The following is a 72,089-nucleotide window of genomic DNA, read 5'->3' as shown; positions in this document are numbered from 1 at the left end:
CAATGTACCTCAGCACAGCTACAGATGCCTCAGCAGTGATGCAGTATTTTATGTAACAGGAGTGTCAACTACATATTGAGGTCATGTCCCATGTAGTGCATAACTAATCAGACAATTAATCTTTATTAACACACAAGTCCATGATTACAGAGATAAAAAAAATAAACATAATAAAACCATAGTGATCATATACAAATAGTTATAAAAACAATGTAATTTTAGAATGACTACATAGAAGCATACACGCAATTAAAATAAATCAAGTTACACAAAAACTTTAAAAGTTCTGATTCTGTAGGATTTGTGAGTGCTGAGACTATACTGTTTGCAGCACCATTCAATTGTCATAAAGAGTAAACATTGACTCTCTTAAATGTGGTTTAAAATGCAAACAGCCGTGGTTAAAATCCCTAAAACCTCTGGTAATTTCAGGAGGATCCAGATAGCTTAATTGTACGCAACTTCTGCATGTTATATTTGTAAGATGAGCTGAGTATGGAAAATACTGTTGTTCTAAATCAGGGGTGTCAAACTCCAGTCCTCAAGGGCCGGTGTCCTGCAACTTTTAGATGTGCCTCTGCAGCACCACACCTGAATAGAATAATTAGGTCATTAAGGCTCTGGAGAACTGATCTACACAAGGAGGAGGTCATTAAGCCATTTCATTCCAGTATTTTGTACCTGTGGCCCATCTAAAAACTGCAGGACACCGACCCTTGAGGACTGGAGTTTGACACCTGTGCTCTAACGGTGGTGGGAAATGTGCCCATACACAAGTGTGACTGACAGCACTAAGACCCTCCTCCTGGCTCTGATTGGTTGTTTCTGACCAGGAGGGGTGCAGAACCAAGAAAGAGGTAGAGGGATTCGCATGTCATACAGTGACATGAGAGAACTATGTTAAAACTGTAACATAGCTATAGTTTTAACAAAAACAAAAAACAAAATGTTTTACAAAAACTAGTGCGCCCAGCTTCAAACAACACCATGTTTACTGTAACTTAACTTACTAGCAGTGGTGTTTGACTAAATGGAGAGAGATTACAACATTGTCTGTTTTTATCATCTTCAAAAACATTTCTAGAAAGCTTAAACTGAGGGACATTTAGCCTTTCATCCTGCTTGCATCTACAAAACAAAATAACACTTAACAGCCAAATACCTTGTCTTATATTACACTCCATATTCAGTACAGATATTAAGGAGCTGCTGCATACCAACACTAAACCAACATTGTATGCTCGCTGTCATTGTACATTCATCCTGTGCTACAGGCTACCAGCTGCCTGGACATCAACATAAAACTTAAATAGCACTGGAGATAATATTCCACACTGTCTTAACACCAAAGTGAGCAGAAATACTGTTTCCCCATTTTACCTGCATATTACGTTGAGTAGCCGTAAAAGAGAAACCTCACAATATATCCAGAAAAAATCCCCGTCGCTTTAATTTATCAAATAAACAAACAAACAAAAAAGAAGGCAAAAGACCTGTTTCAAATCTGTGCGCTTTCAAACATAGCAAATCTTTTAGTTTTTGCTAACTTTAAAAGTTAACGCCTAGCTTTACATTCTAACTCATTAGTGGGAAACATTTTGAACAACAAACCTATTAAATTAAATTTAGTTTCGGGAATTACTCATAGAAGGTTCGTGAAGCTGAAACTGAAACTTTAGCACATTGTAAGTATGATATTTATTGTACTTACTGACGGCTTCCTCCTGCTAGCACCGTTAGCAGTTGCTAACAGACAACATTTCTAGTAGGTTGTCTTCTTCCTCCCCTTGATCCAAGCAGGCAAACGAAGTGCTGATGTACTGCTGCCCCCTTCAGTTCAGATAATGTCATTGCCTAAAATCCTCTCATTTAATCCAGATTTTGTGAGAAAATGTAACTTTTTAAATTAGTTTCTGCTTCATCTCTGTGGTTAAAATAAGTTCAAAATAAAAAAAGATGATCACACCTGAATATGGTATTTATATGCTTCACTCTTTTAAAAACCATGGAATCTTCTTAGTTTGTCCCCATCAACATTTCCCTTCTCAATGTTTTCTCATTAGTGCTTTTGCACTTTTGTTCTGCCTGCGTTTTGTAGTCAAATATGCCTATTATTCTACCAGATTTAGTGTCAATTTTAACATAAAATGACTGTTACATCAAAGGAGCTACCTTTAAATTTTGGCACAAACACATTTTTCCAGTGCAGATGGCCGAATAACATCTGTCCAAACTGATTGACATCCTGTCTTTATATCCTTGAAGATGGTTTGTCATCTGTGTATTCCCCTCAATACTAGATGGTCTGGAAGATTCTATAGCCACAACTACGGATTTTGAGTATTGTTAGGATTGCTTCTGCAATGACTTGACATTTAGCTTTAGATTTTTAATTGGTTAGTGCCTCAAGAGAAACCAAGCAGTCACTGCAAAACAGACTCTTTTGCTTTTGTCTGTAATTTCAAATGACCACAGACCCACAGTCTGGGTGGAAGGATGTCAGTTGTATTCCTGTTAGTATGTCTAGCAGGATTCAGATGCCTTGTGATGAACACAGTCACAGTCAGCACATCAGATTTTTATGTACATATATGAATGCTGATTTGACACTTTCTCAAGCTGTTGCCGAAGGTAAGATAAGATTTAAATTGTTCCTGTTTCTTTCTCCATAGCTGACTATTATCTAAACACTTATACACTCCATCTTATGGTATTTTTCAACTTTGGTGTTAAGCAGTTATTGTCTCTTTCCAAAATAGAGCTCTGGAAAAAATTAAGAGGCCACTGTAAAATTATCAGTCTATCTACTTTTACTTTTATAGCTATATGTGTGAGTAAAATGAACATCGTTCTTTTATTCTATAAACTACCAATAACATGTCTCCAAAATTCCAAGCAAAAATTTAGTATTTATTAGCAGAAAATGAAAAACGGTCAAAAATAATTAAAAAGATGCAGTGCTCTCAGACCTTGAATAATGCAAATGAAACAAATTCATATTCATTTAGAAACAACAACACTAATGTTTTAACTCAGGAAGAGTTCAGAAATAAGTATTTGGTGGAATAATCAGGAGGTTTTCAATGGGCTTCAGTACAGTGGTCTGTATTTCACACAGAACAAAGTAGCATAATCGAGTAGTTGTTTGCAAATACAATCCACCTCACGGTTTTCCTTCTGTTATAAGAAATAATTATTGTGATCTTTACTAAATGTTTTTTTTTCTTCTCCACACCAATATATGGTGTGGCTAACTTTATACCCTTGGTTATATCCTTGACAAAAAAAGTCTAACTTTTTTGGGGCTCAGAACGTTCATGTAATACACAAGCACACCAGCAGAGGGAAACATTTCAGAAATAATTGACAAATGAAACTCCAGCAGTGAGTCTAGCTTTGGGAGCAAATAAAGCCAATAAGTCAAATCTATATTCACTGGTACGTTCAGGGGCGCTGCCAGGAATCTTGGGCCCCATGACAAAAGATTTAATTGGGCCCCCCTTTCGCAGATACTGTTACAGTTTCTTACGTCCATCTGACCCATTAAAAGCGCCACAATTTTAAAGGCCTGCAACTGCCTTGCTTTCTTTGGTTCAATTCTGATACTGGCGCAATATTCACTGCCAGTGAATTTTACATGAAACAGTCCACATAAAATACAGAAAATGGGTTGCTTAATTTTTTGTATTATTAGTGTTCGCTTATTGAAATGTCTCTCCCCACCAGCAACAGTCACAGGCAATGTGCAAAATATACATGAAGCAATCCAGACTTCTAAAAAAATGCTATGTTGTTTCATTTTGTTCAAGCTGCAGTATAGAACTTTAATAAAAAATATGTTTTCTCCATATTTGTTAAAGTGGTCACCGTGTCATGACAGTTTGCTATGATACAGATAATCTGTGAAAAGATCAACCTTCTCCACCTCGTCCCAGAGCTGCTACTGCTGGCTGAAGTAATGCAGCGTTCTGACCAAAAACAACCAATCAGAACCAGGAGGAGTGTCTTAGTGCTGTCAATCAAGCTCATTCACTTACTTCTGGAGGGGCTAATGAAAGATTTTATAAAGATTGTTTGAATTTCTGTGAGTAATAAATACATAGATTTTGTTGAGTAATTGTAAAGAGAGTATAAAGACAGAAAAAATCCCTGGAATGATGCTAACTAGTTTGTCACTGAACACAGTTTCTCACCTTTTTATGCTGGGGCGGGGGGGAGGAATTATGCTAGAATTATGATAGAGCTGCTGCTGACTGACCCGTCTGTTGTTAAGTGTGGTAAGAGGTAAATATGATGTTAAAATCTTTCCTTCATTCATTAAATGCTAGTGAAATGGACGCAAACAGTAAGTAGTCTGTAGCGAAGTTAAATGTATAAATGGTTGATAATCTCAGTCTACTCACCTCTCTTGTCTCCTACTGACTGCTGCTGAACGCCGTCAAGCAGGAACAAACCATTTCAGGCAGATACAGGGGGTTCAGTGAAAATATAGATGTGTGATTTTTGGTCTGAGAGGGGTTAACATTTAATTTTTACTGATAAAACTATTTTAAAATCACTATATGCTTAATTTTGTAATTGACAGGGCCCCCAGTTTTTTCTATTTCAATAAGAAAAATAAAACAATTCTTTTGTGGGAGGGCCCCCTGTCAGTCAAGGGCCCTTGGAATTGTCCTAACCTTTCCCTCCTATGGCACCCCTGGGTGCATTTTATATTTTTAATCAACATTTCCATTTACTAAAACAAAGCACAAATGACACACTTCCAAAACAAACGACATATCAACAGAGATCAGGAAAACGCAACAAACCAATGTAGAGCTACCATGGAAACCACAACCAAAACCTTCGGGCAGCTAAATGGGAACAGGGTGTTTGCAGTATGTAGAGATTTGTTTCTGGCTTTTTTTTTTTTCTAGGGCCACCTGATCTTTAGGAGGGTGATAGCGCTAATGCTAAACATGCATTAACGCATGATAATGATAACATCATGCATTAATAATAATGACAACATTCTTGTTATCAATTTTTAATAAGAAGAATGTAGCAGGTTGTAAATCACTTGGATTTAAATAGGTTAAGACTTAAATAATCTTAAATTTTAGTCATTAAAAATAGTCATTGTGGCGTGCCGTGGTGGCGTAGGGGTTAAGCGCGACCCATATTTGGAGGCCTTCAGTCCTCGACGTGGCCGTCGCGGGTTCGACTACCGGACCCGATGATATCCCCCCTCTCCTTCCCCGTTTCCTGTCAGCCTACTGTCATATAAGGGACAAAAGAGCCCCTGGAGGGGTAAAAAAAACCCCAAATAGTCATTGTTAGGTAATCACAGCAGTTTTTTTCCCACAGTGCTCATGGTCCTTTAAGCAATTCAGAGAAGTCAGTACCACAGCTGTGTTCAACATTGCAACATTACTTGACTTGAAATTTCCATGTCAAGTCAAGTAAGCTTTGTTATCCCCCGAGCACAATTTATTGCGCAGACAGCAGACATATATATTAAAAAACACCACACGTACAAATACATATCCATGTGGACCAAAATGGTCAAGTTAAAAATATTTGCAAGCCAAAACATAATAAGGCAACAACACCAACAAAAGCTTCAACAATACCCTAAGCATGCCATAATTTAATTGAACAAATAAAGTACTCCGATTTTTAGTAGGAAGGGAATGGGTAAGTCATTTTAGACACAAAACTTAAGGTTTATCTCAATGAAAGCAAGCCATCCGGTTTCCAAATTCTATCGGGACTCATCAAAAATAATTAAAAAAATGTCAAATTGAGAATTGTGGGGGTGGCAGAAAGGCGGTTCACCAAGGGTGGCAAACAGGCTAGGGCCGCCTCTGCCAGAACCTTCTTGCTGCAAGACCACAGTGTGTGCCGCCCACTCAAATTGAGTCAAATTATTCTAGTTAATTAAATGCAGCTATGAGTTCACTGCTTTTGCATCAGAGTCACTAGATAGACACTATAATTCTTGTGCCGACAGGAAAAATATGTCATACTTTAATTGTAGCCTGGAGCTGTAGAAAAAACAGCCTGACTCAGTCATTCTGACGCAACTTGACTTTCAGTGAGAAGTAACTGAAAGTGATCTTTGTATATGGAAGATACAAAAACAATCCTTATCTAGTTTGTAAATCAACCTGAGCTTTTTATTTGTGTTCTACAGTAGGAGGTTCTGTGCTTGAAACTGAACCTTCTGGTTTAGTTTTAATCCAAATATTACTTATATCACTTATTTTTACGCTGGATTGTTTGTTTTCATGAGAAACCAAGTGGTTTAGCTTATCTTTTTAAAACTTTGAATGATTGAGCAACATCCAGTTTGTTACACTGATTATCATCTTCAGGCCTTGAGAAAATGATAAAAATTTGCTTTGACAGTGAAATATGAAAGTATTTTGTTGCCCAATCACCGAAGTTGGCATCCACTCTCTTTTCACTTTCCATGCTGTCAAAACAGCATTTCAGGCTCTAAATATAGGGCTTGAGTATATCACAGTTAAAATATAATAGTAAAAGTTAGCTTGCTCTCCTTGTGTATACAATATTTCCATTTGTAATCATTTACCCTTCAGTTAAAAAGCATGGGTGTCGCAGTGTCTTAAGGTTTCACAACTTGATATTTACATGGTATTTTGTCACACTGTGGGGGCGACTGCAGCTCTGTGGGCAGAGTAGTCATCTTGTGACCAGAAGGTTGTAGGTTCAATTTCAGCTTCCTCTTGCCACAGGTCAATGTGCCCCTGAGCAGGGCAAGTTGTCTACCCATCTGTGTATCAGCGTATAAATGTGTGAGCGTTTGAGTTTGAATAAAGTGTTTAAAACAAGTAAATAAAGTGTTTTGAGTGGTCAAAATGATTGGAAACGTGCAATATAATGTAAGTTCAGTCCATTTTCTGTAAACTTTAGCACAAACTGCAAGTTATTAATGCCTGACCCAGAATTTCCACCCATTTTCTCCACCTTTACTTCCCTGCGAGCCGTGATCCCAGCATTGTGGGTTTTTTAACATGTCGACCGAGTTGGAAATTTGCAGGACATACTCACTTTTGAAAGCATATTGCAATTACAGTGTATTTTGCCTAAGGGTGGTACTGTAAGACAACTTAAAAATTACAAAAAAAGAGTACTACATCACAGACCTTCCAAAATATTTGCAGACATTTCTAGGCTCATTATGTGGATAAATTGCAAAAAACATCACTAGAAGAAACCCCCTTTCCTGATTGTTTAATTTTTATTAATAATATATAACCTCAGAACTATGCCATGAAAAGTTCTGAGGTCATGGAAACATAAAAGAGAGTTTGCAAAACTTTGAGTGTGTCTCAGGCAGAACATTTCTAAAATTCCCTACTTACAAAGCACTGCCTATTTCCCAAAGCTTTGCCTTGGAGCTTTAGGCCCCAAACAGCTTCATCAGACTAGCGGCAGCAGTAGTTATACACCTGGTGGAAGTATGAGTCTGATGAGCTTACAGTACAAAATACAATGCTCATGAGAGCAACTCTAAGCTGAATGGTTCAGAATGGTTTTTGCGATGATGTGCTGAAGAGGATGTTTCAGAAAGGGGAGGACGTTCTTAAAAAGACAGAGGCCAATTTCAAGGCGTCAGATAAATCCATAATGTGAAGTCAAATTTGTTTTTGACACATACAGCATTTAAATATTTACTTTTAAAGTGACAGTTTTTATAGTTATATTCACATTTTCAACATCATAACTGGATTACTACAAACCTAAGGACTGGGGGATTTTCTTACTTTTATTTTTACCTTACTTTACCAACTTCATCTCCAAGTTGAACCAGGACAAAATGCCTCCGGCCGACCCCAAGGACATTAGCAGTATTATACAACGACTTCAGTCTATAGAAATGAAGATCAAACAGCTGGAGGTGAACTTTGAAATCAATGCTAACTGTGGACATCAACAACTCTTCCTCAAATCAACGAAGAGGTTGTACGCCTCGCATCAAGCAGCTCACCCTGGAACGCTCTGGGTGCCAAGCTGAAGCAAAAGTCTCACACCGCAGATCCGATGAGGCGACTGACAGGGAGAACCCCTCACCTGGACGAATCAGCGTGGCCGGCTCTGAGCCGAAACCCACCTTCAACCTCAACACCTGCTCCACCAAAGAAAAACAAAGAAGCAGCTGCAACCAAAACGGTTCCACCGACCCCGCTCCCAAGGACAGAGCGACCAGCCCGGGCCTCAAAACATTCCAACTCTGTGGGAATCCCACTGAAAAACAGATTTTCTGTACTCCAGCCTGAGCCTCTGAGTGAAACCTCGCTTTCAAACATCAACAATGAGGCAAGTCTAACACATCCACCCCCCAAAGCTCCAAAGGACAAAGCGGCTACCAGGAAAACGAAAGGTATGCCAAAAGTGCTTATTGTTGGAGATGAGGCAGTAAATGGAATCAGTCACGTTTGCAATTCCAAGAAAACGAGAGTGATTTCTTTTCCTGGTGACACTGTATCTTATTTAACTCGTAAAGTTCTCTCGCTAACCGCTGATCAGCCAGATATTGAGTCCTTAGTTGTGCATCTTGGAGCCAACGATGTGGCAAAGCAGAAATCTGAGATTCTGAAAAAGGACTTTGATATTCTTCTAAAAACTATGCGAATGCTGAAAATAAAGTTATTTCTCAGTGGTCCAATTCCATCACCTCAATGGGGAGACGAAAAACACTCCAGGTTGGACATGATAAACAAATGGCTGATTAAAAGCTGCTCTGCCAGCTCAGTGACCTTCATCGATAACCTCTGGATCTATTGGCAGCGCTTTCACCTTTTTGGAAGAGGCGGACGCAATCTTAATAAACATGGGATAAAGTTGCTCACTGCAAATCTTTTTCATTTTATCAACAAGGACAGCAACGTGATCATCGCTTCAGAAGAACAGGCTCAAGGGTTTCTGACTAGGAAGGAACCTTATCAGGAACAAAAACAAGCTGATACAACATCGACTGGAGACGGAGCGACTGGTTCCCTTCCTCCTTCTCCCCTCCCTCTCTGCTCACCCACTTATTCTCAGGATTCACAAGATACACATGAAGAAATGTCTTCTGGACCGGAGTTTCTTAAATTTACAGATGGAATGAATCAACAGGTTGTACTTGGGACGTCTCTCCTTAGCGCTCACGTAGCAGACCTCACTTCATTTAAGCCACCTGACTCTAACTTCCCAGAGGATCCATCACTCTGCGTTTCTGAGGTCTGAGGCCGGGGTCCAGACTTTATCTTTACACCAGGGGTGTCCAAACTTTTTGCAAAGAGGGCCAGATTTGATAAAGTCAAGATGCCTGGGGGCCAATAGTTTGTTCGGACATTTTTTAACCACAAAAGTGTAATGCAAATACACACTGTTATAAAACAATTTTCATTGTCACAATTATCTTTATTTTTCAAATGACAAAATAACCAAATATAAGCCACTCAGGCAACTCTAAAAGCAGAAATTCTGCTTTTCTTTCATATCTGGAGAGTCAGATAACATTGAACAAACTGTATGAAATACCTTAAATTTACATGAGTTTAAAAATATCTTTGCCTCAAGAACATTTTAAACAGGAGTTATAAGTAATACAAAATTGTCTGTTATTATTAAATTTTAAAACAAGTGAATTCTGCTCGTCATTTACAATATCTTTCAGAAAGTAATAGTTTGTCACATCTACAGGTTCATAACCAAATCTTACTCAAGAGTTTAATAAAAATAAGTGCCATAAATCCAGGTGCATAAATGTTCTTTTGGCTTTTCACTGCTGATAGTGACAGATGTTACCGTTCAAAACACTCAGTTTTATGTCCTCAACTCTCAGTGCCACACTGTTACTGCCAGGCAAACATTCGCAAATTCTTGCTTCTGTCAAGAAAATCCGAGCTCATCCCACTTCCCCATGCTGGAGATTTTAGTTTAACAGTAATAATAAATAAAGTTATCTTTAAAATGAATCACTCAAGTGACATCAAGGCCCAACAGTAGACTTAAGTGTCAATAAAGTTAGTTTAACAGTAATAATAAATAAAGTTATCTTTAAAATGAATCACTCAAGTGATATCAAGGCCCAACAGTAGACTTAAGTGTCAATAAAATAAATCTGGTTGTGTGTGTTGTTTTTGTCTCATGCAAACTTTGCTTTAATTCTACATTTTTCTATCTAATCATAAGAAATCATAGTCAGTCAGAGAGATTCATGAAACAAGAAAAGCAGGTTTCCTGGAAAAAGAGGAAGTTTCCAGCCTGCAGATTTATAAAAATAGCTGAGACTATTCCTTAGTTTAAAGTATGAAAGTTTTAAAGAATGAAATCTAAACATTATTAGTAATTGGATAAGATTCAAAGTAAAATACTTATATGAATATTGGTTTACTTGTAATAATACACTTATATTTGTGGGAACTACAAGAAAAACAAGTAACTGTAACTTTAGTAGTAAATAATTAGAATCATGTATTATTCTTGGTTTCTTTTCAGAAAAACATCTGTAATAACTCACATTAAGATTATAATAAGAATAATTAATAAGTTATGGTTATAAAATCATAAATGAATGATAGATCAGAGAAGCTGAAGAAAATAAATGTGATATAAGTTATGGTTATAAAATTATAAATGAATGCTAAATCAGAGAAGCTAAAGAAAATAAATGTGATATAAATGTGATTTTGACATTAAACTTGAAATGGTGTAAAAAGGTGTAACTGCAATTAAACATCACTGATATGTTGGAGGTAGAGAGTAGGTGAAAGGTTGTGCAGGCAAGGGACACAGGAGGTTGAGCAACCCTGAGACATTGGCACAGACATCAGGAAATGTCTGTAAGACAGTGATGGATATGAGATCATCTGTCTAAGCAGACAGCAGGCGCACCAGGGGGGTGGATGAACCCTATATAAGGTGAGTGCAAAAGAGGAACCGTTCGTTGGATCCTCCGGGCAGCTTCGAGCCAAGATCGAGATGGACAAAGAACTCTGCAGCTGAAGAAGAGTCGGGGCCACGGAGCCGGAGACTGTCCTGCACATGGAGACCAACCCGTCTGGCCCACAATCTGTGGCTTCGAATCGCACTTCTCTCATCGGCTGGGTTCTGACCCCAAAGACAAAGATGAAGACAAAGACAAGGAAGAAGAACTAGTGCCTTTTTTCCTGCCAGCACCAAGTCCTGTGTGACCTCAGCATCCATGCGGAGAAGAAGCTCATCGGACCTGCGGAGATCCTGGCCTTCGCCGATCAACATCTTCCTCCTGCTGCCACACCTTCTTCATCATCAAGCCAGGTCTGGGGTTCGAAACGCCAAACTCCGTCCGTCTCTCTCAAAGGTTCCCTTTTTTAGTTCTCAGTGTCAGCAGTAGGGAAAGATAGACTAGATGATTGATTTTACTTATTTGATTATTTCTGCTACTGAATTAAGCTGTACTGACCCTTGCAAAAATGCCTTACTAATAAAATATTTAGCATAAAGAAAATCTAAAAGATGTTGTGGACATTCAGTTAATGAGTCACCTTAAAGTTCTTTGATGGTTGTAAAATAGCTGTGATGTTTGATTCTGGAGAGGAAGAGGTGGAAAATGTTTTTAGGTTGCTGGTAGCCCATATTTAAAACCTCATCCTTGGGACTCGACCGAGTCACTAAAACCTACCTGGTTCAATAACAAATGCAAGTTGCAAAATAGAGAACGAGCGACCGTTAACAGGTGTGCTCTGTGAAACTAGTTGGCTGTAGGCTGCTCAGTCTGGCTAATTCACAGGGGGAAGAAGGGTGGGACACCTGGATGTAGGCCGTCAGATAACCAGGCGAATCGTTTCTCGAAACCAGCTTAAACAGAGTTTACTTCAGTTCTGGACAGGGTAAATCCCAGCAGATTTAGGAAACTCAACGGACCCGTTAGACGGAGAGCTGGTAGCACATCTCCCCTCTCAGAAGAGGAAGTACGAGAGTGAGAGAGTAGAGACAGAAAGGAGGGGGGGGGTGTTGCGCAACAACACTTCTTCTCAGGGCAAAATGTTCTCCACCATTTTCATAACAGTCTTTGATAAATGTACCTTCAGTAGAAGGTTTGCCATGTTTAGCTATTAACATTAACATCGTAGCTTGCTTTGGTGGTATTTTCTTTTGACTCACAGGCCCAAAGAAATCGCTGTTGTGATGCCAGTGCAGCTTGGAGCTGCTTCAGTTTTTCAGCACGGTGACTTCCTGTTAGCTTGTTGTATGTGTTAGCATGTTTAGTCTGGTAGTGTCTCTTTACGTCAAAATCCTTAAACAAGGCAACCATCTCATTACAAATTAGACAAGCACAATTGCCTTGATTTTCAGAAAAGAAGTATTGTAATTCCCATCTCTCTTGAAAACGGCGGCCCTCACTGTAAACTTTCCTCGTTTTCTTTGCAGTGGCCATGGCAGAAATGAGTGGAGAGCGGTTCGCTGCACGGAGGCAGACTGATAGTATTAAAGTGGTGCTGCCACCATTTGGTGAAAGGAGGAATTACAGTTTCAAGTTTTATGATTTATTTATTCTATTTCACAGTGCAGGCGGGCCATAAATAATACATTATAAGACCAAAGCTGCGGGCCGTATGAAATCTGGCCGCGGGCCGTGATTGGCCCCCGGGCCGGACTTTGGACATGCCTGCTTTACACCCTTCTTGCTCCAGAATGTGTCTGGCCCCTCGGCACTGCAGAACAGGACATTACCTGTCCGGATCACTACAAGAAAATTTACAAAAAACAGAAACATAAAATACAGGGGACCTAATTCAAACATCAGACTGTTCCCCTGCCTAAAGGAACCCCAGACTGAAGAACTCTTGGCCTCCAAGTCACTTAAACTAGCTCTTTTAAATACCAGATCTCTCTGTGCTAAAGCTCTATTAATTAATGATTTCATCACTGAGCATAATATCGATGTTATGTTTCTGACAGAAACATGGTTGAATGATAATAATGAATCGATCGTACTAATTGAATCTGCGCCTCCTAACTACAATTTCTTCAGTGAGAATAAAAAACACAAAAAAGGAGGAGGCGTGGCTTCAATATTTAAGAATACCATAAATTGTAGTAAAATCTCTTTGGGTCACTTCACCTCTTCTGAGTATCTTGGAATTGAGGTTAAAGGCCACAAACAAACTTTGACAGTAACTCTATACAAAACTCCAACTTTTGTGGAAAATTTCTTTACTGACTTGAATGAACTTCTATCTCTTATATGTATTGATTATGGTTGTTTAATAATTGTTGGTGATTTCAACATTCATGTTGACAACCCCCAAGACAGAGGGGCAAAAAAGCTCGCTAATATTTTAGAGACTTTTGGTCTAACACAACATGTCAAACAAGCAACGCACACTCAAGGACACACACTGGACCTGGTTATCAGTAAGGGTGTGAATATTTCCAATGTCTCTGTAACTGATGTCGCCCTGTCGCATCACTTCCTGTTATCTTTGAAAGTTCTTTATCTTTTAACCCACTTGGACAAACAGCAACCATCACAAAACGTTCTCTCACTGAAAACACAGCAGAAACTTTTAATCAAATCTACTCTTCTTCCTCACCCTTAAGCTGTAATGATGTAGATAAGTTGGTAAATGATTTTCAGTCTAAAGTCTCAGATATTATTGATTCCATTGCCCCAGTTAAAATGAAGGTTGTGTCTGATAAAAAGAAATCTCCATGGAGAAATACACAAACAGTTAGATCTGCAAGACAACTCTGCCGTAGGGCAGAACGAAAATGGCGTAAAACTCAACTCCACGTTCATTGTGACATCTATAAAGAAATACTACGTAACTATCACTCAACACTAAAACATGCAAGAGAGGCTTTCTTTGCAGATGTCATAAACAAAAACATTAATAATGCTCGAGCTTTATTTGCAACAGTTGACAGAATCACAAACCCTCCTGTGATGTTACCGCCTGAATTCCAATGTATTGCTGCTTGCAACCAGTTTTCCAGCTTCTTTTCAGAGAAAATTTAAAAAATCAGAGGATTAATCTGTACATCCACTATAAAGTCAGTACCAATGCTGTGCCCAAACAAAACAAATACAGGAAAAATGACCCAATTTCAACTACTTAATTATAAAACCTTAGAGGAAATTATAAGTCAACTAAGCTCCAGTTCCTGCTGTCTGGATGTTTTACCAACACATTTCTTTAAGAAAGTCCTGCCTGTTATTGCTACTGATCTGATCCAAATAGTAAACTCATCGCTCTCATAAGGCGTTTTCCCCCAGGCTCTGAAAACAGCAGTAAACAAACCACTTATAAAAAAGAACAATCTGGACAAATCACTAATGCAGAATTACAGGCCGATCTCCAACCTCCCATTCATCAGCAAAGTTATTGAAAACGCTGTGTGTAAACAATTAAATAGCTTCCTCACTATAACCAACCTCTTTGACTCCTTCCAGTCTGGTTTTCGTGCTCACCACAGCACAGAGACCGCCCTCGTAAAAGTGTTCAATGACATCCATATAAATACGGACTGTGGCAGAACCACAGTGCTGGTTCTGTTGGACCTCAGTGCAGCTTTCGATACTATTGACCATGACATATTACTGAATCGACTGGAGAGTTGGGTCGGACTCTCCGGTCCAGTGCTTAACTGGTTTGAATCCTACATAAAGAACAGGAATTTCTTTGTTTCAATTGAAAACTTTTCATCAAAGAGGTCAAAGGTCACATGTGGGGTACCCCAAGGTTCCATCCTAGGACCCCTTTTATTCAATATTTATATGCGCCCACTAGCTCAGGTTCTAACAGGAAATAATATTAGCTACCATAACTATGCAGATGATACACAGCTCTACATTACGATGTCACCAGGTGACTCAGAGCCCATCCAATCACTGAACAGATGCTTAGAACAGATAAATGTGTGGATGTGCCAAAACTTTCTCCAGCTGAACAGAAACAAAACTGAAGTTATTATTTTTGGACCTAAAGAGGAACGATCTAGAGTTATAGATCTAGAGTCAATGCACAGCTTCAGTTATTACAACTGAAAACCAGCGATCAGGCCCGAAACCTGGGAGTAGTGATGGACTCTGACCTGAACCTCCAGAGCCACATAAAGACAGTTACAAAGTCGGCCTTCTATCACCTGAAGAACATTTCCAGGATTAAAGGACTAATGTCTCAGCCAGATCTAGAGAAACTCATCGATGCGTTCATCTTCAGTCGTATTGATTATTGCAACAGCGTCTTCACAGGTCTGTCCAACAAATCAATCAAACAGCTGCAGCTGATCCAGAATGCTGCTGCTCGCGTTCTCACTAAAACCAGGAAGATAGAGCACATAACACCAGTTTTAAAGTCCCTCCACTGACTCCCTGTAGCTCAAAGAATAGACTTTAAAATACTGTTGTTAGTTTATAAATCACTGAACGGCTTAGCACCACAATACATTAAAGATCTGCTTTTATTGTATGAACCTTCCAGACCTCTCAGGTCTTCTGGTTCTGGTCTGCTCTGCATCCCCAGAACCAGAACCAAACGAGGAGAAGCAGCTTTCAGCATATATGCACCACAAATTTGGAACAAACTTCCAGAAAACTGTAAAACAGCTGAAACACTGACTTCCTTTAAATCTAGACTAAAAACCCACCTGTTTAAAATTGTATTTGAAATGTAATCAATTACAAATTTATTGATGTAACTTGACTTAATGATTGATTCTATATTGCATTGTGATTCTGTGTTTGTAATGATGTAAAGCACTTTGAAATGCCTTGCTGCTGAAATGTGCTATACAAATAAAATTTGATTGATTGATTGATTGAAATATAGACTGAAGATAAAATACATTATAGTGCCCATTTAAAAGAAGGACAAAAAGGTATGAAAACTTTTGAAAGGCACGGCAGATTAGATTGAGACTATCTTCAGATGTGAATGTGCTGATGGTTGTGTGTGTTTCTTGTGTCGACCCTGAGATGAAGTAAGGGGGTTTTCCCACATTTGGAAGCTGGACAGTCCTCGACCATTCTTTGTACTTTGTCAAAACAAGATAACATTTACAAAAAAAAAAAAAAAAAGGGCTCAAGAGATTCACTAGTGTTGAGAAAACACTTTAATAAATAGTTTCTTTAGTCACATTATTACCAACAGGTTAAATGTTTTCCCATTTTTTCCTTTTGTGAAGGACTTGGGGGGCTTTTAACCCAAACCCTTTGATATCTCCAGGACCTCATGGATTCCGGTGCAATGATCTCATGGATTCCAGTGTAATAAAGAGGTTTTTGACTTCCTTCCTGGGTTACTGGCCAGATTGAAGGGAACTGGCTTCACAGTTTATGGCTTTCACCCACACTAAAATAGTACAGAGGGTTGTACAGGAGACGCCTTGAAGCACACGTAGTTGAGTGCTTCAGCATGTTGAGGTTGGACTTCTTCCCAGGGAACTTGTATTTGACTGCTGAGTCACTCCAGCAGCGATGGAAAGAAATCCCTCCCTTGGCAGGGACAGTGGCGAGAAATATTTGGAATAGCTTCAGTTGGATGCACATGCAGGCCATGTTTTCTCTTCTGAAATGCAGGTGCGGAATGTGGGTGTGTGCGGAACAGAGGCAGTTTTTTCAGAAACTATGCAACAGCAGTCATGCATACTGGTGTGCTGTTTCATTCCACTGTAAATAACACCAAAGTGGCTGAGTGCAGTAGGTTTTGTTGGTATTATGTCCGTAACCATGTAACCCTTCCTTGCTCGTCTCAGATCCAATAGGCTGACTTTACGACAGACGCATTCAGGTTCACTGTATTTATTCTTAAGAAAATAAGGAAATCAAGTTGGTGGTGTTAAGGAAAAATGAATATTTTTAGTGCTTAATACAGTTAATCTTACGACATGTGTTAAAGGTATATTCAGCACTCTTATTTAGAACAGTTTTCTGTTGAGTAGATGAGCAGGCATTCAGACAAACAGGGGCCAAAATGCAGATCACTCAATGGAGTCTCCCCGCTGTGAGGCGAAGCCATAAAATTAGCATTTTCCTTGGGAGACAGAGACTTTAGATTTCTCAGGTATCTGTGAGGTCTTAAAAACACCCACTCAGTATAAAATTTAGTGTCACCACTAAATTTTCAGAGAGCGGCCACCATTTTGCCTTTTTGCATTGGCTCTCTCTCCAAAGACGTCTTTGCTTTTTTGTTTGTCTTTTGTTTTGTGTTTGTCTGTCTTTATTTTAATGAGAAAAATGCATATCTCTGTTCCTCTGCAGCTTTGTTGTTGATTGCTTTGTATGAGATTAAACTCTGTGATCTGTGACGTCAACGCGCTTTGTTGTTGCTTTCACTTTAGAGCACGCCGCCACTCGTCGAGGATCCCGGGAAAATTAAAGAGGAAAGAGCCAAACGTTTTGTCCAAAGTTAGCATTAAATTATCCTCATTTTTAACAGAGGTTATCGTCAGTCTGGCAGCTTCTGCCCCCACAGCTACAGACAGCAACAAAAAAAAGGGGACAAGCTGTCAGTTACCAGTTACTATGGTAACAACCCAAGAGCAACACAGCAGAACTCAAAACACCAACAAATGTCTGAAGAAACATGCAATAAATAAACAAATAAATTCAAAGAAGAAATAAATTTTGGCAAACTTCACATTTGTTTGTGTTTGTAGTTCACTACAAGCCAGAGGTGTTTTGGTCTGATGAGGATAAAAAATGTACTATTTGGTCTCATCAGACAAACTAAAACTGCACATAACCATGAACACATCATCTGGAGAAGCACCGTGGTGGCAGCATATGACCATGACGATGCTTTTCTTCAACAGGGACAGGTAGAAGCTCGACATAATTGGTGGGACACTGGATGAAGCAAGAAACAAGGGGATCTTGTAAGAAAATTAAGGCTGCAAAATAAGAGCTACTATACAGTAGCTCTGACTGTACAGTGAAATGATTTAAATCAAAGTGTGCTAATGTGTTAGAATGACTTAATAAGAATGATGCTTGCATATGTTCTTCACCCCATCTGATTGAGCTGGAGTTTTTTTTGAAAATATCAGCAGGCAGAAATTACAGCCTCTGAAAGCTGGAGAATGGAACACCTGTTAAATAAATAAAAGTTGTTTTTTCAAAAATAAAAACTAAATTGTCAATGTGTTGTGAAAGTGTAAAGATAATCTGTGAAAAAAATTGAGCACCTCTGCCTTTCCTCTGTGCTCCTGCTGACATCTGCAGCTCACAACTTGGTCAAGACTACCAGAGCCAGGTGGATGGTCTTAGCACTGTAAATCAAACTTGTGTATACACTGCTCACACCCTGCCCCTCTCTGCTACTCTACAGCTAGTTTGCCACAATGGAGCCTGCCAAGAATGCTAAGGCTAGTTAGCATGGCCGCAGGACACAGTTTCTCCAGTAACGGTACATTTTCCTGGATCGCTAAATTGTCTTTTAGTCTGTCCACTGTGACCTGGCAAATCCACTGAGACCAAGAGGAATGCAGGCCTGAAATTATAACGTCAAGATTTCAAAAGTCTGCTATGTGGTTCCCCAACTGGCTGAAATCAAGTAAGGAAGAGACAACAGTTGTTGGAACGAGTAGTTGAAGTGCTGAGGTTTACTGGAAAGACTGAGCTACAGAGATCAGTAATCTGAGGCAGCAACATGAGTGACAGGCTAAAGTTCATGGTGCTGGTGTAACATTATTGTCTGAATTAAATGTGAAAATTGGGATTTCTGCAGTGCATTAGCTAATTCAGCATACCGTACAAATGGATACAACCCAGGTCGTTACATAACCATAACCAGCATTTTGTAATTGTGATGAGAAATGCTACAAATGCAAGTCAGGGAAGGCTGTGGTCATCCACCAGCGGTTTCTTTTTTTAGATGCTGACAGATCTTAGCAACTGTGTCATCACTGCTACAGATGATGCGTCCAAGCCAGTGCAGAGGCTTTCTCACATTCCTGTCATTCAAAACCACAAACCAGATGCACGTTTTAAGGTGGGGAAAAAACATCTAAACCGATGTCACTAAATGTCATTTATTGTTCTAGTCAAAATTTATGCCCATAATTTGGTGGTGAACCTATATTGTCAGATACAACCAAAGTGGCTAAATCCAGCAAGCCCCTCTTCTCTCTCATGAACAATATTGCTGTGGTCTTTCATGAATGTCAAAGGATGACAGCATAGGAGCAAAGAAGCCAGGACACCAGAAATTTCTCTGTCAGAAAGACAAGGTGGCTTGAAGAGGATTCTCTTCAAGGCCTCATCTTGAAGAGGATTTGGTCTCTTCTTGAGGTGATTTGGCCTCATCTTGAACGCTCTTCAAGATGAGGCCAAATCCTCTTCTTGAGGATGTGGTTTTCCAAAGCCTCATCGTTTGGAAAACCAGATGAGGCTTTATTCATCAATGTACTCATGATACTTTCACCTAGATGTAAGTTTTTGTCCGTGTTTATACTCTCTTTAATCAAATTTTTATTTTTCAACTAACAATACATTAGAATTACACACAGCAAATTTTCATTGCAGATAGATTCACAGTGACAATGCAAATGTAATTTATATATTTGTGTATCAAAATCAAATCAAATCAAATTTTATTTGTATAGCACATTTCAGCAGCAAGGCATTTCAAAGTGCTTTACATCATATCAAACACAGAAACACGATGCAACATAGAATCAACAATCAAAACACGACATTAAGTCAGGTTCCATCAATAAATTTGTAATTGATTACGTTTCAAATACAATCCTAAACAGGTGGGTTTTTAGTCGAGTTTGCATCCATAAAGGTTTACCTGTTACACTCCTACTGTGTTATATGGAACAAAATACCTATTGCTATTTTAATTCCCACTCACAATCACACAGTTTAAAACGATGCAGACAGCATTTTAATGGGCTTCTGGCACAAGGTTCCGTACACGTCTTTCACAGAATTTCGAGCAGGGACTCTGCCGTCCCTCATGGATTTTTGTGCAATTCTATGGTACCTGTTAGTGTCTAGAATTTACAGGGTTTCCGTTATGCGTGTAGTGGTCATAATCTGTTTGGTTTTGATGAAATACAAAGAGGGCAGTGTCCCAAACTGTCATTGGTGGTTGGACTGGAGACAAGATGTCTTCCCAGAAATATTTCTTCTGGTTTTCCAAACAATGGTGCCCAAACCTGACTTGTCATTTCAAGTTTATTTCCAACCATGGCAGTTGCTTGTCTGAAGCCGCACTGATGTCACACTTCTTTAAGTTTGTGACAGGAAAACTTTGTGTGGGAGTTTTGTGGTTAGGGAGCTTCAAATGTACTGCAGGAAGCCACAAGTCTTAAAATATAATCAGGCAAAATCAGCATATTTTTTCCATTACACAACTGTGAAATCCTAATTTGCTAAAAATAGACTCCAAACATTACACCCACACAGTGCTTTCATCTAAGGAATGCTTCTGTTGTCATAATTGTTTCAGATGATGTCAAGTAGGTTGTTTGGATATGCTGTAAAATTAGCATCCTGTCCATTTCCATACCCAGAAGACAACACAATCCAGGGAAGGAAACAAATCTGACATACAAAAATAAATTAATACAGATGTCGCTAAAGGTCATTCATTGATCTAATCAAAACATGTACCTATAATTTTGTCCTTGGAAAAACAGCTGTCCATGGACAAATATAATTAGCCATGCCTAAATTTGTCCCCTCTACCACATGCCTCCCTCCAGTGGAGTGGTTCACTTTCACTCTTCCAACTAACTCCTCTCAATAAATTAAGACTCTGCTTTCACTCAGCTGGTTTTCAGTGAAACCATAGCATCTTTGTTGCAATCTAGCCACGAGTGTACAGGTCTCCAATGATCAGTGTCTGACACTGGCACATTTTGAAACGAGGTCACAGGTGAGAAGTACCCCGCAGGTGTGCAAGTTCACATGCGCAGAATCCACGGCTGCAGGGTATGTTGTGCGCCTGCATGGGCATGTAACAACAAAAACAACCGCATTGTGTCGTGCTACTTAACCTGAGTTTAACACAAAGTCTGATAAGGAATACATGTGTGTTACATGAGCACAGATTACTGGAGACAGATTACTGTTTGCTAAATGAAATGGAAACCAGTGAGGTAGAAGCTAAGAGTCAAAAGCGCCTGCGTGTTTGGACGATACGCTAAAATCACAACGCTGAATAGTGCCCTGGTATGATAACAACTGATTCAATGTGTCCTGGTGGCACTTTCCCCCAATCAATATCTGAAAATCATCAGCAGTTTCATGTAAACATAACCTAAATCATTTTTAAGAAACTGCTTGTTTTATTCACTCAGGCTATCTTCATCATCTGGGATCAAGACACAAGCAAAAATAAATAGATCTGATTTGTAAGTAAACAAATACTTCAAGCACAGCCTGATATCTTCATTAAGCAGCAGATGTTTTGTGCAGCTCCTTTGACCTTGTTTTACTTTTATGGGCAGATTAGATGGATGATTTCTGAAGCCTGAGAAAGATAAAAATGCTTAGAATTTTTTCCTACTTTGCAGTTCCTTTTCCTGAATTAATACTTGGCAGCTTCCTGTAGTTTCGCCCACTCCATCCTCTTAGTTTCACCCACTCCATCCTCTGTCCTGTGAGAAATCCTGAATGCCTCTCTGTATTTGCTTTCCCAAGCTGTAGCCCTCATGTCTGAAGTTGAACAGCCACTGAGTGCTTTATTTTAGTCAGTCACGTAGTTAGCTGTAAAATGTCTTTTTCCTTCCTTTTCTTTCGGGCATCACCACAAGCTTGGGGTTTTACATAAAAATGATCATAAGTGTTGATTCTCTTCCTGACAATGGAAATTAGATTTTGAATTATCTGTCACATGTAGCTTTTTTGCTTTCAAGTTTATATTTTGTTAGCTCGTCTTATGTTTGTGATTTTTTCTTCTAAGCATTGAAAACCCATCTCTAAACTCTATTGTGGTGTTTGGAAAAAAATAAAACAAAAACAGATGTCCATGATATTATTTCAGTTATTCCCTACGAGAGGGCAGTAAGGCTTCCATACAGTAGTATGGGAGCCTTACTGCTTCTATACAGTAGTATCTTCATGTGATATGCAATCCTAAAAAAGCAGGTGGGCTTGTCAGCAACCGACCAATCGGCGGTCGCAATTTGTCCTGAAGTAAACGCCCCTTACAGGGAGGAACTGCATTTTTGACAGTGTTGGGGTTTATCACAACCAGATCATTTAGACGCAGAAATAGAGCTTGTTCTATTTCTAAAACCCAAAAGGAGTTTAGAAAAATGTAAAAGGTGGGGTAAATGCCTGCAGCTGACCTCATGAACAACTCCATCCTGCAGTGATAGACAGAAACACATGTTCTTATGAAGGTTTTTGTCATCATTAATGATTAAATCAAAGATAAATCTGTGAACCTGGGTTCAAAACAATAAATGTGTGCTGTGGCTACACATTTTTCGCCTGCTGGCCCGTGTTTGCCGTAAGTGTGCTCTACTTCCGCGTGGGGATGGTGCGATCTTGCTTTAGCGTCACGGCATTCACCTGGGTCAACGCAATGTTTCACGCATAAAAATGAACATGGCATCAAAGTTTACACAAATATACACTAATATTTTATCTGTCTTGAGAATGTGAGGCAAACCTTTGCAGCCAACAAACTACAAAACTCACGTAAATACATTGAAATGTTACTCTAATAGGTTATTTAACTCAACGAGAATCAAAGTCAATCCTTATTCATGATTTTAATCTTTTGTTGTCTATACTTAATGAAATAGAACCACATTTCGCCTCGTACCTCACCTAACACAGAAGCAGGGACAGGGCAGCTGCACTCTATTTCATGAAAATTGTGATGTGTAAGAGAACAGCATGGAGCCACACGTGTGAGCTTCGTTTTATACATTCAAATCTTTTTGTGTGCTGCTTTTTTAAAAATTTGTTTCTGTACCAAATTTTAGTATGAAGCCTAGGTACTCTTTCATGTATGACGACACCGCAGATGTCAAAACAACCCCATGCATGGTTTAACTCCTATAATGCTTGTCAAATAACAGATAGTTGGTAGTCTAATATCCTTTTATTTAGTTGATTTAACGCAGAAGTGGTCATTGGGTGTTACATGACCGGCTACACAGACAGGGATGCAAACCAAACTTGTAATTTTATCAAAAATCTTTTGATGAAAGACGACGGTGATGGAAGATTGACTTTCACTTACTTCATAAAGTAAAAGAACTCAACCCTTCCGGGTTAGCCCAGCTCACCCAGCTGGTGTGCTGGAGGAAAGCACACCCAGCACATCCTTCCTTTACAAGGAAGGATGTAAAGGAATGTGCTTTCCTCCAGCAGGTGTGCTGCTGGTCATCCAGCACATTCTTCATCCTTCCTTTACAAGGAAGGATGAAAAGGATGAAAAGGCATTCTTCCTTTTCAGGAATTATTTATATATATATATTTATAATCGGTATCATCACTGCAGAGCCGTTCTGGAGCAATCCCACTTTCTTGTGTCACTTCTCTGCTGTGAACCTCAGTGCAACAAGACGAACATGCATGAAATGAGAGATCCCATGACAAAGCCAGTGATAAAAAGGATGGGTGGTGTTATATAATGTAGTTCTCAATTTCCAAAATTATCTTCCCCTCCTTTGTTCTTCCACTTTGTCTGCCTTAACTGGTGCTCCTGCTGTAACTTGAGTGAGAAATTTGACTAAATAGGTTTCAGAATTAAATCTGCATGTTTTGTGTGTTTGCATAGCCACAATTGATACATGCTGACAAAATGCATGCATAGGTATGGCCATATTTCCATTAATATAGCTGGTATTTCAAGGAGTTATAGTCTGCCTGGGTGAATTATTTTGAAAATATGTTTTGCTGTACTCATGCGTTTTCCTGTTTGAGCGGTCTACCTCAAACAGATCTTTGAAGATTGACGCCACACTTACTGTGGAATTTTGGCCGATGGTTCTGTGGAAGAAGTGCGGTAAACGCTGTTTTTGACTCTGTTTGCATTTTTATCAATAAGCAGTTTAAATTAGTGAGAGACTCTCTGTTCCTGTTCCAGACATTCTCTGAAATGTTTTCTCATGCTGTAATGCTCACAAGATCCAAAATTTCAGTCAAAGGCAGTAAATCAAATGAATGGGTTGAGAATAGGTGTGTATGGGGACAGGAAACCAACAGCAGGACTGGAAACCACTCGGTCCCAGTCAAGTGAGGACAGAGAAACTGGTTAGTGGCTTGTAACATTCTTGGTATCAAACAGCTCAGAGAAGAAAGTCCCCAACCTTCTTAAAAAAACAAAACAATCTCACTCCCTTCTCCCAAAAAACACAGAAATGGAGACAGGATCTCGGTTCCTTAGTGAGAGTGTGGTGAGGTGTTGTCTCTGGGGGTGTTTGTTGTCATGAACACTGGTAGCACAGTGGTCTGGCTGCAGGAATCAACCCAAGGGAAGACAGGACTCTGAGGTCAAGAGGCTGAGGCAGGGTCAGAACCAGGGAGGCAGAAGCAGACAAACTTGTATGGGGGTCAGACAGGAATCAGGAGTTAGGGCACATAAACAGGTCAGGCACGCAAAGGCAATCTCAGGCAGACAAATCCAGGGACGAAGCAGAGAGCAAGGGGCAGAAACAGGGTCGTGTCCAGAAAACAGAAGCCAGTGACGAGGGCAAGACAGGGAAATCCAAGAGAGAGAGAAAAAAACAAACGTAGTCATGATCGTGGGGAAGCAAAGGAGGAAACACTGGATATTTACTCACACTAAAGGCTTTCAAAAATCTGGCACCGTCTGCCTGCCTGGCTGCTGAATATAATTACTGGTGAACAGGTGGATGACATGAGCCTGATTGTACTGCAGCAGAGCAGCATGCGGGTGGATTTGATTAACTTTGTTTGCAGAGGTGAAGGCTGAGGAGGAAAACAGAGCAGGCAGATGGGCCAGAATCATAACACAGGCTTTGTATCTAGTCTGTTCTAACCCATTTCATGAATCAATGTCAGCGATTATTTTCTCACACTACAGATTGGATTGCTTACTTCAATCCAATCTGTTTTTGTTGGATTTGTGGCATGCAGTATGAATGATTAATGGTGGGAGGTTCAGTTATGAAGGTTCCCGACACCAATAGTGACGGGTATGCTGGGACAGCTGTTGCTGACAGCCGAGAAGAAACAGTATTATTATATCACTAGTGGGGGTGTAGAAGTTTTACTAGATGAAGTGGAGGATAAACACCAGAGGGAGGAAGAGAGATTTGAGGTGAATGGTTCATGTGGACGGTTGGAGAAGAACAGCGACTGTGTTGCTGTGATGCGGCGACGAGGGTTGGACAAACAGGTTGCACAGGGAAGGAGAGGTCTGAGGAGCAAGAAGGTTGCCATTCATGGGAAGTAGATACAGGATCTAATATTTCAGTCATTGGTTGTGGTTTTGAATCCTGAGTAGGAAACTTTGAATCAGCTCCAGGGGTGTTACGACTAAATAAATATCTAGTTAGTTGGCTCGAGATCAAAACAAATACAGGAGACCATGCAGTGGCTAAGATGCAGAAAATGAATATTAACAAAAAATACAATGGATTGTGCATGAGGAAGGGTGCTGAAGCGTGACAGCAGAGCACCACAAGCGTCAACAGATGCAGTGGACACAGAAAGTGACTAAGTTTAAGTATTCTGTGCTCCAAATTAACAGATCAGCAACACCTGTAAAGGGGAGGAGCACAGAGGCAGACAACAAAAACACCTGCAACCCAGCTCATCGGGCCCAGGGCCGTAATACTTCCACCCTTAAAAAGAGGGCCTTAAAGGGGAACCTTTAAAACTCTAAAATTAACAAATACAAATTTAAAATGTTAGGGCTGGCAGTACATTACCCAAGAGTTGTATTCAGGATATCGTGACCGCCGTCATGTGATTTGTGTGGAATCTCCAGGCCATAGGTTACTGTTTCCACCGCATCCGGTCACTGGTTAGGAAGACTTGCTAAAGAATAGTAGAGCATGTTCTTATTCCTTCAACACCTTCAAAGTACCTTAAGAGAAGAAAACCACTTATGAAAACACACGAGTGACCTACCACAGGTTCACAACAGTCAAATCACAACGGATTCACTCAGTTACCACTCGCAAAAGCAATAACCAGTAATCCAACCAAATCTGAACTGTTGTCACCCAACAAATGGTTCATTACCACAAAATGTTGCCAGACAAGTCAGGTAAGCATATGTGACCAACACAATATGGAGAGCGACACCCACAACATGATCATGGTCCAGCACCATACTAAAAGTCACTGCTGTCCTACAGCCAGCAACACCAACAGGTTAACCAAAAGTGAGTCAGCATCTCGACAACACCAAAAGGTCACATCACTGCTTTACAAAAGTTTCCAGAATTCTCATGACATACAACCAATAAAACATGGAGAGTCAAACCCACAACACAACTCCAGCATCAAGGGATCCAAACCAACGTGGGCTAACTCCTTCACCAGAACGGTAATTTCACAGGCACAACAAGGCTCAAAGCCCACTTTTTCCACTCGACTTGAAGCTCGAACAAGAAGTTTGTTTGCTGCCGCTTGGACAAACCATGATGTAATTACATCATGGGCTTTAGCATAGCCGAATGCTAACAAGCTAGCTATTCAATGCTAAAGCGCTCAAACAATAGTGTAACCCAGTCAAAAACAGCAAGAGAAAGTCAAATTTTCATCTGCTGACCCTGGACAGTGGATAATTTGACTAGCCAAAAAAAACCAAGGTTACATAAAATAAGTTTAAATGAGTTAACCTTGACTGACTTAAACACATTTTGTCCAGTATAATAAATACAATCAATACAATCAGTGAAAACAAAACAAATTACAACACAATCATAAAAAAATTATAAGAAATAATTAAAACTACATTAATAAATATCTTTTAAATGATTATCATAAGCAAGGATTTCTTTTGCTAGATAGGTAAATATTCTATGTACATTTTGTCTTAAACCTAAGTGGAAATACTGGAACTTAAATAGAACAGCGACTTTTCTTTATGCGCTTTTATGCTGACTGACCCAAGATCACTTAAAAATCAAGCACATAAACTATCAAAGTTGTCTAAGTAATTTTGGTTATTATTATTTTTTTTCCAGTATTGGGTTATGAAGCATGCCTGGTATTTCATCACTTGACTCTTCTCCACAGCAACACACCCACATTTCAAGCTTGCGATGCATGACTTACTGGAAATTATACAGCTCAAAGAGCTGAGGGAAGCCGACTGAATCAAAGCCATTTATAACCCGTGTAAATAAATGAAAGAATTTCATTGGGGCATGGCAGAGCAGCAGTACAATTCTAACGTGTGATTGAAGAATGGTGCAAAAATGATGCACAGGTTTTAGCATGTTTTGCAAAAAAAAAAAAAAGAAAAAAAAAAGTGTGGCTTATATTTGTTTTGCAAGTTTTTGGAATCATGCTGTCATTAGTAAAGCAAGTTTCTGGCCCACGAGAGAGAAACTCTCGGGAGACGATAGCATTTCCAAAACCTTGCTGATATACAGCTCATGTTCAAAAACTCGACACAATTTTACAATTGTAAAATTGTGAAATGTTTCCATTAAATCAGAAGTGTAATTAAAATCATGAATAAGTTTGTAAACGTGATAAGTCATTATATGGTCAATGGAAACAGAGCTACAAATCAAAGTTCAACAGATTTATTGCAATACAAACTTCCACGCAATGAAGGTTTTACTGCGTGGGTGGAAGAAGAGTGAAGCCTAAAAGCGATAGATTATGGGGAAGTGAGAATCCGCGACAGATCTAATTAGTCTGAGGTCAATGATCGAAGCAGGAAGGTGCAGAGGTGAGGACTCGAGTCACATGACTTGGACTCGAGTCAGACTCGAGTCGTTAAAATCACGACTTGAGACTTGACTTGAAAAAATGCTCAAAGACTCGGACTTGACTTTGACTTTCATGCCATTGACTTGGGACTTGACTCGACTTGAAGCTGTTTACTTGAAAAGACTTGATATTTTTTACTCAAAGTCTTAAAATTTAAAACACATTATTTATAAAGTGGCGTCATTAATTAATGTCACTCATTCCGTATCAATATGCGCAGACCGTCACTATGGTTTTCTTCTCTCCTTATGTATGTATGTGTACGTAGCTGCAGCACAACCAATCAAATTAACAGGATTTGGACGTTTAATAAAACGCGGCACAGCTACAGAGCTCAGGGAACGAAATACGAAATAACCGCTCGAATATGCTTCCGCGAGTAATTTCTTTTGGCTACGTAGGTTATGAACTTTCGACTAAAAAACGAACTGCAACTTGTAAAACATGCAAGAAGAGAATATCGGATGGAGATGCCACGACGTCCAACTTTGTCCGGCATTTGAAGCTTCACAAAGATCGGTAGGTGGCGCTTTTCTTTTGCTGTAAGATAGCTGACTTTAGCTAACTTCGTGTTAGCATGTGTACTCCGGGTTAAATTGGTGATTATTTACCATAAATCCGGTCCTTCAAATGCCTCCACAAATAATGTGCACCGTGTTAGCTCAGGAAGCCGGTGGATAGTGAGCGGGGCTCCGTAACAGAAAGCAGATTCTGGACCTGAACACAGGGAACAGAGTCTCTCTGTCCCATCATGATGATGAGCCGGGTCTAGTATCATCTAAGGATGGTTGGTGTATTTGAAGACATCTACGTTGGGAAATTATATTGACAATATATTGTTTTGACAGGTCAGAGAAAAGAGGAAAAAACTGCTGTTATGGTTCTTTGTATTGTGCTGTGGAAATGTCAGCATTTTCCTCTTTTTTTATTGAATATCAAGTTTAACAGAACTGGGCAATAAAGTGGTCCAATTTAAAGATGTTTTTTATACTTTGTTTTCAGCTACACATGTTCTATCATTTGAGATAAATACATATTTTAAAACGAACAAATGGTCTATTATTTGAATTTTATGTATAATTGCAAATAAAAAAAAAAAATAAATAAAAACGACTCGAAATGACTTGAAATTAAAAGTTCCTGACTTGAGACTTGACTCGACTTTTGCTTGTCTTTACTTGAGACTTGACTCGGACTTGAGGACAAAGACTTGAGACTTACTTGAGACTTGCAACACAGTGACTTGGTCACACCTCTGGGAAGGTGTGAGGAGGGTTTGGGATCTTGGTTTGTGTGGTGAGCTGGGTCACAGAACGGAGGTAGCAGTGGCAGTGGTTAAATGTTCCTTGATGAAGGAAGTAGTCTCGGCAGTTACAGCTCAAGATTGTTTGAGCAGAGAATTCAGGAAGCGTCACTGAGGAGCAGATCCATGGAAGACCACTAATTACATGCATTTAGGTGTTCACATTCAGTGCTTCTCAATTCCAGTCCTCAGGCTCCCCTGATCTGCATGTTTTAGATGTGCCTCTGTTCCAGAACAGCTGATCCAAATGATTGCATGACCTCTTCTGCAGCCATCAAGTACTGCAGAAGCCTGTTAGTCACCCACAGATTCAATCCAGGTGTGTGGCAGAAACATGCAGGGCAGAGGGCGGGGGGGACTGAGGACCGGAATTGAAAAACACTGGATTAATTCCTGTTTTGCATCATTTCCAGGCCACTAAACAAGATGAATGTTACAAGACTGCTTGATGGGGTCGTTTGTGTTTGGCCTCTGTCTTCCTGGATCTCAAAATAAGATGCGACGTCTTCCTGTAACCTCAAATGTCATCAAATCGTATTTTATTCCATCAACTCTTTAAGAACCCTTTTAACCCATTACCGAATTATTGTTTCCACATTTGAAATCCAGATTATTTTTTTGGTCAGCGGTAGGGTCAGAAGTGCCTGCCTGTTAACCCAGCACTAATTTAAACCCAGGTGTTTTGTTTTCCCAGATATAGTCTCTACCCTTACTTGTGTTACATCTGAATTCAGAGAGCAGATAGTAGGAATGCCTCACGGTGTGAGGAATTGTTTATTTTCCTTTGGTGACATGAACTATTTCTATGTATACACAAAATATTTTATGCTTTTCTGTGGGTTGCCACAAGGCAGATGTGGCTACTATCCGGTAGCTTCCCATCGTCAGCTTGTGAATGTGTGCATGAATGGGTGAATATGCTTTGGGTTCCTCTGGACTTGACAAAATGCGATCTATGCAAGAAGAAGCAACTTACAGAATACCGTCCCTTTAAGATGGATGGGAAACTCATGCTAGGAAAAGGTTGAATGGACACATCAATTGTCAAGTTATTCAAAGTTTAAATCTGATTAATCACATGCTTGCTGAGAATTAATCACCAATAATTAATTGTTAAAAAAATGTAGTTAATAAGAGTTCTAAATGGTCTTATTAGGGCTGTCAATTGACTGAAATATGATGCAACAGGCAAAACATGAATCATTTCTCTCTTCTTTGATGCTTTTGTATTTGTCACTGCTCATGTTTTATGTTTGTTCATGGCAGCTTAGTGTTGCTTCAGTTGTGAAGCAACATGGTAAAAGGATGGTAAAACCATCCTTTTACTATGTAAAAGGATGGTTTACTACATTGTTTTGACAAGAACAGCAAAATAATGTAGGGGTTCTTCCTGTGCTCCGAGCGTCACAGAGCACCGCAGAGTAGGCGGAGAGGAGACAGAGTGGAGCTGTGTTCAGAGATTACTTTTTTAAGAAACTGAAAATTAGCCTCATTATCAATTTCCCCTCTGGGATCAATAATAAAGCATATTCTCTTCTAGAGAAACAGATGAAGCAGCAAAGTGAATTTTGCTCAAACTTCAGCAGGCGTTGAATAAGTGCAGTATCAAGCTGAGTAGGTCTACTGGATGAAGAGTCTGATGTCTGGTTCTTTAGGTTCTGACGGGTCTGCGGTTCCTCTCCTGATCCATTCTGTCTGAGATCAAACAACCCACTGAATGTCACCGACACATTTATTTTAATGCCCCTATTAAACTTCACTGTGATTGTTTAGCCAGTCTTCCCACCACCGTCTGTATTTTTGCCAGAGGTTTTATTTCTAAGGACGGTGTTTTATCGGGTGGACATTTTAAAAAGACACTGGTTGATAGCAGCACACTGTGGCTGCGTAGTGTCCGGCTCTAGGTAACCATGACAACAGCATCAGTTCGTGGGGTCCTATTTAGGTCCCGCAACGACAATTTAGCTGACCCTAATATTTCCCGTGTTTTGTTTTGGTCATTATTATTAATTACCCTTATTGTTGAGATGTGTGTGATAGGTGTGTCTATCAGACATTATAGCAATTCGGAAAAATCGAGTCCAGTATTGCAGTGGTCCCCAACCTTTTTATTATCGCGGACCGGTCAAGACTTGGCAATTTGCTGCGGCCCGGGGGAGGAATCGTCAGATAATGCTTCTGTATGTTGGTGTTCTAGCTAAAGCCTTATTTCTTTTTTTTTTTTTTTGCCCCGATTTTCCCTTTATGACAATCTTACAACGTCCTGCAGTGAGTGCTGTGTTGAATATGCCTGAAATATTCAACATTGTCTTGGCCCGATTATCGCAGTCTGTGGGGTTTTTCCTGACTGAACTCAGCCTGTTGAATGTGACAGGTAGCCAATCAGAAAGCGCGGTGACGTAAGAATGGAGAGGAATCCCAAACAGCTGACTTAGAGCAACTGAGAGTCCAGTGGACATCGGAGGTGATATGTGGAAATGTTTATTACTATATGTAAAGGTCATTTTTATACATGTTTATTATATGTGGTTATGTTTATTCAGTTAAATTGTTAACTATGAAAAAACATAACTCAACTCCAAATCATAGAGCAGCAAATAGAGCGGCTGCTCCCGCCGTCTTTTATCAAACAGCTTTTCTTTTTGCGTCTTTTATCGCTTAAAATGAGCCACAAACTATCACTGCTGCTTCTACGTCGTCATCCGTGTTTGATTATTCTAAATTCATGTATGGTATGTTGGGGGGGTTTACTGGATTTTCTTCTGGAATCGGGATGTTCGTGAGTGGAATCGGTTCTGTGGTGTGTTGCTCCTGCCATGTAGCTGGACACACGAACAGACCGAACCTGTTGGACTTTTATAGGCTCTGTGGTCCCTGAGGTTTGGAAAATCGGCCCACAATCCTAAATCGTGCCCCAGACCTAAAACTCACAAGCTCTACTCCTCTCATCTCCTCTGGACCACTGCCCTAAGTGTTGCTTATACACAGGATACTTGGTCTAGTGGAAAAGCGGTTTGAAGCCTCATTAACAAGCCGGTCACCATATTATGCAGAACTTGGAAATTGTGGAAATCCCCTACCGGGATAAATCCATTCTCCTGTCTCTTCTCTGGGCCTTTTCTCCTTCGCAAAGAAACTTTCCAAAGAATCTGTTCTGTTTCTGACTCACTTTGCTGCTTGTGGCTCAATGTTGGCGCACAAGTCGTAACCGAGGGAAGCCGGTTAAAGGATATTCGAAATAAAAGATCCTCCAGACTCAAATAATACATAAAACTGAAATATTTAATTATTTCTTGCGCGGCCCGGTACCAATTGGTCCACGGTCCGGTACCGGTCCGCGGCCCGGGGGTTGAGGACCAATGCCCGACAACAACCGCCTGTCATTTTAGGCTAGCTTAAGCTAACCTGAATATTTCAACTCTCTTGTTGATACACTAACATTTCTTACCTTCTGTCTTTCAACCACTTTGAAAAGCTTTCCTTCGTCTCTCCAACATCTTTATCCTTCCCCCTCTTCCGTTTTCTACGGAGCCCCTAAGGGGACATGGAGAGAAAAAAAAAGGAAAGAAATCCCGACTTATTATCTCGAGATCCCGACTTATTATCTCGAGATCCCGACTTATTATCTCGAGATCCCGACATCAGTACATAACGACCTAATCACAGTGATGGAGGACACCCACCCATGATTTTTATTTCGAGCTTGGGCTTGAGTATAAACACATTAAATCAGTGCTTGACAGCAGACATGGATTTAGTATTAGTGAGAGACATCTGAAGAGAGTTTTCAGAGCGCGGGGACTCATTCGGCGCAAGTCCTTTTCCGACTTGGCAGTTTTGGTAGAATTCATTAATAACCAGCTACAGTCCTCTGGACAGCTTCACGGTTACCGATGGATGTACGCTAAATTGCATGTGCATGATATCCTCCTCTGGGACATCTCTGGACCGCAGAAAATGATATAAGTTGTCCTCCATAATCAATGTAGAAACACTCCCCCACGTTTACCGCATAAAAACATGCCTTTCCCCCCAAAAAAAGTAACTCGCGATTTTTCAGAAATGTCGCGGGATCTTGAGATAATAAGTCGGGATAATAAGTCGGGATCTCGAGATAATAAGTCGGGATCTCGAGATAATAAGTCGGGATAATAAGTCGGGATCTCGAGATAATAAGTCGGGATCTCGGGATCTCGAGATAATAAGTCGGGATCTCGAGATAATAAGTCGGGATAATAAGTCGGGATCTCGAGATAATAAGTCGGGATCTCGGGATCTCGAGATAATAAGTCGGGATCTCGAGATAATAAGTCGGGATTTCTTTCCTTTTTTTTTTCCTCTCCATGTCCCCTTAGGGGCTCCGTAGTTTTCTGTTTTGTGCCCCGGAGTTTTTTCTGCGCCCCATCTTTAGCTCCCTGTTGTCGAGGCATTACTACAAATTTAAAAGAAAAAAAAACGCGCCTCAGCAGTTTCTCGAAGGGCCGCTGCCCAAGCTGCCTGTATGGGAGCGGAGAGCGGCTAGTCAGTGCTGTTCCTCTGTTATTGATCATTTCAATAACAGTGGAAACAAACAGCTGTTAAGTACTGTAATAGAGTGGTTTGTTGCCCCTAGTGGTAGAAATACAGATATACCTGTTCTAGGTATAGTTCTTAGTAGGCCAACTTATTAGGTTGGGTTAGCCAGAAAAAACTGTACTGAAGTAGCTGTTCAGTTCCTGCGTTCCACCATTAAAAGACTTCGTCTCCACATTCCGTCTGCTTGTTCTTTCCAACCCCAGAATATCACAAATACATAAAATGCTGACTAGAAAAAAAAAAAAATTCCCCGCATCGTTTTTGCGCCCCCTCTCGTGCAGCGCCCCTATGTAGGGTGACCATATTTTACTTTGGGAAAACCCGGACAACCTGCAGGCGGTGTGTGTGTCGGGGGTTTGGGGGGGGACCGGACCACAACACGTTGGAGCGGGGGTGGGGGTGGGTGCTGGGAAAGCCAGGAGAACCTTCAGCGGAGGGTGCGGGGGGTGCTTGAGAGAAAGTCTAAAAGCGGGAAAACTACATAAATGTGCGCTTTCTGATTAAGAACAGGGCTGCCCGCACTGACGCGGCTCAGGGATTACGTAATTTGCAGTTGACCAAAATCCCGGACGATTTTTAAATTCTCCCCGGACATCTTTTTAGGTCTGAAAAGTAGGACATGTCCGGGAAAAAGAGGACGTCTGGTCACCCTACCCCTATGCGTTGCATAACTGCATAGCCACCTGTTGCCACTGCTTGACCACTAGGGTGGTCATCTCCCAGGTGACTGAGATTGGGACATGACTTCCTCCTATTATTACTGACTAAAAGTACTAGTGCCCACATAATTAATGTGGAACACATTTTTGTAGTGTATGTCATGCACTTTTCCACTAGATAGCCTCTAACCAGTACTGTCTGATCCACCCGGGCCAGATGAATTTTCCATCAGTAAATCCTGGCTGTTCTCAGATTTTTGTAACTACTCCACGTCTAGCTTTTATTGAGAGCCGACCGCATTCATTGATTTAAAACATTCTAGTTTAGCTGTGGGCTGCTGACATGCCATCTGCTCTCGGGGAGCTGCTCAGTGCGGAGGAGCACGTATGAGTTTAATCAAGAGCATGTGTTAAGTTTTGCAGTGTAATGACCATGAGAGAAATGGTGAAGCTGAGGTCAGCTTTCTGACGGAGCTGCTGGTTTGAGTGGAAAGTTGAGCACACCTGCTGCGAGCTCCAGTGCCGAAGGAACAGAGCGCATAATGTACTGTTGCGATTTCTTGTTCACTACTCATATTTGCAATGAAACACACATCTTTTCGTTAGATAGCTGTGTTCGCTTTATTGCTAACGTTCAGGTTACAAACTTCTTCACTTCCATTGGACAGTGGACAACAGCAGTACAACATGCACATAAACAGAAAGTGACAGGATACAGAACTTGCCACTGTACCTTTCAAAGTAAATTAGAAAACATGAACACATAACACAAGATAACTCAAAGATAAGTTAAGATGAGAACATATTCTAACATGTACAGTCATGGCCAAAAGTATTGAGAATGACACAAATATTATATTTTCACATGATCTTCTGCCCTCTGGTTTTCATGTGTGTATGTCAGATGTTGTCATCACATACAGAAATACAATTGCAATCATATTATGAGTAACAAAAGCTTTTAATGACAGTTAGAATGAGTTAATGCAGCAAGTCAATATTTGCAGTGTTGACCCCTCTTCTTCAGGACCTCTGCAATTCTCCCTGGCATGCTCTCAATCAATTTCTGGACCAAATCCTGACTGATAGCAGTCCATTCTTGCACAATCAATGCTTGCATTTTGTCAGAATTCCTAGGTTTTCGTTTGTCCACCCGTCTCTTGATGATTGACCACAAGTTTTCAATGGGATTAAGATCAGGGGAGTTTCCAGGCCATGGACCCAAAATCTCTATGTTTTGTTCCCTGAGCCAGTTAGATATCACCTTTGCTTTATGGCAAGGTGCTCCATCATGCTGGAAAAGGCATTGTTCATCACCAAACTGCTCTTGGACGGTTGGGAGAAGTTGCTCTCGGAGGACATTCTGGTACCATTCTTTATTCATGGCTGTGTTTTTAGGTAAGACTGTGAGAGAGCCGACTCCCTTGGCTGAGAAGCAACCCCACACATGAATGGTTTCAGGATGCTTTACAGTTGGCATGAGACAAGACTGGTGGTAGCGCTCACCTTGTCTTCTCCGAACAAGCTGTTTTCCAGATGTCCCAAACAATCGGAAAGGGGATTCATCAGAGAAAATGACTTTACCCCAGTCCTCAGCAGTCCACTCCCTGTACCTTTTGCAGAATATCAGTCTGTCCCTGATGTTTTTCTTGGAGAGAAGTGGCTTCTTTACTGCCCTCCTTGAGACCAGGCCTTGCTCCAAGAGTCTCCGCCTCACAGTGTGTGCAGATGCACTCACACCTGCCTGCTGCCATTCCTGAGCAAGCTCTGCACTGCTGGTAGCCCGATCCGGCAGCTGAAACACTTTTAAGAGACGGTCCTGGCGCTTGCTGGTCTTTCTTGGGCGCCCTGGAGCCTTTCTGGCAACAATGGAACCTCTCTCCTTGAAGTTCTTGATGATGCGATAGATTGTTGACTGAGGTGCAATCTTTCTAGCTGCGATTCTCTGTCCTGGTAGGCCATTTTTGTGCAGTGCAATGATGACTGCACGTGTTTCTTTCGAGATAACCATGGTTCACAGAAGAGAAACAATGATGCCAAGCACCAGCCTCTTTTTAAAGTGTCCAGTGGTGTCATTCTTACTTAATCATGACAGATTGATCTCCAGCTCTGTCCCCATCACCACCCACACCTGTGTTAATGGAGCAATCACTGAAACAATGTTAGCTGGTCCTTTTAAGGCAGGGCTGCAATGAAGTTGAAATGTGTTTTGGGGGATAAAGTTCATTTTCTAGGCAAATATTGACTTTGCAATTAATTGCTGTTACACTGATCACTTTTTATAACATTCTGGAGTATATGCAAATTGCTGTTATAAAAACTGAAGCAGTAGACTTTGTAAATATTAACATTTGAATCATTCTCAAAACATTTGGTCATGACTGTAGAAGCTCATTACTGAACCACACAGCAACTGGTTTGATCCAGTGCGCTGCTGGCAAGCGTTTAAATTGGAAAGCTCACAATTTGCCCTGTGTGAGCTTAACTGCTGAATATGACTAAAAAATCACAGGGGAGACTTTGAGACGGACAAACGGTGAGCTGTTGCGTTTGGGAGTAGGTGAAAGGTGAGGTCTTAGCAAGCTTCGGGGGACGAGGACTGGAGAAGACTGCTTTAAACCAGAATACAACACCAGACTAAACTAAAAAGCCTGAAAGTCTGGAGTTGCTGTACAGCACACCCATTCAGACGGAGTGCTGGGAATGCAGTGTCTGGGGGTGGTCTAGAGGAACTTGGCAAGTGAACAGTAAAGGGTTCCAAAAGCCATTAAACTGGGATCTGCTATTGGTCAAATGCTCTAAACATCCGATGTAACATGAGAAATATCAGCATGATTGAGACAAAAAAAATCTATTGAGTCATGCAGTAGCCTATACGTTGGCCTGTTTCCACATCCTCCAACCACATCTTTTACGTCAGCGCTTGCAAGTCCTGGTTCTCAAGACACACAGCTTTGTTTAGACAATTCCCTCCTTTGATGGAGCCGATTCAAATAATTGCAATTCAGCAGATGCCTGTTCATCTGCCATCAAATAACGTTATCTGGGCTGGACCAAGAAACACAGGCAGGATGTGTTAGGGAATGAGAACTATAAAACTTTGTTTTACTTAATGAAGATGTGGTCTATGCTGCTTCTTATGGCCCGCCCTCCTCCTTGTTCAGACTTTGTTCCAATCAAACCATTTTTCTGCACAGAAACAGAGCAGCCAGTGGAGACCTGCTGAGTACAATGAAGTGCTGCACAAATGCATTGAACATTGCAAGACTTCAGCGTGACTGAAGGTATTAGTCTTTCTGAAGCTACGTCCACACAGCGTAGATGTGGATGCTCAATTCAGATTTTTTCTGAAAATGGATGTTTTTTTGTGCGTGTGTGACCGGTGCACCCCTGCGTTGTGTGTGTTATGTGGTGATCGGACAAAACATCAAGTCTGGGTTTGGAGGCGGTCTCCGTTTATTCAATCTGTCAATCGGGAGATATTAGCGTTAGCACATAGCATGTGCTCCAGTTCTCCAACCCGATCTGTACAAAATAGTAATGTTAACGTGCATCAAATGTTATAAAGGCGTAATAGCAACTCAAATGAAAATATCCAAACACCTAACATTAATACAGAAGGAAAAATAAACATTTGAACAACATAAGTGAAAGGATTACAATGGATTATAAAACTTGCCTTTTCCCAGTGGAACGAGTAACAAAAGGGAAGAGGAAATTAACAACTTAATATTTATAATGGTCCTGGAGGACCCCGAACAAACGAAGAAGAAAGTAGGGCGGAGCTGGAGGACCAAACCCCTTATAGCAGGCACAGAGGATCGCAAAGACAGACAAGTATAAGAGGACAAATAAATTAAAGAAAACATTTTGTGAAAATATACAACTAACAATATAGACCCAGTTACACATGTAATCATTAATACCAATTAAACTATCACAATCAGAGTTCTGTGTGCATGATTTATGAGCCCAAAGTGACCCATGTGCGCAGAAGAAAAGCGCAGAAGTCACCCAGTAGAGCTGTTCATAAAACTTGACATCTGTTATCGATTTGTTGAATAATGGGAGCTGACAGCATTGCTACAAGATCATAACATGATGAAGTAAGCAAAGAAAAAAGCACAACTAACAGCAATGGCCTTTTGTGGAGCTTTGACTCCAAATTCTGTTGAGATGACTGTTGCATAGTTTCAACTAGGAGTTGTTACAGGATGTTATTGCTCTCCACTGACGCAGACATTTATTATAATTTCAAAATGTCAAGGAACAATCTTGCTTTAATCTACCAGCGCTTCTCCTCAGTAAAGTCTTCAAAGGATAGTGACATCGGATGACGAAACAGATGCATAAAATGTGACATTCTTAACTGCAGGCACAATTATCCATCCAATCGTTTTCTAACACCCTTGTCCCTCGTGGGGTCAGGAGAGTGCTGGTGCCTATCTCCAGCGAACGTTTCGGGCGAGAGGCGGGGTACACCCTGGACAGGTCGCGAGTCCATCGTAGACTTTGAAAAGTATTAAGATACGTATCTGATTTAATACCACATATGGATACGTCACAAACTGTATTTTTCCTTGCTGGGTAAATATGGGCTGCCGTTTGTACAGTTAGACAGAAAAACCTGCAGTATTTTGGTTTATTTTGCTTGTCATACGAGAAAATGTAGATCCAAAGTGACAACACTGGCACGGCTTCCTTTAGACGGGCTGTTTAGTTAATGCCGTGAAAACTGTAGACTGTAGAAAACTGCTTCTTGGGAGGTCCTTAACAAATATTCCACTCTAAATTAAAATCTGAAATAATTAAAACACCATGACTAATAAATTTACAAAACATTACAACAGAATTACAAACTACCTGTACAGCTACAGAAGTCACAAGGCTGCTGCACGTAGCTTGGTTCCAGGCATCTGTGCGTTTTCAAAAGGTTTCACAAACCAGAACTCTACACATTTGATTTCATCTTTAGTTCATTCACTCAATAATAAATACAAAGAGTTCTTGTAATGACTAAAGGAAATCATGAATGAAAGGGAGGAAAAAGAAGTCTAATCGTGTAATATCTGCCCCTACTCTGCACCAACCTTTGATTTTTGCCACCTTCTAAGAAGGACAATTTGATAATATTGCAATTAGATTCAACTGTGTCCCCCTAGGCTATTTATATCTCCTTGATACAACATCTGATCTTCACCAAATCAGACAGCTGATCCTAAACGCTGCTGCTCAAATTCTCAGAAAAACCAGGAAGATAGAGCATATCAGCCCAGTTCTAAAATCCATACCCTGGCTTCTCATGGCTCAGAAAATAGACTTTAAAATACTGTTGTTACTTTTATAAATTGCTGAACAGCACAGCAAAAAAATACATTAAAGATCTGCTGTTGTTGTATCAACCTTCCAGACCTCTCGGGTCTTCTGGTTCTGGTCTGCACTGCATCACCAGGAACCATAACCAAATTGGGAGAAGCAGCATTCAGGTTCTATGTGATCCACAAACCTGGGACAAACTTTCAGAAAACTGCAAAACAGCTGAAACACTGTTTTTGCTCTAAATCAATACTAAAAAAACACCTTAGAGTTGCTTTTCAACCGTAATAAATAGAACAGTGACCAACATATTTGTGGCGTTTGAGTGATTTTAATGATGGCACTTGACCAAATACAATGTCTGTTACGGATTTTCATAATTGGTGACTGTATGAGGTTATGATGTTTTTATGTCAAGCCTTTTGAACTGCCTTGTTGCTGACGTGTGCAACACAGATAAGCCTGACTAAAATGTGGGAGTGGTGCTGGGGCTGTCGCCACACGGTCAGATTGGCGCTGAACTGCAAGGGCTGTCCACTCATGCTTGCAGCTACAAATGTTATTGCAGTCTTATCAGTCAAAAATAGATGTTTCCCTGAAAATAAAAAAAAAAGTCCATGAGATTATATTCAGAAAGGATTTTTTAAAATTGATTATTTTAGTTGCCTCTGCGGTGAATTCTTCACGTAAAGTCTGTAATGTCTGTCCATGGCAAAATGAAGGACTGACTTCAAACTTTTCTGTCGTTTTTTTTTTTTTTAAAAAGGTCAAATACGGAAAATATTCCATTAACGTGAGCCCTGGCGCTCACACAGATTCACACACATTTCTACTGAGCTGTGGAGACTGCGTGCTGTGGACTCCTACAGTTTCATTCAGAGTTGTGTCTTCCCCAAACCTTGTTCATCCAAAGTTTCATAGTTAGTTTTGTGGTTTCCCTTTTCTCTAGTGCTTGGATTAGTTTTTAGTCATCATGACTCCCTTGGATTCTGACTGTGGTTGGATTGTGTGGTCTCCCTCTTGCTCTCTGGGACTGAGTGTGGTCGAACACACGCCACTGGCTTGTGGTTCTCACCGTGGTAAAATTACTTTACCATGGTGAGTTGTGTGCCATGGTTACAGTAAATTTTACCTCTAGATCCTGGGTTGTTGCAGGACTTGGCCGTGAATTGTCCGTCTCCAAACGAAGTTGGTCAAGGGAGCGCTGTATGACGTACCAAACACATAATGGGCCTTAAAGAGCTCATCAAGAGCTAAAACTGAACATGTTGCCTTACATGGAATAGCATAGTTGTCAATCACAATGAAGAATGTGTGAAAACTGCTTTGGATGGATCCCTGGGCAAGGAGGTAGGGCTGGGTACGCTGCGTGATTTTCTCAAGATGCTGCTGTACACTGGTTCCAACCTACATTAAAAAAATTAATAAAAACATGACAAAGGTATTTAGTGACAAATTTCTGAATGAAGATCAGACAGAATCAAATTTTGAATTGTACAAATGAAGAGACTGAATTATGAATTTTTATCTTTAAACAACTGTTTAGCAGTACCTTTAGAAATCTGTTGAGGTGATCCACTGCTTGAGATGCAGACATCTTACCCGGCCTCTTTCGTCCTTGTGCAGATGGTGGTAAGCAAAATAGCAGACATGTCACTATCCCAACCTACAGACCAACAGCTTCCGGTTACCATCATCCCACTAATATAAGAATTTGTCACAATTACCTAGAGGACCAACATACCATTCTCAGCTTCAGCAGCCAACTCTGCATTCCGCAATAAATCCAAGAGCTCAGTGGTGGGTACCAGGCCATGGCTTTCCTTTATAACCTTGGATTTGAGATTGGTGGGCCACTTCTCCAAAAATTTGTTGGCAGTGCCTTCGCCAAACAGGAGTCTGAAATCTTGTTCTATCTGAAATGCATAAATAAAAGCATTTCACACAGTGATAAGAGGGTAAATGGCCTGCACTTGTACAGTGCTTTTTGAAGTCCAGAGGACCCCAAAGTGATTTACACCCCATTTTAGTCATTCACACGCTGATGCTGGTGAGCTACATTGTAGCCACAGTTGCACAAGGGAAGACTGACATAAGTAATGCTGCCCTGTGCTTGTGCAACCAGGCCTCCTGAACACCACCAGCGGGCAAGGCAGGTGAAGTGTCTTTCCCAAGGACATAACAATTTAGAAAGAGTTGGGGTTCAAACTGGTAATACACAGGTTACAGGACAAACTCCTATGACTGTTGAATATTGTAGTAGTGTAAGAGATAAAGCCGTCTTACCAGTCCTGGTGTGTCCAGAAACCGTGGAAAGACAGAGAACACATTTGCTGCTTTCTTTTCATCATTGACCATTGAATGACGGTAATGGAAGTTAGTCTTCATCTTCTCACAGACAGTGTCATCATCAGCAGAGTGTTTCAAAACAGCAATAGCTGCTTCCACTTCCTCATCTCACAGCACTTTGTCAGCAGTGAAAACCATGGATTGACCATGGCCTTGTCTGTTTCTAACTCCCAGCCACAGATTTTACATTACTTTACATATACTCACTATTGAGAAAACTTACTTTTGGGAGATTTGCCACCTGAGGCACTCCTTTCCTCTGCAGTTTTTCTTTGAATGGTCTTTAAACGCCATGCAATGTATCCTGAACAGCTCTCTGGATCATAGTAATACTCCTATGTCAATAAATACAAGCAGACTTACCATTCCATAAACATCTTTGAAGGTAAATATATATGCTTAATGTTGCTAAGACCCTTTTACTTACATATCCATAGGCCTGTCGTGATAAACGATAAATCAATTAATCGTAAGATAAATTAAAACTATCGACGTCATTTTAATTATCGGCATTATCGTCTCTTCCGGCCTTTTTCTCTTTCTGTTAATGACACTGAATGAAAAAAGGCTCAACTCCGATGTTCTCCACTGACTCTTCCCTTCCTCATTTCCTTAGTGTAAAGCCCAGCGCACACGACACGATCTTAGAGCTGTCGGCCGATTGTCGGTCCATTTTCAAAACCTGACAGACCACACATTAGCCGACAGAAATCCTAGGTATAACGGTTCTTTCGGGTTCGTTCCTGCCGTGTGGTGTCCAACAATGGGCACAAAATAATGGCTACAAGTTCAGTGAACTAATTTTAAAACCAGGCATTAATCAATGCTTTACTACAATCTACCTGCAATGCATGTGGCTAGTGTCAGCGTAAAGTCCTGACTGAATGAAAATCATTATAACCTGTTTATGTCACGTTAACGAAGAACAGCTGAAAAGTTACCGGGTTTATCAACTGCGGTAGCAATTTCGCTCCAACTCCTCCTCTTGTCATTTCTATATTCTTTGCATGTTGAATAAACATTAATGTTGTTTTCACATATCATCTCCGATGTCCGCTGGACTTCGAGTTGCGCCGTTTCCCCTCCGTAATTTCCCCTCAGAAAGCTCGGAGGGGAATCCCGCTTTCTGATTGGCTACCTGTCACATTCAACAGTTGTAGTTAAAGCTCCCAGTCGGGGAAAAAACCCTGATTTGGATCGGAGCTGCAACGACGATCTACCGTAACACACCACACAATCTTAGAAAGACCAACGATCTAAGATTGTCGTAAGGGGAAAAATAGGAGCAAAAAATCGTGTAATGTGAACTATTGCATCAGGTAGTCGATGTGCCCATCTTCTCTATTTAAATCTAATGATTACTGAAGGGCAACATAATATACAGACTTCATAATCTGCCCTCTTTTGGTTGAATGCAGTATTTATTTCCACTTTGGCTTTATGTTGTTTAGTTTTTATTCAAGTACATTTTTTATTAATGGAGACTGAGAATCCATTTTTTTTTTTGTTTTTGGTTGTTTTGTTTATTTTGTTTATCAGTTCCAGTGTTTAGTGTTCTTTTGAAAATAAAGTGTATCTATCTTTGGCAGGAAATCGCATGCATTATTACGTCATTTCCATTAAATCAGTGTAAAAAGGTCTTCAAACAATATTATCGTTTATCGCAATAATTTTTGAGACAATTAATCGCTCAGCAAAATTTGCTATCGTGACAGGCCTACATATCCATGTTTTGAAAACGGGTCCTCCAGATAGGGAAATAGGGCAACGAACCCCTGAGCATACATCACTCTGACACCTTTAGGAGGGTATGATCTGATATGTGATCAAACAATGAGTCACTAAACTGATGTTTGAAAAAATAATGAAGAACAATTCAAAACCAAAATGTTTCCTTATAGTCTAAGTGTATGATTCTTACCCATGTGCTTCTGTCATTGCAGCTGTAAGGATGTTTATCATCTGTCTTCTGGTTGCATCTGCCAAGCATTTAGTTCTTGCATCATATGCTCACCACCAGGCTTTGTTGTTGAGACTCTTTCAATCAACTTCAATTTCAAAGAAAAATTTTTTAAAAACTCTTCAACCACTAAACCTATAAAGTACATAAACAATGCTAAATTAAATGTAATAGCTTACTGCTTGCGGCACATAATTTATGTGACATGGCCTTTTAGGTTGGCTTCCTTAAGCAGTGGTTTCTTCTTCTGATGGGTCACACATTGTGAAATTCAGAATAATAGTATCATCAGATGTGACTGAAGATGAAGATGGTAAAACAGCACCTGCACCTGTTTAGGAGAACTCTAATGCTCCCAAACCAGCTTCTAAAATAATTATAAATACATCGATGAATTGTTAGTGATTACCAGGATAATCTTTGTTGCTCAACATAAATCAAAAGGTTCCAGGTGACTGATTCACTTTTTCTTCAAAAACATCTACATCTTCTGTGTCAGACTGGTCATATACCTTCAGATCTTGCTGTCTGCCTTCTGGAATGTTGAATTTCAGGCACACTAAAGCAGAAAGAAATATTAAAGAAGTGAAAATGAAAATATTTACTGCTGATAAACAAAGGGTGGAATAAGTAGAGTAACCCAACTAATTTTACAAAATGCCAGTGAGTTCAATCCAGTACAACATTTTAATACATGTTAAAGCAAAGAAAAAATTACTTAATGCAAGATGGGTTTCTTATGTAAGAAAAAAAGTAGTGAGATTATTTTACTAACCTTCTCTCACGAATGCATCAAATGTTAGGCCAGAAAGTTTCACGTACTTCTGCTCCCCACCAAACAAAACCATGGTCTGTAAGAAAAAAAAGAATAACGAAAATAAACAACCATGACAGACACATTTTAATAGTTAATAAATGTGTTTCAAAGTAAATGCCATTTGAAAACTGAGTTTATATTCCCGATACACTTGAACATAAGCAATATGGCGCCTGTTAGCCGCTACATCCATGGTGCTAACCATGCTAACGTGACTCAGTGGGTGCTACGACCCCGAAGTACCCACGGAATCTGGGCCTATGGCATAAGGCACAGTGATTAATACTATTACAATTTATAACAGTTACGTATTCTTACCTTGACAGCCTTCAGAAAAAAACTGAGTAAATATTGTGAGGTGGACAACGTGTCTAGCATAGGGCTAACCCTCGGCTCTCGTCCTACACAATGCAACTTTCTCCCGCTGCCCTGAATGTGAACAACAGAATAAAACGATACAAAAATGAGGAGACATGAAGGTTTTTTTTTCACCACTAACAAACTAAACCATGGTGCCAAAACCATTTGCTACGCTAGTACTCACGCATAATAGTTGCGAACATATTTAACGGATAACAACAGAAGCTATAACATAATTCTTCAGTACAATTAATATCAAAATAAGTTACCAACACCGGATTGTTAAAAGTTACTTACCTTTTCTGTAGCACAACTCCGTTCAGAATCCAAAATGGAAACAGCCTCACGAACTTCAGAAAACTGGTGCTTCGTCTCCTTTCTTCCTCCTCTCCTCCTCCTCCTCCTCTTGCCAAAAATCTTTACTGGCGCATTATTGACACTTGACGGAGTCAAAAGTTTCACTGCGTGAATGTAGCATTTTACTCTGACTTTTAACTCCAATGTCAGAGCCGATTTACACTCCATATAGTTATAAATACTCTATTTAGATTAAATTAGGTTAACACTGAAATATTAACACCACATTTTTTACTGTGGCGCATGCCGCTTCCTCCTGCTCAAACAGTTGTTTGGTCCCCGCCCTTCTGCTCCATGTCTTTTCCAGCTGGGTTGTCCTTTTTCTAATATTTCTGCATGTTCATTTGCTGCTCCCCCCTCTCCTTAACGTCATAGTGCTCCCGATACCCGCACAGCTTGTGGACCTTTCATTTTTGCCATTCCAGTTACCAGCAGCCGCTTTATGGTATTTCCGAAAGGCCTCGGTAACTGGGCCTGGTGCCTGTACAATCACAGGAAGCTCAGAAAGAGAGCGGTCATGGGCACCAAAAAGCTCTTGGTAAGAGAAGAGCTGACCAGTACGGGAACAGTTTAGTTGTTCTGGAACTGAGCTGCTATTCAGTTCCAGAATAACAGGAACTGAAGGCTATGCAGAAGGAGGATTTTTTACAACAAATATTCCACATAGCACTTTGTGACATAAAGCCACATTTGGCTCCAAATACCCACTATATGGCATTTCAAGTCCATTGGCTGCCTGCAGCTGCAACCAAGGATTGGATTGGTGCCTGCCAGAGCGCCATGGTTCAAAATGTTTCCTAAAAACTTTTTCTGATGATAGGGATCATCAAACAAAATGACACAATGTTCGTCACGTGTCTACCCATCAAATCAAACTCATGTCTTTATTGATACAAGACATATTTTCAAAAGATCAATATGACTGTACTGTGGTGAAATGCTGAAAGGTGGAACACTTGGTAACAATTGTTGCTTTTCAGCAAGAGGGTACTGGGTGTGAATGTCAGCCTAGGGTCTTTCTGCATAGTGTTTTTGTTTTGGGTTCTTTTTTGCTTACTCTGGCTTCCTTCTATAGTCCAAAACCTTGACAGTCAGATAAACTGCTCTCTCTTTAAACTGCCCTTAGGTATGATTGTTCATGCTTGGTTGTTGGTCCTCTGTGCTGCCCTGGTAACCAAGTGAACTGTCCAGTAAGTAAGTACATCATCCCATTGCGGACAGGTGACAAATCAGATCCTTTCCCTACTCCCCTGTAATCCTGCTTTTTTTGTTTTGTTTTCTTTCATTAAGTACTGTAAAGACACGTTGCTTGGTTTGGCATTGCATCAAGTCTTGTGCTGTAAAAACCCTTTAAACTGTGAACTGGGAAAAATGAAGAGCTGGAATACCTTGCAATCCCCTTGAAGAGATTACAATTGCATAATCCTTCTTGAGAGCTCTGTTTTGAGAGAAAAAATCCTGATGTGGACTGACAATGTCTAGTTCAGTATGTCTATTAATAAGTATGCAAACCACAGTCAGTAAATACAATGAAAAACCCAGACAGGAGTGGTGAGGATCTTCGTGACTATGTAAAAAACAATGCAGACATTCCAGCAGCGCTGATGAATCCATGTTGTGCTACAGTAATTGCATCCAGTTTCTGTCCCAAAAGGTCTGAGTTTGCAGCTGCATTGCAGCTTGTAATAATTTAATTGGTCGTATCCGTCTGTCTGACTTGCTGTCGACTTTCTGTAGTTCTGTGGTCGTCTCTGTCCAAAAGTTCTAACACTCGCTGAAACCTTTGGGAAAATATCTGGTCATGTAAAAAAGAAGACATCAGAACATTTCAATAATTTTTTAGGGAATACAAATTTTACTTTCTTGGCTCATGTTTAACATATTCTCTCCCATCTGTGTTTGAAGTTGTTGCACTTATAGATGAGCCAAACCTTTATAAGATCATGGAAGAACTGTATTCATGGAAGAACTGTATTCAGATCATGGAAGATCTGTATGAAAGAACTGTTTTCAAGCTGTCCTGCTTTGGAGCAGAGACAGTGACATGCTGTGTGAGGAAGTAGGCGCAGTAAATCAGGGGGAAGCATTGTAAACCTGCGTTGGCCTCTCATTTGCATTTAGCACAGCTCGTGTGTGTTCCGTGGGGATAATGTGGAGTCAAAAGCCAAAAGTTATTTATATCGCCTGGCAGATTTAGATTTAATCGTATTCATGAATTATTAAATAACCAAAAGCTTTAATTTTGATAGATGGGGAGGAGAACTGATCATTCTTCTTGGGTGATTGGCTCCAACACTCGAAACTTTTTTTATGTTTCCATTTCATTATAACAAATTTTTGAGTGGAAGTCAAAGCCTTTTGTCATTTGTAGCCCTACCAGCCAAGACTGGTCATTGTTGGGTTGCATATGTGGCATGTTGGTGCAGGTTCACCTTTAAGCTGAGTGGTGAACCATAAAGGGAGCCAAAGTTCAGGAGGGGTGTTTAATGGCGTCTTGTCCATCTATTAAGGTCAATATGGGTGGAGTAATGGTCCCCTGCTTACTAGATTACTTTACCAATATCAGCCTCTACCATCAGAGAAAGTCTTTAGGAAACATTTTGAACCATGGAGCTCTGACAGGCTCCAATCCTGTGTTTCCCTGGAAAAAAAACAAACCAGATAAGTTCCATTGTGATCTGCAAGATTTCTCTGAAAGAGTTAGTCATATCCAGGGGGGTGTACTGTAGTTTGATCTTTAAAGAATCTGAGGACGGACTGACCAAATGCATTTTCTATGTGTGGTATGTTGGTGTAGGTTCACCATAGTGAGTGGGGGCTGGCATTAACATAGCCTTTAAAGCCATGAGTGTATTGTACGCACTCAGCAGAGGTCGCGCTAGACTTTTTTGTTGTCCGTCATTTTGACTGACAGCATAAAAAGAATCCGTCATGTACTATTTTTACCCATCAAATTATAATCAGTGACATAGCCTATTCAGCCACATTTTTTATGTGGTTTAGTTAATATTCACCTAGTTGAACCATGAATCCGGATCCCATCACACATAAAGCAGATGAACACAAATAACTTTTTCTCCATAGTAACAAAAAACACTGATTGTGGCCCCAATAACTTATAATAAATTAAATTAAGCAACTCCACTTAAATTACCAGCACTTCACCTCCTGGGGTCTGAACGCACAGCCTCACAAATTCCTCCTGGTTGCACCTGCAGAGAAATCTGCGCTGGTTCATCAGCCAGTTGGATCTGTCTGATTCAAACCGATCAGTTGAACTCTGCAAGCTTTTTATCCTGTGCGGTCCGGGCGTTGCGCTTTTACGAGGATTTTCTTGTGCGGGTTCATTTCCCCGAAACGGACGGATGTCACATCCGCCGTGCTCCTCATGAGCGCCGCTCTCCTTCTGGGCGTGGGAGGGTAATGTCTTTCGGCTCCGTTTGTTAAAATCACAGAGAGCAAGAGGGAGACCACACAAAACCTAGACCCAGTTACAAAACCTCTCACAGTGATGGATCCTTTTGATGGATCCATGCACTCACATCAATTTTTGCTGTCCAGTAACTGTCCTTTAATTCTTCGCACCTGTGGAGCCGCGTCCGCATTTGTTGTCAATTAGATCTCATGTTACGGTCCAATTCTGCACCTTTATTTGTTTCCTCAACTGCCGGCTCCTCTGTTTAGACTAAATGGATAAACACTGCATTCTCTTTAATTCTGTCTGCGGTATGTAATGGAAACTGGAATTAACATGCCATCTTTACCAAAGTTTGCAATGGGCTTCTGAACCATACGCTCCAAAGCATCATCTTCATAACACTCTGTCAGCTCCCGGTCAGAAAGATGCATTTAGTTCAATGTCTGTCATGACTCCCTTGGGTTCCGGACTGTGGTTTTACTGTGTGGTCTCCCTCTTGCTTTCTGGGTAAATGTAAGGACACTGGGTGGGGACCCGGAAATTCAACCTCACACAAGAGTTGCAAAGGAAAAAGGTTTAATTAAATTTTCTGCTATTGGTGCGGCTCAGGATGTGGTCATCCAACACAGCGCTGAGAAGAGAGGAGAGAAGGCTGGTGATGCACTGATAGGGGAGGGGTAACTTTGAAATGTTCGGCTTAACTGACCTGTAATGCAATGGACGGGTGGAGCAGAGAATCCAGGAAGAGACTAAGACGGTTATCCAGGCAGAGGTCATACACAGGAGATCGGAGGGAGCAAACTTAGCTTGAGGGGCAGGCAATAGTCGATGGTCGTGGGGCGAAGCTTGGGTCAGGGTCCAGAAATCCAGAACAGTAGGTATCCGAGGAGGGCTTGGCAGGAGGGGTCAATCCGTGGGCAGAAAAGGGTCGAAGAAACACTGAAGGCTTATAAGGAAACGCTGGATCACTACTGGCTCGTGGCTGTCGATAATCTGGCAAGGAGGCAGAGGCTGAGAGGAGTTTAAGTAGGGCAGGGACCAGGTGGAACAGGCAAGCAATCAGCAGGCGCGGCAGGTGAACTGAATGAGTGTAACGCACAGCATGGACAGGACAGAACATGGATCATGACAGTAAAGTGATTTTACCACAATGAAGAGTTCTGTGCCATGGCTTACACTAAATTTTAAAGTTTTTAAAGTCAAGTTTTTGGACTATAGAAGGAAACCAGAGTAAGAAAAAAGAACCAAAAACAAAAACTATGGAGAACTTATATGAAAATTTCCTCAAATGCTCATCAGGTGTTACCCATGCTCACAGTGCAAATTGCAGGACATAACACTGATTTTTTTTTGGTTGACTCTGGAGCTACTCATCCTTAATAATGAAAAAAATGTCTCCCACAAGCTCCTCTGTCAGGGAAAACCGTTCACTCAACTGGTGCATCAGGAACAACTATCCCTGAACCAGTTACAAAACCTCTCACAGTGATGGATCCTTTTGATGGATCCATGCACTCACATCAATTTTTGCTGTCCAGTAACTGTCCTATTAACTTACTGGCCAGGGATCTAATTCTAAAAATGTTCCTTCAAATTGAATGCTCTCCACAAGGCCACAGAGTCTGTAAATAGCCTGAGGCAGCAACATCATTCCTGAACATACCTACACTACTCTACATTTTTGAGTGGTTAGTGTATGACAGGCAAACTGAAAAGCACATGACAGGGCGCCTCCAACAGCATCCTATATGTCACAACAGTGTTTGCACTGGACAGTAAGAGTAACAACTGATCCCACTCATCAACTTGGAGATGACTTCCTCATCTCATCCACCACATCACTCCATGTCACACACATGTGTTGGCCTGATGAAACGTCATTTCTCCTGGTGTTGTTACATGGAACTCAAGAAGTTTATTTCTCAGTCCCTGAATCATTTTTTCACATTTCCCTGACACAACATCCAGAGGACAGATGGAAATCTCTGGGCCCACTGGCTCTCAAGGCCTTTATGGGTGATGATTTGCAGTGGCACTCAGACAACATCTGTTTTCCTCCTTCTCTGAGAATTTACAGAGAAACAATGAATTTCCATTTGACAGCAATGCCAATAAAATAAGTACTTGGTGACAGTAAATGACTGGCCTCTGACGTCACTTCTGACCTTTCAGGAGTGCCAGAGTACTTCTGGGCCAGCACCAAATATAATGTGTAATTAATAAAAGGTCAGGAACCAGTCCACATCACAGCTAAATTATCCTTTAGATAAAAGTATCCTCTCAAACCAGAGGCTGAGTCAGGAATTGAGTCAGTTTTCCACTCCCTGTTGGAAGCTGGAGTGACAATTCCCCCACATGCTCTGCGGAAACCAATCTCCAAAAGGAGCGCCGTCTTCAGTGAGAGCCATTTGAGGTCCGCCAATGAAAGGGGCTCAAATGGGAGGGACCGAAGAGCCTCAAGTACCAGAGAAACGTTCCACGCCGGTACCACAGGGCTGTTGGGTGGGTGCAAGTGTGGTAATGTAGCCTCGTTTTTCCTGTTTGAGTTAATTTATGTTTCTTATATTGCTGTTTTGGATTGCTTGTTATATTTTGAAGTTATCTACTTTTGTTAGACTTAGTTGGGTTACATTTTTGGGTTGTTGTGTTGCATGTTTCTGATTTGTTGTTTTGAGGTCACGTGCCACGATCATCTGGAGACGCCCCACTGCAGCGGTACAGGTGTTCTGCATCTAATTAAGCAGCGTGCAGACCGGGAAGAAGGATAAGCCAGAGACAGCGAGACGAGAAGCGGACGTACCCGGGCTGGTTATTGGTGTTGGAGTTGGAGGACGGTGCAGTCGGACAGGAGGACTAGAGACGGGAGGACTGGTCACCAGGGGCGATTTTAGGGGCAGCAGCAGGGCTAAGACCCATGAGAAGATATTCGTTGATGCGGTTTTCTAAATCTAACTGCTTATTTACATACATTCACAAAGAAAATTAAGAGACATGTTCTCAGTAATTCACAGAACAGAATAGAATAGAATTCAACTTTATTGTCATTGCACTGTCACAAGTACAAGCAACGAGATGTAGTTTGCATCTATCCAGAAGTGCTCTATGAGATATAAATATTTATTTACAGATGTACAAGACTATGTATGTATGGACTATAAGGGGTTATAGCAAAGAGATATAGATATTGTGTATAAATATAAATATGGGAGCTATATGCACAGATTATACAGAATATACAAGAATGTTAGGGAATGGATTATAGATAAATAATGGCAGATAAAATTTACAGGTTGTATGTGTGTGTGAAGAAAACAGTCCATGATGTGTGTGTGTGTGAGGATAGTCCATGTGTTATTGTTGTATGAGAGGATAGGGGAGTACAGTCCTTATAGTTTATGTTTTATGTCAGGAGGCGTTCAAAAGCGTGACAGCTGTGGGGAAGAAGCTGTTCCGGTGCCAGGTGGTTCTGGTCCGTAGGCTTCTGTAAAGCCTCCCAGAGGGCAGGAGGGAAAAGAGTGTGTGTGCTGGTTGAGTGGAGTCCATTGTGATTTTCCCGGCCCTTTTCAAACAATGCTTCCTGTAGATGGAAGTGGTGTTTGTTAGACTTACAAACTTATATCTCCAAGTATATCTCCGGGCCCCAGTATATCGCCCGGGCGATATACTGGGCAGTTTTCACCACCTCTGCAGCGCCTGCCGGTCGGAGACAGAGCAGTTCCCGTACCAAGCTGTAATACAGTTGGTGAGGATGCTCTCAATGGTGCAGCGGTAGAAGTTAGTGAGGATCTCTGAGGACAGGTGGTTCTTCCTCAGGGTCCTCATGAAGAAGAGGCGCTGATGCGCCTTCTTAATGAGTTTGGAGCAGCAAAAGAACAATGTTCATTTTACTCAAACATATACTTACAAAGAGTAAAATCAGAGAACCTTTACATTTTTCCCAGAGGTGTATAAACTCAGTTTGAGACAGAATCTCAAGATTACATCATACCTGCCAACATCTGCTAACATTAATGAGACACAAGCAGCTGTGGAGTGACACAGTCCTAGTGGGGTCTGCTGCCCCTGAAATTAAAATAAGATCTACTCAAAACTATGCATTTCATTTGAAGAACATTTGACTAAATTCATAGGATTAATATACCTAAAACCAGTTTTTATCAAGGTAGAAGTTCAGGTTAATAACTATTGAAAATGAGTCTTTAACCTGAACTTTATTTGAAAATCATACTTAGAAATTGCATTACTCTTATTTTTATCTGAACGTTATGCGACTGTTGGCCTTTTTTCTTTAAATAAGAATGAATGTCCATCTATGGAAAAGTAGAAATTATGAGTCAGGGTTTTACTGTTTCAGTTCACAGTTCATGAAGTGGGACAGTCATAGTTTCAGTACCAAACACCTTTCTGTTCACACAGAAACAGCCTAACATTCTGTACTGTTCTTTAGTTTTACCTTATTTAAGTGACTCCAGAGAGATTTGGGAAATTAATTACAAAACAAGACAACAGTCACTAATCAAACTTCAAAAAGGACCAACAAGAGTAATTAACAAGGCTAATTACCAGGATCAAACTAACCCATTATTTATCCAAATATTTTGCACATTTACACGATTTTGTACAGAACTACAAAATACTCTTCAAATAAATAAAGCCAATACTGTACACAATTTCATTCATAAATATAAAAACAATTCTAAATTAATTAAGTACTGCATTTCCCATTGCAAAAAATTACTAAGCATAATATTTTGCATTGCAAATTGTCATCTGAATTAAAGTGCTGATGATACAAGTCTGGTCCCTTATAGCTGGTTAAAAAATATATATATATATATATATAATGGTCTTTACTGTTTTCTTTAGAGGCTGGTTCTAGACCAAATTTACCACAGGGGCCTGTGCAGACAGTGTTTTTATGGATACACTTTAAAAAAAGAATTTAACAAAAACAGATTAATATTTCATCATTTAATAATGTGAGCCAAAGAGCCACTTGTGTCTCCAGAGATTCAGGTTGTAGACTTAGTAGATGGAAAGTGTGATCCTTAAAAAAGCAGTACCATAATTTTTAATTCATTGAATTAATTTTTATTAAAAATAATTTTAATGTATTTTTAATAATACCTTTAAAAAGAAAATTGTGAAGAAAAAAATATATACCATTGAATATTTAAAAAATACATTTATTTAGTATAATTTCTTTAGAACCCCTCTTAGGCCCTGTCTAGAACCGGCCCTGGTCTGCAGGTCTGGTGCACTTTTGCTTAGCATGTTTTTTCTTCATTGTCAGATTATCCAAAGTGGTAAACCACATTATTAAAAATATTAGTGAAATAATACATTAAATAACCACTGGACAATTATTCATAAAATATATCAACATTTTTGAATAAAACCCACAGAAAGTAATGTAATGTAGGAAATATTTATGCATTTACTGTTAATCTATTCGTATGATTTGTTCTTTAAATGGCCACTTATTTTGGCTATTGCTATTATTTATTAAATATCATCCAAACTCAACATCCTAAGCAAAGAATCAAACCACAATAGTCAGCTAAAATCACAATAAGAAACTTAATCAATCATAACTAAATGTTCTTTACCATGTCAGCCTCAGGAGATGATTGAGGATGAAGAGACGCTGATTTCTGGTTCTTTAGGTCCTGATGGGTCTGCAGTTCCTCTCCTGATCCATTCTGTCTATCGTACAGCAGCACACTGCGCCACGACGGACACTTTTTATTTTATTTTTTTTTTTTGTCTTTCGATGTGCACAGTAGTAAATAGACTTTGTGGTATTCTCGTTTAGTGACGTAATTATATTAGTTGTGTTACCACCCCCACGCCACTAGAGGCAGTAGCAGGTCCGAAAAGATGCGACTGAGGAGCAGATTTAGAAGTACAGCGATCCCTTGTTTTTCGCGGCGGTTACTTTCCAAAAAGAAGCGAAATCCGCGAAGTAGGAACCTTTATTTTTTTAACAATTATTATACAATAAAATACTCCATAATACATTTAAAATAAAGAACAAAACCTTTTTTACAGGGCCAAGCATTTTTTTAACAAATAAAAGTACTGTATAAACGTTGTTTTTTTCTTTTTTTTTTTTTTTTTTTACAAATAACTACTATACTAAAAAATAATAATTTTAATCATCAATACGAAGTGAAGGCTTCAAAACCTGAGTCATTGGATTAGAACGGGAAAAAAATGATTATGAAAAAAAAAAATACAAAGTGCAGTTGGACAAATAGTGACTCACCTGTATTTCACTGCTCCTCTTGACTCAATTAACTCTGTAGCGGTTTTTTTCTTCTAAAGCCTGCGGTGCAGGTGTGTTTTTTTCGAGAGAAGAACAAAGTTATTGGTAGATGTTGTCGCTCTTTTTTCTTCTGGGCAAAAAGATTCTTATAAACCGACATGCCACCATCGATTATGTTAAAACTGGCAAGCTGTTTTACGTGCGGGTACATATTAAACCGCAAAGTTATTGACACACAGGTAGAGAAGAAGCGGAGAGACTGTTTAGCCAATCAGAATGCAGAACACAACGCACGATGCAAATCCGCGAAGCAGCGAGACGGTGAAAGGTGAACCGCGATATAGCGACGGTTCACTGTATACCTAAAGTTACGGAATTTGTTAAAAACTGTGAGCTGCGCTGAAGTAAATAAAAGAGCGGAGTTTAAATACCTGCTGAGAGTGAAAATCCTTCCTAAAGGTGAAGATACATCACAGATTTCAAAAGAAAATAAGAATCATGTGAGATTCTTCAGTTCAACCAAGAAAAGGGAGCATCAAAAAAAACCAAAAAAACTTAGACTCAACCAAAAACTTAGGCTGTCAACCAAATATTCTGATATGCAAAAATAAAAGTAAAAAAAAAAATAGTGATTTCATTTTAAAATAAAGCTTTTAAAGCAATTTTTTTGTTTTAAAAAAAATTCTTACAATTTGATTAAGATAATTAAATCCAAAAGTTTTGATCACAGCTCTATTTTTTTTGTTTGACATGATTTATTTTTTTTTTTTGATTGAATACTACTCTTTTTGTTTGACGTGATTTTTTTTATTGAACAACTGTGAAACAAATGTAACTGCATACTGAGTGTCTCAAAAATAATATTTACATATTATTTTGAGTGATGATGAAACTGGCTTGTTTGCTTGTCAAATTTATTTCTGATAATAATAGTTGCAGCACAAAAGACGACAGAGAGAGGGCAAGAAAGTGTCAGGATAGAGCTCTGTGATGAGCTGGCATGATAAGTTAACAATCCTTATCGTCTTGTTAAAAAAGCAATAGAAACTGGTGATGGGATGAAGTTTTGTTTTTTTGTTTTTTTTTCATACAAAAATGGTTAAATATTAATAGATGTTACTGCACATCTCGGCTCTGGGCCTACAGGGGAACTGTCCAGGATCCGCGGTTTGGAACAATATCAAGGACATAAAATTTGTTAGGTAACGATGATAAAGAAGGGCATTTTCTTCAACTATTGATTTACGTTTGAGTAAATGCGGTGGCGTCTTTATTCATCGAACTGTGTTTCTTCTTACCTGTGTTTTTTTTTTTTTTTTTTTTTTTTTTACACGCAGGCACATGAATACCCAGAGGCGCAACGCGGAGTGATGGGAAAACGCACTTTGTGAAATTGTCTCATGACTCATTAAACATCGTTCGAGAGGTTTTATAGCTCACATAAAAATGTTCAAGGTCTCACACAGATGCAACGGCGTTGTTGTTGGGATCAAAACGTAAGTACGAGAGTGTGAGGGGAATGAAGGAAACTGATTTTAATTGGACAAATGCAGGAAGCAGGAGCAGACCGAAGATATCAGCACAAACAAAGGATCTGGCGGTAAAGATGTACATTTAAAAAAAAAAAAAAAAAAATACTACGTCTTAATTTCTGAAAGCTACACTGGTGAGTAAAAACAAACTAACTAACAAAAACAATTAATTGCAGTTCATGATTGTGACAGTGTGCCTCGGTTAATGACAGGGAAGATAAAGAAACGAAAAATGCAAATATCACCCAACACCAGTCCACCGAAAGCTTGTCAAACGTGAGAGATCCAAAGTGAAATGTAAAAGTAATGAGAAAGAGCGTATATGACGGAAAGGTGAAAAGTGTAGATTGTCCTTAAAAATTATTTTAAAGCTCCACCAAATTAATTAATAAAAATGAATGGAAAACGCTCGATAAAGTCACTTAATGTCAAAAGCTGAATCCCACACACCCTCCTCCCAGATCCAACACCTTATTAATGCTTACTTATGTGATGCATCACCTGGCTGATAACCAGAATAAATGACATTCCTTGGGGATTTTCGGTGGACGGGTGCCTTCTGTGCGCACTCGTTTGATGGCGTTAACAGGCAGAGCTTGCTTATAAATGCCATATTTTTAGAGGATATTACAGGAGGTGGGACTTCTCACGGTAACCTATTAAAGGCTCCTTATGGTTCTGATCTCAACATCATCAGGTCAGATGCGGTAAAGATGCTTTCTCTCAACAAGCTCAGATTGGGTAAGACTTTGGGGGGTTTAGCTCTGCTGCGCACTTTGAACAAAAGGCGAGAAAATGTGGAGTAATATTATTATCACTGTTTTGTCCCCCTCCAGTATTTCTGATGTGTAGTTTCTTCACTTTTTATGGTGAGTATATATTTATATTGAGCTTAATGAGAAACCTCTGACCTAAGTGTTTCATGTTTTTTTTTTTTTTTTTAAACTGAATATCTGACGGTGTCTGTGCATGTAAGCAGAATTGACAGTAGATTTTTAAACAATTTTTTAGAAACATGTGAATGTGGGAGGTGGGGTCTCCGTGGACGCCCGGAGTCTGAACCTCCTTTCCATCACATCAAACAGAGTAAACTGCTCACCAGGCAGGCTTGTTCCTTGGTAGGCGCGCACAGCAGGAGCGCAGCGGCGCGTCTCGTAGACTGACTCGAGTCTAATTTGCGCCTCTGCAGCTGCTACTTATTAGGAGCGTCAGAGACAAAACGAGAGGGACAACATGCACTTCAGCCTATGATAATTTAATGGAAATACTCCTCGCTGTGCTGTTGGAGGAGCGTTGCGCTGCACCTGTTCTGTTGGAGCTGCCGCTCTCCTGCGGAGAGCAGGGTTGAGTCTTGGAGAAGAGGGGTGATGGAGAGGCGATCGGGACGGAAATGGAGGTTGATTTGCAAGAAAATTAGCAATCGTATGCGGGATGCAGAAACTGAAAAACAAAAAACAAAAAGTAGAACTGAGGTTCACTTCGGAGGTTTGTTTGGAAACCGCATTGCTTTGATCTGTTTCCCGTGTATGGGCGCGCAAAGGAAGATGCATGTGAGCCGAGGGACAGTTTATGTTATCTGTTATCAGTAAGCTGCAACACAATGGCCATCTTTTGACTTGATGCGTTCTTTGCAATTTCCCAAAAATGTAAGAAGTGCGCTACTTCACATAGCTACATCGTATTGTTTGAAGATATTCAATTCGAAACCAATTTATTGGGTCATAAGTTCACCTGAATCATTTGCTTCTTGCAGATCATGCGAACACAGCGGAATGTGGGAATGGGTGAGTTTATTTCTTATCAATTTTTAAAATTTGTTTAGTTTTTATTTGCATCATCGAGACAAAGTGTTTTATTCTAACACTCAGTATTTTTAAACACACACACACACACACCCACAGAAAACTGTCACGGTAAAAAAAACAACCCAAAAATAAACAAAAGAACTACAACAATAAAAAAATGTGATAGTCCGAAAAAAAAAAAGAGAGATGATTTCTTCTTTTTGAATCACAGTTTAGACAGTGGGGTGTCCTTTATCTGCGTTCCTCCCGAATCAGTACAGAACCAACCTCAGCTGCGATAGTGGGAGTCCAGTTTACATGTCAGCCTGTTTCTGTTGCCAAAGCGGTTAGACTGAACAGGCATCCAAAGGCAGGAAGCACAGTTAGAATAAATGACTCGGAATGCGAGTGTAGGCGTGTGTGCGTGTGTGTGTGTGTGCGTGTGTGTGTGTGTGTGTGTGTGTGGAAGAGAGTGCAGTAAAACAGTATCAGCAATATTTTGGTGTATTTAGCCGGTTGGAGAGGGGAAAACATGGTTTAGTAAGGTGACCTTTACAAATGCATGAATAACATGGTGAAAGTGTGATTTCAAAAATGAACATAATTTTTTCCCCCTCTATGACAAGTTCAATAAACTCTAATATTGCTGTTAGTTTTTGACAGTAACTTTACCAGCGGTGCCCCTCTGAGCAGACGGAAAGGGGCAGCGTTAAAGTCGGGGGTTTTTGAGTTTTACATCATATAATACTGTTAGTGCCTCATCAAAAACATGCCTGGAGTGTTGCTGTGATTCTTTCATGCATGTTTGAGAAATCCTTCAACCTCTCGGGGAAACCGTTCAGCTGTCCAAAGCGACTGGAGCGACTGAGCCCCACCTTTCAGGATAAAACTCCTCCTTGGAGCTGCAGTTTTTGAGCTCCTGCCCTCCAGCGCCGGGCATGCTGATAGATTGTTGCATGTTCAAATGATTTATTATGGTCTACCTATTTACATTACAAAAGGATGGCATTTGCATAGGGATATGTACAGTTGGTAGAACCCTTGGTACGTACAACTGGTACCATTTAGTTCAGAATGTTTTAAATAATGAAACCAAATAAATCTTCCAAGGACCCTCGAGATAAAAGAAACGTCAATCGGGAAGAACAATGAGGAAGAACTGAACTGATAATTAAGTAATTAAGTAACCTTCCGTGTAATGGAAGGAGCCACTGGAGAACAATGAGGAAGGCGAACTATACTGTATATACTGAGGAATTAGTGGAGAGTGCCACGTAGCTCAGAGGGAATAATCAGGAGTGAATAGTGCACAACTGAGGGAGAATGCAAAACCTCTCCGTGCAAAACAGGAAGTTCAGAGTCAGCCAACATGGCAGCATGGGAGAGAACAATGATGATAATTTGTGGAGTATGTTTAACAGAGAAAAAAAAAAAAATAAGAAAAAGCGTTTCTGACGTCCTTCAGACTTTCTGGTTTGCCTTGGCAGCTGTTTTACCGTCTTTTTTTAGAATTCCTCTTTGTATTTCCGTCTCCTCGCTTTCTGATTGGCAGCATGCCACATTCAACAAGTTGCATTTTCATTTTACCCTGGGGCAACACAACACAATCCAACATGTGGAATATCCCTGATTTTAGGTCTGAGTGGTCCCAACATCGTTCCGAGTGGACCAAATCCCTCTTAAAGCAGCAGTGCGTAACTTTTATAAAATATATGGTTGATATAGCTATCAATATATTGTGATAGTATGATATGAGACAGGTAATCTGAGAAAAACTGATGACGGCAACTATGTTAACTGGCGGATAAATGGTTTTCTGGGAACGGTACTGTTTCTCCACAATTAGCACATTTAGAAGCGAATACACGAGGTTGATTGACAGTGCTGGGTCTGATTGGTTATTTTCTTCAGTCGGCAGTAGTAGCTCAGGGAGGAGTTGGAATCTTTTCACAAGTTATCTGTCTGGTACTCCATTTATGTTTTGCAGAACAACAACTACGAGCTGTGATTCTTCCTTCTGCTGTGAAGGTAAATCGTATGATCCTCGAAAGGACACTTGCTGTAAACCCCCTGGAAACAGAGCAGGTAATGACTTCATGTAAAACCATAAAAGTATGAAACATGAGAGCTCTTTAATTAAATCTTTCCAGTTGACAATGATGCTAAACCACAAAGAATCTTGATATAAGCTCGATTAGCGCTGACACAGCTTTAGTTTTCCTAATTTGCTCCAAAAACACGAAGAGGAAACCCGAGTCTGCAGCATAATGACAATGACCTGGTGCCGATATTTTACATGGTTTCCTCAAAAATTAAGTTTTAACTTCAGATAAAATGGGGGCCAGCTTCTTTTCCTTGCCCTCAGGTCCCCATTTTTGATAGATTATGAAAACCATTCCTTCCCCACCCCCCGCGCCCCCTGTCTCTTTGTAACTATGCATTACTCTGTGTTGGTCAATCACATGAAGTTTCAATAAAGTGCATGGAAGTTTGTGGTTGTAATGTGACAGACAGAGGGAAGGTTCAAGGGGTACAAATAATATAAAAAGGCTTGTTTTTAAGACAGTTTTCAATTTCTATTAAAAACATTTTAGCATAAATTTCAGCCTAATCATTTCAGTTTGTTGATATTGTCTGGATGCATTGCGAGGTGAATTGAGGTGGGAAGTGCTTCTGGAAAACTTTGGGATAGGAATGTGAGGTTTCACAATGTAATGTTTCCCTTCTGTGCTAAAAAAAAAAAAAAAGAAGAAGTGTTACAATATATCAACATAGGCATTTCAATCCTATCATAAAGACAAGTTATACACTTTCAAAATGAGAAATTGTAAAGTCAACATAGCCAAAGGTTTCTCTAGGACAGTTTAGTTCTCCCCAAAACAGACAGTCTTTTATCATTATGTAACTCCATTTTCATTGAACCTTTGGTGTTTCAGGTAACCTGACAGAAGGACTGAGTGAAAGGATGTCTCAGTGCTGTGGAGAGAAGGCATACAACCCACTTAATGAAATATGCTGTAACCTAACTGTGAATGCCAAACCTTCACATGATGCCAAATGCTGTGGCAAAGGTACGCAGTAAAGTTAGAGGCATTGCAAAGTTTTTCACACCTCTGTAGAGATTTTGTAGCTGAACTGGGTTAAAAGTTCAGGTAAAATTTGTGGGGCGACGATGGTAGGAGTTCTTCCTGTGATTGGTGGGTTGCTAGATTGAACCCTGTCTCCTTGTGTCCTTGGGTAAGACACTTCACCCACCTTGCCTGCTGGTGGTGGTCAGAGGGCCTGGTACATGGCAGCCCTGCCTGTCAGTGGGCAGCTGTGGCTACCATCCAGTAGCTTGCCATCATCAGCGTGAGAATGTGTGTGTGAATTGGGTGAATGACTGAATGTGGTGTGAAGCGTTCTGTAGCCCTCTGGTCTATGCAGATACAGGTTATTTACCATTTAAGTGTTTAACGGATTGATTTTTTTTCCACAGCGCCTTATGATGAAAAGAAGGAAGTCTGCTGCAGTGACAAACTGCTGAAGAAGCGCAGCCCTGAGCATCTGTGTTGCTACGGGAGACTGTTTGACTCTGCTATTGAGAATTGCTGCCAGAATATGTTTCCTCGGATACAGCTGAAAATCAACAATTCCTCAGTCTGTGGTAAGTGACTTGGCCCTGTTTCCTTTTTTTTTTTTTTTTTTTTTTTTTACAAATTTGCAAAAAAGATTATTCTTGATTTTGCTTTATTGATGGTAGGCAAGAAACTTTAGGTATGTGTTTCCAGTTTGCAACTTCAAACCCAGACTCATCTTGTACCTAGCTGGAGTGCTAACTAGCTCCTCATGTGGCCACTTGCACATAGACATGAATATGCACTTGCAGAGTGGCATGCAACTGCAAACTATGTCCCAGAGGAACAAGACATGAAACTTTTCAGTTCCCATTTAGCATTGACATAAGATCACAACAAAATTCACGTAAATTAATTAACACAATTAACAGAAAAATAAAATCACATTAAATATGGGCACAATATGTATCAGTTAAAAAAATAGCATTTTGAAAATGGACTACTGTAAGTCAAAATCATAATTTTTTGAAACTGAGAGTATCTATCCCCTTTATTGTTTTTCCTATTTTTTGTCCCACATTCCTAAAGGTTAAACTGCTTTGGCTCCATTAGAATAGACGACAAATGCACTCAGACCTCTAAGTGAAAAGTAGGAAAATTATTTGGAATTAGTTTTATTCTATTGAAAGGTTATTTGAATCTTTTTCCATACAAAAAGCTACAAGAGATGCAGCAATTTAAAAAAAAAAAAAAATTGTTTCACAACGGCGGGCAATTAGTGCCGTGCAGGACTGTTTATGTTGGAATCATTTTTAATAGGCCAACACTGAAAATGTAAATTTTGGCTGAATATTATTACAGCACGAAGTGAAATGATATTTATTTTACATTAAATATTTGCAAATTTACTTATGGTTATTTTTACAGCGAAGAACTTCACATGTGACCCCACAATTCCTGGAGAGAATCACACGTATGTAATGACTACATTTTGTCAGCTTGTGTAGAAAATGTACCAAACGCTAATGCATGACATTCACATTTGTTTATGTTCATATTTTGCCTTTATTTTTTTTTTACATTTCTGTTTTGTCCACCCTGCATGCATTCTTATTCACTCTGCTCTTTTTATTTTAAAATAAGGACTGCTTATTTAAAATTAAATTAACCAAAACAGTTTTGATCCATTGTTAGTATGCAGCAACTCTATTACTATTCCACAATGCATTATTTCAGATACATTTGTCAGCAAATGAAATTATTTATCTACTTTCCTAATAGACTGCCACAGAGTTCTAATTGCTTCTGTTAGATAGAACGCAAAGGTGTTTCATATAAACAATAAAAAAAGAAATACATTTTGCTATTTGGTTTTGTAGTATTCATAATTTTTCTGCATTTGATACAAATTGATTTCTTTTTCTCCCCACCTCCAGAGTTGAGACCAACAAATCAGACCAGGTAAAGTTTAAAATGATTCCTCTGACATTGAAATTTCACTACCCTTTTGTGTTTGTAGATCCAGTACAGGCCAAAGTAGAGATTAAGCTTTTTCAATCCACATTCCCATTTCTTGGCTGACTGCTATTCATTCATAATGTCTTCTAGGTGATTTTATCAACATTTTCATAGAGGAGCAGGGAAATGTCAGCTTTTCTAAGATGCATGAGAAATACACTGAATCTGAGCAAACTCAGCTCAATAAGTGCGCTGTTTGACGGCTGAGGCACGTCAGAAAAGCCAAACATGTAGGTGGCATAGTCCAAACAGACAGGACCAGACCTGTATCAGCGAGGTAGTTGTAAAAAAAACCCAAATGCTAATGACTACACCAAAGTGCAGCACCTGATTCAATCCAGTTTTTTTATTGTATTATATCATAAGTTAAGTATATTTCCATAACACATTTCAGCAATAAGTCATTTCAAAGTGCTTTACAGAACAAAAAACATAACACAACAGCCAATACACATTCCATTCCATCAAATGCCGTTATCATTATGTACATCAAGGAAACTGATCGAAGTTCCAGTTACTGTATTACTAAACAAAGCAGATGAGTTTTCAGACATGATTTAGCATAGAACGAGACGATTTATAAACTAACAACACTATTTTGAAGTCTATCCTATGGCACACGTGGAGCTGGTGGTGTGCTCCTCCTTCCTGGTTTTAGTGAGAACGCTAGCAGCAGCGTTTTGGTTCAGCTGCAGCTGTCTGACTTCTTATGGAGATCTTTGTAGACACTGTTGCAGTAATCAGTTTAACTTTATATTTCCGTTTTTGTTTTTTCTTTCAGAGAAATGCTGCATCCACCCAGAAGCAGGTTTGTGAGTTCGGGGATGAAAAGGAGGAGTACTATGAGAAGGAAGGTTTTCAATGCTGTGGTCACCACTATTTCAGCACCACCCTCTGGTCTTGCAAGAAAGATAAACTGCATGCGAAAATCCAAAAATGACGGTAATTTAATTTGCTTTGAAATGCTTTGTTGTTTTACCCTGACTACTTTCTGCATTTTTATAGTAAAATTTATGTAATGGATTTTTTTTTTTTTTTTTGCAGTCTAAACATCAGTGAGAGAATATTCAAGGAAGTAATAGCAAGATATTTGCTTTTAATCACCATTTGTAAAAGCAAAGTCTTGTGTATATCCCTCTTTTATTTAATTTAATTGGCTATTCTGGATGCCACAACTCTGAACAGCAGTGTCCTAAAATTGAGTGAGGAGAAAAATGGCTGCTGCCGTACTTCAACATCCCATCATCATGAGAACACCTACTCCATATGTTTCAGAAACTAAGGTGTGTAAAATATGCACTTGTTTAATGATGTTTTGACTGACTAGCCACAATTTCAGTTCTCAAGTCCACTTTGTTCATGTGTTCTCAGTAGGCTGCCACTGGCTGGTCCTACATGCTCATTGTTACTGTATTCCATCTAATTTTTGCAGTGCTAAACCAGTGTGATCACAACTTAGCTAAGAACCAGTCTGTCTTTCCACATTTAAAGAACCAGCTCTGCATCATGGCTTTAAACTATACTCAACATTTATACTCAGGATTGCAGTATAGGGCGACAGCTTATGTACCCAAATGAATGTTTTTGTCTCTGATCCATGTCAACAGATTGCAGTTATGATTGCACTTTTAACAGTCAGTGGTTTGGAACACACTTTACAATGCCCGCTGGATCTTTACGGCCATCTTTGATTTGTCTCGTTGTGAACTGGGAGTGGGCTGATGGTGCTGTTTTTGCAAGTCAGAATACAGTGGGATTTGTTATGTGTTTTGGTGCTAACTGCTATCAGGAATACAACCACATAACTATATTCAAAGACAAGAATATGTTTACAAATAAATATTTATAGCACTATTGGTGCTACTGTTTAACGAGGCACACAATGTTAGAAGTGCTAATGGAGTACCGAAACGCCTCTGCTATAAGCTCTAGCTTTCCCAGTCGTATTAGCAACTTCAGGGGTGTTTTTGTTGCTTTTTTGGGCTGGGACTCGGGAGACGTTTGTGTATAAACAAAATGAACCAATATTAATTCTACCTAGCTCTAATAAAAGCTCTGACATTTGTTGGGAATTAAATCATCAATGTTAAATAGATTCATCTTTTAAAGAGAATATTTGAACTCAGTTGTACAAATGAATCTCTCTGAACAACTTAAATTATTTGATTTTTGACCTGACTTGTCAATATTTAATGAGTTTTTGTCCAATTTGAGGCACTTTAAAATGTAAAGTGCAAACACTTTCTTCCTATAACGTCACTGCCTTTACCTTTTGAAAGGCAGTGACATATTTCTTTCTGTCCTCTGTGTCAGCTGTGAATCGGTGCCACGAAGAGTCGACTCTTTGAGTGGTGTGAACAGACTTGGTCATAAGCAAGCTTTAGCACAAGACATTTATCCATGGGTTAAAATAACAACCTGTGAGCAAATATAGTCTATACTTACAATCTTTAGGATTTAAATGGCTTTTCACTCTAGCAATAACATTTGTTGCTGCATTTATGCTAAACATACAACTACCTAGTTACTATACACATTATACCATATAAGCTGGAAAGTTTCTCTGTCTTTACTACATCAAAATTCTGATGCGCTTTTTTTAAAACCGAAATTACTGCCACTAAATATGTAGAAATGTATTCTCATCTGCACTCCATATTTATCTTAAAGGGGGGGAAATATTATGTAAAATCGACTTTTTTGAGCTTTGCGTCATGTACATCATGAACCGAGCGCCGTCCTCGACAACAAAGCTCAGTCTTTAGGTGTCTGAGCTTACAGAGCAGCATCCCTCCTGCAGCCGCTAGTCTAAGCTCAGTCAGACTAGCCAGAAGTAATTACTAGTGGAGCTCTGTATTTGATTCTGCCAAAAGGCAAGCGTGTCAGAAAGAGCAAGAGTTCTTAAAGAGACAGAGGCACATTGCATTTCGAAATCATAATATATTGTTACAATGTTACTGTCTATAGTGGTAAAAGTGAAGCTCAATCAGTGAAAAAAAGCTATCCCATCATCCCACCATATATTTTCTGCTTGTCTTGGGAGGAGATCTATTGTCCTAACAGGGTCTACATAGGCTGCTAGAGTTTATTTCCTGCAGATTTTTGCCCAGGGAACTATTGTTTATGTTTATGACAACAGCTACACTGTTTATATATAATAAAATTAATATTATTAGTGTGGCTTTAAATAATATATATACACATTTACATATATATTTATATGCTACTTTTATTTTTTTTTATATTTGCAGACTTTTCTTGCTCCAAAGCAAATATTTTGTATACAAAGGGTTTTGATTAACCTTGGCTTGATGATTGAGGTAAAACTGAACATCTAACAATTTCAGGGACATGAATGTAAACATTGTAATCCTATATTGTTAATGCGTCAGTTGTCGAAAACAACAAGAATAAAACTCCAGCTTTTTGGGACTAGTGTTTCTTTGTAACAACTAATTTTAGCTTTGAGCAGTTCATATAAATGTGAATTCTGTACTGTAACACATGCAGTAGTTATGGAAAACATGGTGACTCCGAACCTTTCCTTACTACCGCATGTATTTGAATGTATAAAAAATGTACTCAGCATTTATTCACGTTATTTCTTTCTAATCAATATTCTGTATGTTTACATTGACTGTGATCTTTCAAATAAAGATTTTGAACATTCACAGTTGACTGGGTTGGTTCTTAATATAATGATTCATGATGAAGTCGAGGTTTTGTGTAACGTGACAGCCTAAAATATGTACTGTATTGATGGGACAGCTTTTATCAGTTCTACAGTTCTTTATAAATACCACACACCCCTTGATCCTCAGTGTAGTTTAATGAAGTGTGCGCCGTGCACAGCTGTACGACCGTACATCTGTGACACAGAGTCAGACCCAGAAGTGGAAGAAGTGGAGCCTCCTGCACCGCGACGCTGGAACTTCGAAAAAGAGAAAGATAACAATTAACAAAATAAACTGTACATCCATGACCGATTTGTACAACCTCTGCTTCGGTTGTACAAATGTCGTTGACTTAAATCAAAATAGATAAATTTGACTTCGCAATTTCTTGCCTTGAAACTCTTAAAGAGTCGGAGCGTGACAGCATGCCATCATAACAATGCTGCTCCATTATGCCATTTACAGTCGTTCCAAGCTTGGATTTACACTGCATGCGTCCTCACATCAAATTAGTGAAGAAAACTACAACATCAGCTGACAATTTAAAAACCATACATCATGTTTATTTTTGCCCTGAGAAGATCTGGCAACGTTCCAAAGGAGGATGTTGTGAAAAGAAACAACATATATGAAAGACAGTGGTAGAAAAAAAGTTAAATCAACTAATCAGTGATAAAACGACACTAAGCATACAGCCAGAACTAAACATAAACACTAAACTGAAGTCATTTGTTTTGAATGACCTCAGGCATTTCCTGATGTAGGGTTGTCAATGGCCTCGCCTGCCTAAAACATGCTGGCATTCCCCATATTTCAATTTGGTAATTCCCCAAACTTGAAAAAATCTTTTTTTTTCTTTTGTTTTAAAAGAACAAGCTCTTTATTGTTGGTTTGGAGTCATGTGATATGCAAGTGATGACATCTAAGTTCAAATGTGGAAAGGATGTTGAATAAATACTTCAGTGATTTCCACTTATGTGAGATTAAGTAAAAGTTCAACAAATGATGCCAGACTAACACATAATTGCAGAGAGGATCATTTAGGTTTTTTTCTGAGGACTAGAAAACATTTTGAACTGACTTCACCAACTGCACAACTGCAAACATACCAAGACAAGTTCAGTCACCTTTCGACAGGAGACTACTGAGCAGAGAAGCAGCCATGAGGTAAAATCTGAATGGCAAAAAGAAGCCATTAAAAGAAAGACATTGCAAAGCCAGAGGTCAGGTAGGGGCAGGTCCGCCTGCAAGATATTATCGGAGGGTATACACAAAATTATCACTGCCCCTGACGCCAAGAGTACAGCCACTTCTCCAACGTGCATCATGTGCGTGTCACACAAAACTGGCACAAACCTAAACTACATAAATACAGGCCATACACACAAACTGTGCAACCCTGCCAGAACCTGCCAGAACCGCATATATGGTAATAAGCTCAGCCAGGGTTCAATCGACCAGTCTTAGATCTACGGGAGGGTTAAAACTACGCTCATTCATTTTTTAGCTTACAGAAAAAGCGCCAAGCCACCAAATAAACAAAAGTAAGCTGACCAATAACCTTTAGGGTTTGGAGTGCCCAGCTCCACTCACCGCTCTGAGTTTATTTTGATCCAAACTGGATTAAAATAAACTCAGTGCCAGTGAGGTCAGAGAGGCACTACTGTAAGGTCTCATGGATAATATAGAGGATGATTTGTTGATCCAAAGTGGTTCAAAATAAACTCAGTGACCTCCTGTGTAGTAAACAAACTGTACAGTTTTCCATTTGGCGTTCTCTTAAAGAGATCCCTTATTATCATTATTATTATTATTATTAACACTTTGGCCTAAATATCTTGTAATTTTCCTATTAACTAAAAAAATGCTATTTGTGATAAGAAAAACTCATAATTATTTCACACAGATGTGGGCTGCATACAACATGTTTTGACACAAAATACCACTTTTTTCTCCACAATTTTGTTAATACTAAAGAGGGCTGGAAAGTAAAAAAAAAATCCCAAACCTATTTTTCTCTTTTGTTACTTAATTGAAAGTCTCAATGTACGCACAGGTGCCACTGGTAGGAGACACAGCAAAGATGTAAGGCAAGGTCAAATAAGATCAACTTTGAACATTTGAACTTTTAAATGTCCTAAAAGTTTCAAAGTTCACTTTGTGGAACAGAATTAGTGCCTCACATCACCATAAAATTGGATAGAGCACTGTGAAATCCAAGAAGACGGGTATTGCTGGGTTTCAGACGATGTAGCATCGACGTCACCCATTGCAGAGGGAGGACAGGAAGTAAATGCAGCCCATTTATTTCTGTTGGTCCAGCATGAAAATACCTAAAGTTTGTGTCCAGTACGGTTGTTCCAACAGAGAGAAAGATAAACATTATTTTCGTGTTATGAAGGTAGTTGGTCACAAGGGAGTTAATTTTTTTTAATTACCAAAAAAAGAGGAGAAATGTGGATCAACCATCTACAGCTAAAAACAGGAGGTGCGGAAACTAACAATGCAAGAGTTTGCAGCGCCCACTTTCTTACAGGTAACGATGGCATCGTTTAATCGTTTTTCCAGATATTTTATTGGTCAGTTACTCAGAAGGACAAGCATTCATATGTAAGATAAGATATATTATTTTTACGCAATAGCTTTATAGTCCCAAGAGAGCTAATGTTATCAGCTAGCTCAGTGCTGAGTCCCAGACAGAAAATGTTTGTGCAGTGGGACTTTCATGCTAAAAATTTTTTAAAAAGCTAAATAAAGTAAACATAACCTACCCAGCCATACAGTAACAGTGAGTTGTGACTATTCCCACGAATAGTGTCTGGCCACGAACCAGATGTGGCCAGACGAACATGGGGGATCCTGTAGATCCCTGTGAATGGTTGACCTACACTGAACCTGAATCCATTGTCCTACAGCCACTCAACATTAACATACAACTACAGCATGAATTTGGGTTTAGAGAAGCCAAATAAATTATTTACCAGGAGATCCAAGCTCATAGAAATAACATGGATTAGCTTGTTATTAGCGAAAGCATTGTTATCATAGACTAATTACTTAAAATAGCACAACTCACTACTCACCAGGCAGAAACAAGTCGACAGCCATTTAATGCTACTTTTGATCCAAAATGGTTGACCCAACCTGAAACTAAGTAATTGTATTCTCCAGGCTTTTGAAAACTTTCTTCTGGCTCTTTGTATAATATGAACTCTGCATCACCAGATAATTAAGTTATGTGGATCGTCTCGACATCTGGTAAATCCTCAAGATTATATGGCAAGTTTTTTTTTCACCGAGATAATATGGATCATGTCCTAAATAAACGCGTAATTTGTCGAGATATCTCATCTGTTTCAGCCTATTTAGGGCATTAGCGTACTCCTTGTGCTCCATTTTGTTTTTGTTTTGAACCGGAGAAATCCACTTCCGGACCGCCATCTGAATTTCGCGGGTCATCCGGGTCACGTGTCTGAAACCCAGCAGTAGACTGTGGATTAATCTTTTTGTCACTAGATAAGTGAAAATTAATGCTCAATCGGAAGGAAAAATATTAAAACCTGACTCATAAATTGACTGATGATTACAAATCAGGATGATATGCTGATTGATTATAGAGTTGTGTGATTTAGTATAGCGCAAATATCTGCTACAATAAACATACTTTTGACCAGAACAACCTCTTCTCAGAGGATGCTGACAATTGGATAAACAATCTAAATTCTAGTTCTAAAATGCTAGAACTGCATTAAAAAAAATTAAAGAGCCGGAGTGAAAAGGATGAAAACATTTTGCTACTGCCTTCATGTTAAGTATATCCTCCTGTTCCTCAAATGCTAGAACATCAGAGTTGAGGGATGTGGTTAGAGAGTGTGGGCTTTTATTTAACTACCGTATGTGGTAATGGGAAAGCAAGCTTTCCTAAACAAACACATTTTTGCACCCATGACTCACTGCTCTGAGTTTGTTTTGATCCAGAGTGGATAAAAACATCCCAAAAAAACAGTTATACTCAATTGTTTTATATTTCTTCTGTACATTTTTTACAGGCATTTTGATAACTATAAGCTGGTGAGATGGTTTTTCACAGCTGTGTGTGTGTGTGGATGCAGTTGAACTATTATATATCTCAGATGCTGTAGCAACAATAAAGCCTCTACTGTACTGTCCCTGTTTGTTATGGAAGTGAATAATGTTGGTTTGCCATCAAGATTAAGGTGTAATCATGGAATGGAAAACACACTTGTAGCTCGGGTTATGTTTGAAAGGAGGGGGCTCAACAGACAGTCTTGAACCATTTTCTAAATCTTTTTACTTCCATGGAGGAGCATGAGTCTTCCTTGATGTTTTTTTTAAATAAGTCTGCACACAGCTCTAAACAGCTATGTACAGCTATTTAGAGCTAATATTGTGTCTGCACTAATATTTACTGCACTAATACAGCTCTAAGCAGGATAGGGCTGTGTGCAGACTAACTATGCTGTCTGCGCATCTCTAGACATGTCTAGATATGTGCATATACTGTACACATTGCATAATCAGTGTGACTGTGCTATACCCACTGACTATGCTGTCTGCACATCTCTAGACCAGTGTTTCCCAACCCTGGTCCTCCAGACTCACTGCCCTGCATGTTTTAGGTATTTCCTTGCTTCAGTCCAGCTGATTTCAATTGATGACTGATTAACAGGCGTTTGTTGAACTGCGATCAGTTGATTCAAGCAGGGAAACCTCTAAAACATGTAGGACAGTGTGCCTTTAGGAC

General features: G+C 39.7%; 2 protein-coding genes and 1 long non-coding RNA gene across 13 annotated transcripts in view; 1 reads left to right on the top strand and 2 right to left on the bottom strand.

The window, feature by feature from the left end:
* gemin7 (gem (nuclear organelle) associated protein 7) overlaps positions 1-1,826 on the bottom strand; it is a 3,281-nt gene extending 1,455 nt beyond the window's left edge. Inside the window, exon 1 of one of the 2 annotated variants that reach the window (XM_027999757.1) lies at positions 1,712-1,826. The gene's annotated coding sequence lies outside the window, so the exon portion shown is untranslated. Of the gene's footprint in view, positions 566-1,711 lie in introns of those variants that run through there. The other variant, XM_027999758.1, reaches the window with a different exon arrangement.
* Positions 1,827-39,175: 37,349 nt separating this feature from the next.
* On the bottom strand, positions 39,176-45,815 carry LOC114161401 (uncharacterized). Of its 7 annotated transcripts, none has more exons than XR_003599012.1 (12): positions 45,514-45,815; positions 44,815-45,285; positions 44,449-44,598; positions 44,219-44,364; positions 44,001-44,127; positions 43,801-43,894; positions 42,283-42,414; positions 42,017-42,236; positions 41,475-41,646; positions 41,283-41,396; positions 40,863-41,137; positions 39,176-40,325 (listed from the first exon to the last, which is right to left on the bottom strand). It is a non-coding gene; the product is annotated as an uncharacterized LOC114161401 (long non-coding RNA). The 7 variants fall into 7 exon arrangements; XR_003599013.1 differs by having other exon boundaries at positions 42,299-42,414; XR_003599011.1 differs by having other exon boundaries at positions 42,017-42,414; positions 44,815-44,890; positions 45,175-45,285.
* Positions 45,816-56,600: 10,785 nt separating this feature from the next.
* Positions 56,601-67,321, top strand: LOC114133245 (galaxin-like). 4 transcript variants are annotated; one of them, XM_027998984.1, is made up of 11 exons: positions 56,601-56,755; positions 57,489-57,532; positions 57,628-57,660; positions 58,545-58,575; positions 60,563-60,660; positions 61,512-61,646; positions 62,054-62,221; positions 63,060-63,105; positions 63,569-63,593; positions 64,432-64,592; positions 64,695-67,321. In XM_027998984.1, the coding sequence occupies exons 1-10, from the start codon at positions 56,706-56,708 to the stop codon at positions 64,588-64,590; spliced, it is 789 nt and encodes a 262-aa protein (XP_027854785.1). In that variant the 5' UTR covers positions 56,601-56,705; the 3' UTR covers positions 64,591-64,592; positions 64,695-67,321. The 4 variants fall into 4 exon arrangements, with proteins under 4 accessions (XP_027854785.1, XP_027854786.1, XP_027854784.1 ...); XM_027998985.1 differs by having other exon boundaries at positions 56,625-56,925; XM_027998983.1 differs by having other exon boundaries at positions 56,625-57,532; positions 60,566-60,660.
* The last annotated feature ends 4,768 nt before the right edge of the window (positions 67,322-72,089 follow it).

This window comes from Xiphophorus couchianus, chromosome 18, assembly GCF_001444195.1.
Source record: "Xiphophorus couchianus chromosome 18, X_couchianus-1.0, whole genome shotgun sequence".
NCBI classification, from domain to species: domain Eukaryota; kingdom Metazoa; phylum Chordata; class Actinopteri; order Cyprinodontiformes; family Poeciliidae; genus Xiphophorus; species Xiphophorus couchianus.
Note: the sequence above shows the minus strand (reverse complement) of the source record. Positions and strands in the feature narration are given on the sequence as shown.

Excerpts from the sequence above, each read along its gene's own strand:
- LOC114133245 (XM_027998982.1), top strand. The coding sequence starts at position 57,313 with ATGACATTCCTTGGGGATTTTCGGTGGACGGGTGCCTTCTGTGCGCAC. Across the intron at positions 58,576-60,562 it reads ACAGCGGAATGTGGGAATGG|AACAACAACTACGAGCTGTG; the intron begins GTGAGTTTATTT and ends TATGTTTTGCAG. Across the intron at positions 62,222-63,059 it reads CAACAATTCCTCAGTCTGTG|CGAAGAACTTCACATGTGAC; the intron begins GTAAGTGACTTG and ends TTATTTTTACAG.